The sequence below is a fragment of the Homalodisca vitripennis genome, chromosome 1, assembly GCF_021130785.1.
Source record: "Homalodisca vitripennis isolate AUS2020 chromosome 1, UT_GWSS_2.1, whole genome shotgun sequence".
NCBI classification, from domain to species: domain Eukaryota; kingdom Metazoa; phylum Arthropoda; class Insecta; order Hemiptera; family Cicadellidae; genus Homalodisca; species Homalodisca vitripennis.
The window spans coordinates 64,136,845-64,193,968 of NC_060207.1; the positions used below are offsets into that span (position 1 = coordinate 64,136,845).

General features: G+C 32.7%; 1 protein-coding gene across 3 annotated transcripts; it reads right to left on the reverse strand.

Annotated features, from left to right (window-relative positions):
- Positions 1 to 9,387: 9,387 nt before the first annotated feature.
- On the reverse strand, positions 9,388 to 56,116 carry LOC124363256 (WW domain-containing adapter protein with coiled-coil homolog). 3 transcript variants are annotated; one of them, XR_006922535.1, is made up of 11 exons: positions 55,910 to 56,116; positions 55,755 to 55,788; positions 44,856 to 44,885; positions 38,840 to 39,047; positions 30,556 to 30,641; positions 25,569 to 25,767; positions 17,128 to 17,232; positions 14,869 to 15,114; positions 13,832 to 13,983; positions 13,258 to 13,386; positions 9,388 to 9,634 (listed from the first exon to the last, which is right to left on the reverse strand). XR_006922535.1 is itself a non-coding variant. In XM_046818470.1 (10 exons), the coding sequence occupies exons 1-10, from the start codon at positions 55,948 to 55,950 to the stop codon at positions 13,254 to 13,256; spliced, it is 1,236 nt and encodes a 411-aa protein (XP_046674426.1). In that variant the 5' UTR covers positions 55,951 to 56,116. The 3 variants fall into 3 exon arrangements, 1 of the variants encoding a protein (XP_046674426.1); XR_006922538.1 differs by lacking the exon at positions 55,910 to 56,116 and having other exon boundaries at positions 55,703 to 55,765; XM_046818470.1 differs by lacking the exon at positions 9,388 to 9,634 and having other exon boundaries at positions 13,254 to 13,386; positions 13,830 to 13,983.
- Positions 56,117 to 57,124: the final 1,008 nt, after the last annotated feature.

Here is a 57,124-nt window from a genome sequence, read left to right on the forward strand (position 1 = left end):
TTATGTTAACATTCTGTTAGCTAGATTAATTCTGAATTAAATTTCTAGATAATCATTGTTCAATTCATTCATCATCATTATAGATTTCACTTCATTAATTTGTACACTAAAAAGTATAATAAACAATTACAAATAACTGCAAGTAAGGCCCTATAACAATTATTTTATAATTTGTTCAGTATTTTACTAAAATTTAAATAATGTAATATAAATGAATATATAACCAATCTGAACTGTATGCACTGAGGATACATAAAGCAGTGCATGATATTAGGATTGAGTATTACAGACATTCTTGCGGAGACAAGTGTTGTGCTACATGCAAAATTCTAAATCCTTCTAAAACTTTTACAAGTAGCACAACTAATAAAACATCCAATTTCAAATAACATTTACAGTAAATCAAAGAAGTAATTTATCAGTTGCCATACAAATTTTGTCCCAAGGACTATATTGGATTAATGACAAATCCCGTACTTATTAGGATGAATAACCATCGGTCTTCATCCAGCAGAAATTTTTCTGTACTTTAATTGCTTTAATTGTACTTCAGTTATTTTATCAGCTTTTTTGATATGAGACATTAAATTGTTAAAACTTTTTCACTCCAGCATCAAAATCTTTTCCAGCTTTACAATATTTCTTTCGAATTCACCTTTTAAATCTTCTATTTTTACCTCAATTACATCTGATTGTAACAGATTTTTAATCTTATCTTCAAATTTGTTTTTTAAACCTTTTATTTTTAGCACTGTTTCACTTCCCATAATCGAGTCTAAATTCACAATTCCAAATTCAAATTTCTTAACTTTTTCAGGTAAAGTATCTCTCATGAAAATTTCTCTAAAATGTTTAATGCTTTTACAAATTTCTTCCAATTTTCCGAAGTTAATGGTTTGATTTCAATTTTTTTAATGTTTGATTTCACATAATTCAGAGTTTTTTATCATCTAGTTCAGGTCCTGTAACATCTTCTAACTCTTTATCTAACCAATTTAAAATATTTCTAACAATAGGAATTATGTCTTTTTTAGCAATGGGAGCTGCTTTTCTAACATATGGAACAATATTTTTAACAACTGGAATATCTTTTCCACAATCTAAAATCTTTCAACAATCCACCATCAACTGATTATAAGAAAATTCTATTCTGATCTTTTTATTGTTTTTCTTATGTTTTTCAAATTTATTGTATTGTCTGTTTGTTAACATTATCTCATCATTTCCATTTTTTTATTGATCTATTTTAATTGAATTCTATCAGGTATTTTCTTCTTAAAAGTGAATTTTATTTTTTCTTTCTGGTTTTTACTGAAATTAACTTTATCCCCATTTATATAGCTAAAGTTTAAAGTTCTCTTTGATGCTCATTCCTAATTTTTTCTGTAAAAACATTTCTCCAGCTGTTGGACGTGCAACAAGTTTTTTTATCTAAACTAGCATCTTTTGATAAAAATCTATCCATTGCTTTATCTTGTAAACTTTGGTTTGCAATATATCTAGAATTTGTATCTCTATGTTTAGCATAAAATTTATTGTTTCATTGCAGCAATATCTAATTAAAGATACTGGTATCCAGGTATGTGTAATTCAAAAGGTAAATTGTTGATATCATTCATAAGTCCACTTCAATCAAAATTGGAGAACGTATTTGGGGCAAAATTCGTTTTAAATCTTTAATTTATTGTTTTCTTTTCATTAAAAAAATTGTTATTTCCAGCCTTTTCTTTATCATAAATTTAATTAATAATTCCATCAAGTTTTGTCTAATTATCAATATATCTGTATTCAATCTTATTATCACTGCATTTTCTTATACCAGATCCTTCAATTCGATCTTTATTTTCCCAAATTGGTTTAATTAAATTCATATATTTTTACCTCCGCTTGATTTAAGTTATTTAGTTGGTGGATCATTATTTTTATACTTATAAATTGAATCAGATTTCAGTATACTTTTTAAAATCTTCTTCTAAATATAAATAATCTCTTGGAACATCATTATCTGTTAATAATCTCCACAATCCTTGAGTGCCTTTATATACTTTTTAATTAATAGTTATATCATTATGTTTAAAATTCAGGGTAAATTTCCAAACAGAAAGCTTTTCTTTTTTTCTATCCCAATACAAACCAAATTAATCATCCTTTGCTCTAGAAAGAATTTTTTTACCAATTTCACCAATTATTATATCCATTGTTCTTGGATGTATTATTGGTTTAACTGTTGTAGATTCTTCAATAGTTCTAGGTCTAAACAGTGTAAAAGAAGGTAATTTTGGTAATTCCTCTAGTTCATATTCTGGAATAGAAATATCTGCAAATTGTCGTACAACTGGAACTAAATCCAGCTTTGACAAAATTCAAAAATTGGGTTACAAAATAGGTTTTACCCTGTATTAGAAAATATGGTGAGTATCGACTCAAAAATAAAAGTAAGCAATTATAAAACAAGTCCAGCATTATGTTAGGAATGCAGTATTAGACACAAACAGCTAATGATGTATAACAAGTCCCGAACACTTATGATGAATGTAATCTTCGTCACTACCACTGAGGCTGTTATTTATGTTGTCTTGTTTAAAACGTCAGTAAAACACTAGGTAATATAAAGTAGTGCATTTTGTTAAAGCAATTTTACAGACAATCAGCAACTGTGTATAACATATCCAGAACACTAATCTTGAATATAATATTAGTTACTACCACTGAGGCTGTTGTTATTTGAGGCGCTAAGCGGACAAGTGGCCTATTCCCAAAACAGCTGTATTGAGTTTATTAGCGTTTAAAGATTTGTCACTTTTTTAACATTTTTTAAACACATTAAAAACTCAAGCTTTCTAGTTGTAATTGTTACTGTTATATAAGAACATAACCCTTGTATGCATGGTAACCTTTTTATTTAATTATTTTCATTAATTTAAAAATAAAAGTGGGTTGGGCCACTTGAAAATTGGCATATTTTATACATTAAGTAAATTTATGTGGGTTGGGCCAATATATTAATATAAGTACTGTACAACTTTACTGTCAATTAACATTTTATTACATCACTTAATGATACCATTAAGCTTGTACTTGATATGAAACAAATTGTACACTACTTTAAAACAGAATATAGTAAAAAATTAAACATTAATACAAAGATACAAAAATTCAAACAAGTTCATCTTCTTCCTCATCGACTGGAACGGTTGACGGAATATCTCCAGAACTTAAAATTGATGTGTAAAATGAGTGTTTGATTGGTGGTATGTATTCTAAAAGAGACATCAAGTCCTTCTTTTTCGGCTCGTATATTTTTCTTCCATTGGGGTAGAGAACATCTAACTGCATTACTTCCGTTGTTGTCCTTTTTTGATGTTGACAATGGAAAAAGGGGACCTCTTCGTTGTTAGAGTATTTGTAATGTAAGAGCAGAGGCTCTGACTGCTTAAAATTAATCCACTGTATTTTAAGCCACTCAACCTTTTGATCATTTCCCCACATCCCCAGTTTTGACAACTTTGCGGTTTGTAATATTGTTCATAAGCTTTTCAAATGAAAAGTCATCTTTTTCAATTTTTTTTACTTTAAATGGTGGCTTTTTTGCTGACAAGATCACCTTGATCCAATCATCTGGTACATAAACTTCAGAGTGATACTTTTTTTTCTTTTTCAATAAGACCAAAATCTTGGTCACAGGCCAAATATGTATGTCCTGAGACTAAAAATTTGTGGTCAATCTCAGTACAAAAATATTTAGGAGACGTAGCAATGTAATCACATAGTGCAGCTACTTTTATATTGCGGTTTTGACCGCCACATTGGTCACTGTACATGATCAGTTTTGAAGTTTTAACATGGTTTTCCACAAAATGTAAAATACATGATCCCACTTCCTCAGGGCCACGGGAGGCTACAGCCTCATTCCACACATACATGTAGCTGTCTTTAGTGGACAAATTGTGTATTCCTAAACAATACGTCCACAACTGCCGTTTGTAATAAAACTGGCCCTGTGGATAGCACAGGTGTTGGCAATGTTTTCATTAAATCAAACGCAATCACGCTAACGTCATTTGAAGGATCCTTCCCTTTTTCAGCATCTACCCTGTAACCCGTTCGTGCTGATTCAGCTAAGCGCCAGTGTAATTATTGTTCAATTTTTACAGGCCTTTGTTCAGTTTCTGGTAATGATTTAAGTTTGATGTTATATGCATCACACTTACGGCAGCTGTCTGTGACTGGAGCATGAAAGTGATAATTAAAATCATTATTAAAAACCTTTCTAAAGACAAAGGGTGAAACATGATCAACCTGATGATTTTCTTCAACATACATTTTGTACATGATTGAGATATTTAAGTTGGGCGAGAGATACTTTCGATTTGGATTTTTTACCCTAGAGTAGTGGGAATCATAAGCTGGAACTTACTAATGAAGTCCTTTACCTTTTGCAGCCTATGATCAGGGGTTTTATTTTTAGGGGCTTTTCCTTGTCCTCTCTTGTCTTTTGGTGGGGTTATGGCGTTGTCTTTATTTTTTAATGGCCCCGTGAAATTCTGCCATCACTTACTCCTAAAAACTTTTTTAAAAATACTCCTTACATACCCTGACTTCTTCTCCACTTTCCTTTTTCAAGTTATAAATCCTTGTAAACATTCGTTTCTCTGAATTAGATTTTGTATAAACTCTTTGTTTTTTGACAACTGTTACTAAGTTATTTATAAAGGAGGTTTGTAGATTATGGTCCGCTAGGTCATAATAGGAATAAAATATTTTTTTTACAGTGTTCAGTCGGCAATTTAAGGTTACACTTAAGAGGTGACACTTAAGTAAACAAACAAATGGCTCAAGCCACAACAATGGAACAGAATGTGGGTTAGGCCACACGGCTGTGGCTTGGGCCACTATTCAGTTTGCAGCTGACTCAAAGACCAATAATAAACAAACAAACTAGTGCTGCTATCTATCAGAAAAATGGAAAAGGTGGCTTGGGTCGATATGCAGTATTTAGAATAGAGTGTTAGAGATATTCTAAGGCTCATATCTCAATATTGCTATTTTGTGGGTTAGGCCACTTGTCCGCTTTAGCGCCTCATTTATGTTGTCTTGTTTAAAACATCAGTAAAACACTAGGTAATATAAAGTAGTGCATTTTGTTAAAGCAATTTTACAGACAATCAGCAACTGTGTATAACATATCCAGAACACTAATCTTGAATATAATATTAGTTACTACCACTGAGGCTGTTGTTATTTATGTTGTCTTGTTTAAAACATCAGTTAAAACACTAGGTAATATAAAGTAGTGCATTTTGTTAAAGCAATTTTACAGACAATCAGCAACTGTGTATAACATATCCAGAACACTAATCTTGAATATAATATTAGTTACTACCACTGAGGCTGTTATTTATGTTGGCTTTTATATAAGATCAGTGAAACACTGCAATATAATAATTTACACACACGTATACACTAATGTGTATGACGTTTGGACGACAATATTACATTCAAACAGCTAATGATGTATAACAAGTCCCGAACACTTATTATGAATGTAATCTTCGTCACTACCACTGAGACTGTTAAATATGTTGTCTTGTTTATAAGATTACTGAAAACTGGGTAATATAAAGTAATGAATGATGTTAGGAAGACAGCATTACACACAAACACCTAATGATGTATAAAATGTTCAGAACACTAATGATGCAGTTGCCCGCGGCTTCGCACGCAATTTCCTGTTGAAAAACAATACACTATATTCACTATTCTTTTTCTATCACATTCTACACATTCCTGAGATAATTGATAGTCATTCATTCGTGAGCCTCTTGGGCACATTATGAAGGTATGTACCATATTTCTTTTTCTAGGTGTTGATAAGTTATTTAGTAAAATTAATTTATATGGATGAATCTCAATAAACTAATTAGGTTATAAAGAATCAAATTCGTTCTGTTAAAATTAATTTTCTATCTAAGATATTTCCAGTATTATTGAGGAGTTTGCTTTGTGCTCCGATCAAGAAAATGTATCAACGAAGACTAATTTTCGATCATAAAGCGTCTTCTTATGGCTCTTTTCATTTACCTTCGATCTAACCCAATTCAATTACCTTATGTGCAAAAATTCACGGCTTTGTACTATGAGGTGGTTTTTATAACAGCGTTTAATAGTATTTTCATTGCATTAGATAGTTTATTGGTTATTGGTGCAATCTAAATTTGATATTAGGCAATAACTTCTTCTATGCAATCTGCATTACACTACTGAAAACAACTGTTTTTTGCCTCTTTGATGAACTTCAGTTGAAAGTTTTAACAGCTGTTAAACAAAAGTTCACTTTGTATTACGTGTCGTAGTGCAGTCTGCCGGATCCAATGTAAAACACTCCAAAATCAACAACTACTTAACCCTTTGAGTGCCACAGCATATTTTCCAAGTCATGCGCTTAAATTGCCGGAGCATTTCCTTCTGTTTTGCAAGCGTGTGGGGAAAAAACTATATTAAAAAAAACTATTCAACCGATTTGAATAATGTTTTTTTTAGTTTGTGTGTTATAAAACGACGTATTTTTTCCATATAATATTATAATTTTATTTTTATTTACACATAAAGAATATAGGTTATAACAAAAAAAACTAAAAAATGAAAAAAAAAAATAAATTTTAAGTTTGAACTAAAATTTTAAATATACAATATTTTTTTTATTTTTTTTTTAGCTATACCATTAGAAAGAACATTAAAAACTGAACAAAAATCATGCATAATATAGTTTTTTACAGTAATATTTAACCAGATACTGCAATATATACAAAATACAACAGAAAGCAATTTTTGTTCAAGTTTGTCAAAAGTTTAGAAACAATATTATAACTATCCTATTTCACTCAATGAAGTAAGACGACTGTAAAATACTAATTATATAAAAAGTATATAAAAATATACACAGGCCTACAATATAACCTTACTTCACCTAAAATCAATAGTTTGATTGGAACTTGCGTTTTACTTCATCACCAATCCAACAATAAAATACACATCACTAAACAAATAAACACGAAAAAAGAAGTTTATAAATGCATTGTAAGTTTTACTGAACACAATTGCAGAATAGTAATAACAACAGTTTTCAGCATAAACACACGAAACTAGCACAATGTAAACACCCAACGAACCAAACTGTGTAGTTAATGGCAACAAGTAACAGCTGACCAACTATTGCGTCATCTCTTTTTTTTATGGCAAATAACTACAAGGAGGCGGTAAACAATAAAAATCAATCACAATTGATTGTTCAAAACTTGTAGATTGCAACGAAATAAGTTATTTGTCAAAACAAAAATGAATTATATGTGATATTAATTAAATACAAATCGTCTACTGGGTAGATGCCGGCAATTTATGCACATTTCACAGCATCTACTATGTAGACGCTGCGGCACTCAAAGGGTTAAAAATAAAAAATTAATTAAAAAAACATTTTCCAGTCGACCAAAATAGTGAATCTAAACCATTGTCGAATTCATCCATTGAAAACACACAAAAATTTCATCAAAATCGGTCCAGTCGTTTATGAGTTCAGTCACATACACACGAACACAAGAAATATATATAATTAATATATATATAAAGATATAACTATAATCTTGTTTATAAGAATACTGATACACTGGGTAATATAAATTAATGCACGATGTTAGGGATTCAGCATTACACACAAACAGCTAATGATGTATAAACTTGTTCAGATCCCCCCACCCCCCCCCCCCCCCACCCCCCCCCCCCCCCACCCCCCCCCCCCCCCACCCCCCCCCCCCCCCACCCCCCCCCCCCCCCACCCCCCCCCCCCCATTTTTTACAATATGCATAGTGTGCCAAAAAAGGTTTTCTACGAATAAGAATGAAAAACTCCTACTTTTACAAAAACTAATTTAATGTCATAGAAAATAGTACAATTTTTCAGTAGAGCACAAGTGGCAAATCGAAATTTGTATTCGCAACTTTATATATTTACAGTGTGATTGAAGTTGATTAAGAATGGGACTTCAAGAAAGGCTAGCTGTTGTTTGCCAGTACTAGTCTTTAATGCAATTACCTTTTTAATGAAATATTTGCTATTGGGTATTAAACTCAAATAGGTCATTATGTATTAGATTATTCAGGATGTGTCACCATTTGATTTGATAACATATAGTTTAACGAACTTTAACACATTATGCACACGATGAAAATATGTAAAGTTGCAATACTAACTTTGATTTGCCTCTTCTGTTCGCCTGCAAAAATTTACTATTGTGTAGAAAAAAACTAAATTAGTTTTTTGTAATAAAGGGATCTATTTATTTAGTTTCATAGATAACCTATTTGGCACATTTTGTACACCTTAAAAGAAGCTTTCCTTTGAAAATTTAATTTTGGACTTAATTTATTTATTTTTATCTTGAAAAACACCTTAAAATTGTTTTAAACAACTATAATCATATAAATTTTAATTTGTATTTTAATATGAATGTCAGCTGTAATGTTCAGATCAAGAGAATAAATAACTTGCAACCAAACGATTTTATCCAAATTTCTTACAAGATACAACTGTACATTATGGTTGCAAGTGATTGTTACTCAGTCAAATAACATATAAAGATTATAAATGTGTAGTCATGTTAATATGTTGTTTATATAACCTCAAAGTAAATTACAAGAAAATCTATTTGGATATCATTAACAATTTTGCAATAAAATGTATGGGTTAACGCTAAACCTGTCACTTTTTATTGTACTGTAATACAAAAGTGGTGAGCACTAATAAACAATTATATAAAGGGGAACTATTGCTGAATAAAAAATGTTGTACAAAGATAGTACTAGCCAACAAAGAAACTAAAGTGTAATGTTTTGAGAGGTTACAACATTGTAAATATGTGAAACTAAGCATCAAGAAATAGGTATGAAATAGGTGCATCACTTTAACACATAGAAGCAATGTGTCGATAAAGACTCAAGTATTATCTATTCTTATTATTATTTCTCTTATTTAACATTAAGACTGTTAAGAGTAAGTAATTAGAAATAATCTTTATTAGTCACCATAAACGCACTATTAAGCATGAAAATAAATAAAGAAATAGAAGTGAACTAAGTCCATTGAGTAACGAGTTTTAGGTGAAAATAATCAGTAACATTGCAATTTGCATGTTGAAAGATTGTTTTAGTGTTTTCACATTGTTTGTGCTTGTTAGGCTACTGTTACATATCACAAATTTATCCACAAGAATACGTCACAACACTGTTTTAGGCTATGTAATTTGTCACGCTATTATTTGAACACAAAACAAAATTACACAATTTACTTTGTAAAACATCATTAATCCCTTAGAAATGAAATAAACATACAAATTCTGTTTAAAATGTAATGTAATTTACTATATTTTTACATGACATAAAATGTTAATATAGATAGATAATTGAATAAGTTTCACATTAATAAGAAATAATGCCAGTTTACACTGTACATGTATATTTGAGTTAAATTCCCATTTATTTACAAAACTTAAAGGTAAACCTACACTAAAACTGGCTATCTCCGATCACATCAAGTTGCCAACTTCCTACCACTTGTTGGAGACGGTGCAAAGAACTTTCCCTGTTGAAAAATATTGTATGTTGTAATATAAAACAAGTAATTGTTGACAGTAAATGTAATTAAAAACGGTAATAATATGTTGAAATGCGTACTTTAAAACATTTCTCCAATTAACAGTGGCCATTAAATAGTAAAAACAAAACAGATAATGAATTCTTATTATACTGAAGGATCACATATTCATTTTAATAATCCCACAGTAACACACAACCTTTTATAACTCTACATGAATTGGATGTAAGCCATTTAAGGTTAAACATTCCGAATCAAGGACATTAACTTATGCAACATATCTGCTTTAATTAGGAGGAATAAGAATTAAATGCCATGAGAAGTTGTTTAGTTATTTAACTTTAGGATGTATCCTCAAGTACATACACCCACACGCACCACAAAGACTGATAATATCAACTGATGAATGAAGAAACGTTTATGACTGATGCTCTTGCAGAAACATATTAATCAAATTATCACTATTCGTTAGGGATAAGGAAGGAGTACGCCACACCATATGTCGTGTAACAGGCTTTGCTTAGGTTCAATGCAGAATTTCAAAGTTTATAGTTCATTTTGTTGTTGACAGATAGAACCACAGACAATCATTTGGAAAACATTTGTACATCCCCTTGCAAACAAGAGAACTTGTGTCAGACTACTGAATAGTAGGCTTCAATAATGCTCAGCCAAATTTTATGGTTGGACATGCAACATCAGAGAACTCATTTAAACATTTTTATTGTTTTGAAAAGAAAAATTGTTTTTTATAAGACCTTAAGTTTTTAGCATTATTTCTGAACATTTTCTCACTTTTGAAATCATTTTTGAGATCTACACAATCATTTTACATAGGAATAGAGGAAAACCAATTGTTTTTAATTAGATTTATTATAGAACAATGATGGTGAAGTAACAATTTAAGTTTTGTGAAAATAACACAAGATATACAGAGTGTCCCATAAGTAACCCGACAAACTTCTCAGGTGTTTCTTATAATCAAAATTATGAAAAGTTACCTTGAAGTTAAAAAACACGAATAAAGTACAAAATAATACAATAATACACATACACTGTATAAACCAAAGCTGATAGACGAGTTACTGCAACAGCTAAATTGTTAGACAGCTGTATAATAATAACTTGTATTCAGGTATTGTTGTAGCAGTGTTGTCTACTCTCGATTTTCAATAAACTAAAAGGATTTCATTCTATTGACACTGTATTTTTAAAATATTGTTTCTCAACCTACAATGTTTTATACTGTAAATGTTTTGTAGCTATTTACTTGACTGAAAAAAAATCATTAAATATTTTGTTTTTACGAAGAATGCTCATTTAATCATCAGATTTTTCATTTTCTGTCTTATTTTTCATATGTATTGATGTATTAAAGCATTACATTTTCTAAACTTTGTGTTTGTTTATTATTAGCCTATTTTACATTAATTCTCTTCAGAATTAAATTCTCTAAACATTGTGGTTAAAAAGTGTATGTGTTTATTACCCATTTAATGAAGTTAACGTACTTCAATTCTAAACTAAGCATGTTTTTCGAGACCAAATTTTGCATATTTTGTCTGATATCTCAGAAATGGGTGGTCTTACAGGTCTGGAACATATTTTATTCAATTTTTCGGTTCATTTGACATAAAATCCAATAAATTTAACAACTATTTTTACACCATAAAAACATCAGATTCGCTTCCTTTCCTAGAAAAGCGGACAAAGTATTTTGCTAGTCGTAGCTCACTGACAAATTGATCCCAGACATATTTTTATATGAACTTTTTCATAATTTTGATGAGAAGAAACCACCTAAGAAGTTTGTTGGGTTACTCACGGGGCACACTGTATTGGTCGATGATTTCCATGATGCAGAGACAAGGGTGTGCTTATACACTGATCAGCAGCACACACAATGTCACTAAGTAAGCAAATACATGCAGGTTATACAGTGTTCTGAACTACTTTTCAACAATAAAATTTTAATACTTTATACTACTATTGTTAATTGAATTCAAATTGTTTTGAAGTAGTTAGTTTTATATAATGAAGTTTATTAAACACTGAACTTGCAATAATAGACTGACAAAACAGAATTTTCTGCTGTGCAATGTAAATATCTACTTTATTTTTACATAGATAAATAGTTCTTTATTTTAGATTTTTCCTTAATTATATAATAATTTGTTCCCAGATTATTGTTATCTAATAAACGAATGTTAGGGAAACGTTTAAATAGTATTAGTAGTAAGCAACTAATTTATTTTTTATAACCCACCAAAATGTTTATTTTACATTAATATTACTAATCCCAATAAAATATAATTTGTAATCTGCGTTTTAAAAATAATTTTGCACTTAATAATTATTTGTACGAACCTAGTTATTAAAGACTCTTGCAGCAATTGGACATTTTTTTTTAATATTGCTAAATGTTAATAAAAACAATACTCTTCCAAAGTGGAGTTGCCTGATGATGAAACCTGGTTTCGAAAGGCCTCGTCTAAAAAATAAACAGTTTGGAAAAGTATTTACCAACTGTATTACTAAATGTTTTTATTAGCATTTAGTAATATCTAGTTATTAAAAATTGTAAATTAAAGGGGGAAAATGCTTTGTGTTGTTCTGATAAATACAGAGCTGTTAAATGAACAGTCATGTTAACAAATGTTTTACATATTAAAATACTTCTAAAAATAAGTTAGTATTGCAATAAAATAGCATACAGAAATTATTTGCTACAATAGAATATTACTGTTTTAGATATTTAAACAATGAACTTTAATCCAAACTACAGGAAAAACTATAGTAAAACAAATACAAAATAATCTTAGCCATACACATATGTACACAAACTAAGTTTTAAGATTGTGCACCTCTTTAGAAAACTTCTTCTGGCCTTCTGTTTTTAGTAAGATTATATTTGTACTGCAGTACTTGTAATGCTATAAAAACATTGAAATTTACTTCACCATAAACGTTTACTAATCTTTAACTGTTTTTACACCTTAACATACAAAAACTATCAAATTATAAAAAAGTATAAATTTGAAATGTACTAGTTTATCTGTAATTTATATTATATCTATATTTATAAGTATATCCAGATTTGGTGTTGTGCTGCAATACTGATGTTGTTAATACTTGTAAAAAAACTTTTTAACATGATGTTGTTATTGATGTTTGTTTGACTGTTTGAATATTAAACCCGTGAATATGTTTCTTTATTTTATACAGAAGTCAAAAGCACACTAAGCTTACTTAACAGCTAGCTGTATGGAAACTTCTTTTTTTTCTAAAACAACTTTTTTTAGCAAAAATCTGTAAACAGTATGTTGATGTTTTATTTATGTAATAAAAATTAGTTTGCACAAAAACAGAACCACAATTAATAAATTATTATACCAAATAAAAACTACTCATGCAATTTAGTACAATACTGCAAAACGCATTAAAGGGAATTTGTACCTTTTGGCAGGAACTGCAACAATGATGAGGCACTAAAATGGTTAATAATTATAGTAGTAGTGACAGGTCAAAATGCATAAACTTGATTCTAACTGCAGTGCAATCCCACACGTTTCAACACAAAATAATACTGAATGAGATGCACCACAACTCACCTTTGTTCTTGTAACGTCGCCTGGATTTCAGTGAGCCTGACGATAGATCGTGCAGACTTGAGATCAGCAGACACTCTAGTACACTGCAAACTGCCTAGATTGTGGACTTCTTCACTTAGTTTTTTGCGCCTGGAAACAAATACAGTGGTTGAATATCAATGTGACAAAAATTAAAAAGCAAAAGAACAGTTATATGTTTAATTATATTTGTTATTACTATATTGTTTAAATAAATCACATTATATTCTTATATCTTACCCTAGGACAGCTGATAAGCTCATGATTGGTTAATTATTTTCAGAGAATAGGTTTTTTTGCTCAATTAAACGTTCCTAATGAAGTGAAAATCGATAACCACAAATGTTGGTGTATTAATAAAATCGAAATTAGAACAATTATACTGATACATATAAAATAGAAAATATACATAATTACAGCATACACATAAAGCTCCCAAAATAATTGTTATCAGTTGGTACAACTAAATAATTTGTTCTTTGTTGTGGTCAAAATCACTTTATCTGAGGACATCCTGTTGGAAGTTTAATTAAAATTTTTTAGATGTCTGGCACACCTGTTTCTCACAGACGTCTGCCGGCCAGCCCCTGACATGGTTAACGAGATCGTCCCGGTAATGGTTGGCTAGCGATGGCGTAAGCGCCGCCAGAGATGACGAACTTACTGCCAGGCTCTGTAGACAGCTCAGGCTGCTGGGGGGACTGCCCACTAAACAGAAACAATAACTAATCAACAGATTCGAAAACAATAAACCAGGATACATATAAAATTTTAATCTACTGAGTCCCGGGTTGTTGCAGTACAGGTACTCTTGCTAACCCGGGTTTTTCCTGGCATTTGATTATTATTGTGCATTACGGTTATTATTTGCTCCTGATATATCATATACTTATAAGATTTATTTTGTATTGTTATAGATGTTTCTGTATTTATATATAGAAAATTTTATTATACATATATATATATATATATAAAATTTAAACCATCTAACTTATTACAAATACTATTTCAACTTGGTTATAAAACTCACCTTAATGGTGTTGTGAATACATAAAGAACCCAAAACTGGTTCGCTCCATTGTAATTGTGTATGATATTTTTAGTGTACTTTAAGGGAAAATAACGGATGGACACGAACATGCTTCAACGACATGCCATTTATTCCCAGACTATGGTTCAAAAATTAACAAAAGGGTCGGCATAGCATCCCATGTACATTGCCTAGGACAGTCGTTCCAAAATGTAAGCCCATGGGCAGTCCCTCTTTCGCTTATTTATAAAATCACTTAATCTATCAATATTGTATTTATTGATATCAATTAAAAATTAAAATCTGTGTTAGCATTGTTGATAAAGCAGCATGCAAGAGCCTGCCAAATTATGAAAGAACTGAATGATGGTAGAAACCTTCCATGAGACCTACTTTTTAACACAAATTAGATTGGATTCTCTGTACCATAAAAATAAGCCATCTCTTATTCTGCAGGTGCAATGGAAAATAAAATACAATCACAACAAGAATACAATCACACAAAAAAAACAGAAGATACAAACATAATTACCACATTGTCTACTTGTGGTAGATGTACTCACATTTCCTGGCATCAACACAGTCTTGACTTTCTGAATGTGTGGGTGTGGGCGGGCCCGGGTCCACAGCTGACGTTGAGTTGACATCAACCTTCAGTGGGACTATCTCGGCAGGAGGTCCGGGTGCATTGGCAGTGGGAGGGTCCACAGGTAACGGAGTTGCTACTGTATGTGCATATGATGCTTCTGATGTTGGCGTGCTGTCACCTGAACATATTTCCATGTCCTGTGTTGTCTGGTTTTCCAAACCTGACCAACATAAACGATATATTTTTCAATCCAACAGGTTCAAAAAATATAAGTTATAATATACTATTTTACATAACAAATAAACAATGCTAAATTTAATACATAAAATAAAAAGAACATCATTATTGAATTAGCATTTCAATCTAATAATTTTTTACAACATGTTTAGAATATTATTTGCTCTATTAGGTGAACACATAATACTCATAAGCACGTGGTTATTCAAAATATGTGGAGAAATATCTTAGGATATGATTCAATACATGAATATAAGCAAAAAAGGATTTTCTGACACCATTTCATTTAACATCTGTATGTCATGGACGCTAAGCCCAAGTTGGCCAGGGGATCATCTCTTTCGTTCTCTTTGATCCCATCATGACCAGGAACCCAGCAAACATTCACATTGTTGATTCTGCCAAGGGAAGCATTCTGCCACAACTTTATAGCAATCCCAGACAAAATTGGAGTTGAACACACATGAGTCCAATGACCTTAATGCTTTCTGGCTTTCTATGGAAATACTAATCGACTTAATCCTATACCACAGACGAAGATTCTCAAGAGCACTTTCCATATGGCTGTGATTTCTGACTGAAAACCTGAGGAAAATCTTTGAGGCATCTGATCAGCGTTCATGTGCAGAGCGTTCCCCTGAATCAGGATGCTAAATTTGCAGTGCCTTCTGCTGCAGCCTGAGGTCTACCCAAACGCTCGCTTCCATGAGAGTGGTAGTAACCACCCTATCCGTGAGTAGAGACCTATTCAGTCACATATTTGACCATCAGTACCACGTCTCGAGACCAAATTGACAATTATTTAAGTACCTATATTGTCAAAAGCTCCTTCAATATCCAGAAAGACAGCTACAGCTACTTCTTTCACAGCTCATAGCAGGGCTGAGTCCAGCATTGTGGGTCAGAGGTTTGTGGTGGACTGATGTTTGGTACGTGAATGATTTAGCCAGTACACAAGGTCGGTCCAACTGATACTTCATCAAATACTTTCATCTGAACTCTATTTAATTAATTTATCCTTTGAAGGGGTAGGGGGAAGCAAGCCTGTGAATACGATGCTACTTTAAAGTAATTTGCAGAGATTCAGGGAAATTAATATATTTAAAATTGGGCTTCTATTAGTTTTATATTTTATACATGACGTGGGTCGATGCTTGTGTAAGCTTTATGGCAAAAATATATTCTTATTCTTATTATATTTCTAACGGAAGTTCTGACATTTTTGGAGGCTCTTTGCAATGCCATGTGTTAAGGACACTAAGTTCAGTAGTTTTTCTTGTTCTTTCTAAGTAGTACGTCTCCTGTGCATCATTCACTTGCAAGAGATTCCCCACAACTGGCATATTCCTGAGAGTCTAGTAGATAATTATCCTGTTCTTTTTCTTCTGAACTTGATTTTTATATTACAACAAAATCGGAGTCTGCATCTGTCATCTATTGTGATCTGCATATCCTGTCATCTTCTGAATGGACACCATGAAATTGTCCACTAAAATGATTACTAAAATTTGGATCACGCGAATCCAAGGTTTTCAGTCATTGATTTAAACAATCCATCACAATGTATCCTTACTCCTAATAAAATGATCATATATGTAATGATGTATACAAGTACTTACAGGCATTTACATTTATATACAGGTACATATAGGGAATGATTCAATGTCAAACAGTAAATGATACAACCAAAAAACACAAACTGAAACTCTCGGTATGTCAGACCGTGTAACGACACATGGAAGCCGAAACCATCAGTCACTGAGACCAACACACTTTTCAATATTGAAGTAAAGAGGAAGATAACAAAAATCAGCATGCATGCTGAGAAGGAGGGGAAAGGAAGGTACTACAAAGGCAAACTATCTAACTTAGACAGTGTTGCCAGTGTTATCTGTGAGACCGGGTTTCGATAATGGTATAAAATTAGAAAATGCCACTACAGAAACAAAACATACACCTAATAATCACTAGTACAGATATTGAGTCCAAGACTTACAATCCACAGCTTCATTCGGCCAATAGCTGGAATCTCTACAAGGTTTGTCCAGCCCCCTAGCACTGCTGCTTTTTAGGTTACTGCGGGAGTTGGAATGTTTATCTTCTGAAAAAGCACAAAATTCACCCACATTTAAACATTATTACTTTCAAATATGATTTAAGATACTAAAATTAAAATACGTATAGATTAATATTAAAAACAGTATACCTTAAACCTAGTATAGACAATGCCATAGCCTCATTTGACACATTATATACCCTCTCACAAACTAACAGTCATAATATACAACCACAAAGGAGATTGTTACAAAGGGACTAACATTGCATTGCAAGCACCTGTATGTTTCACCCAGTCTTCTGGGCCCAATTCTTGAACAACCATCATCTGATGTAAGTGAAGGTGACAGTGTAAAATTCGCCTTACCGATCTGGTTGATAAAGAGCAGCTGCATGTTTCCACACAGAGCATGATGGGGATTGTATATTTAATAAACCCTCTCACTGCCACAATATTTTCTGATATCCTCACACTGTTTGGTCGCCCATCTGGTTTTATAGGAACTGTAGATCCTGTTGCCCGTACATTTGTAATCCATTTCCTTATGGTTTATGCTTCAGGAATACTGTCATGACGAGTCAAACCAAACAGCCTATGAAATGCCCTCTGCGTTACTACACGATTTATAAAAAAGTTTCTACAACACAATGCTCAAATGCTCGCTACTCCACTGCATGGTGACAACTAAAACGGCATCTCCCCCCTCACCAAACGCCACTACTCTCACTCCACTAACCGACCTGCGCGCTCTTCAGTGACTGATTGAAACTAGGGAGTCCCATTCTGCCCTGTAAAATTGATTAGATGAAACAATTTTACTTGTATTTTCATTTTATAACATACATTTAATTTTTGATATTATTTCCTATGATAAAAATCCAACCCAAACAGAAATCATGTAAGATACATGTTTATTAGAGAAATCAGGAATCTTTTGACTTATAGTTTATTAATTTAACCCTTTTGAGTGCCGCATCACTAATTTTGATCCTTATATCGATAATATTTTATATAGTACAAGGTTATTTTGGCCAAATACCAGATAGTTGTATTTAATAGGTTCCAAACTATCGATAAATAGACTTTTGTGTTGTTTCCTTACTCTTTGATCTGCAAAACGTGTTGTTTGGGTACTTTGGTATTATCAAGAGGTCACAATTTTTAGAAGGGTTTTCCTTATCGGGGACAAAAATAAATTACAGTATTGAAAAGAACAGACTTTAATTTGAAATTTACAAGTCATTATGCCAATCCTTATAAACAAAAACTAAAAGAATAACAATTTATTATTCTAAAGTATTCACAGGTGATGGCGATTTGTGCTCCTAGGCCTATTTGCAAGCGATTTGGTAATAGGAAGTATGACTCAACGAGTATTTTTATATTCATTATGGAAGAAGGAAAGTATTAGGAACAAATAATTAACTTTATTTTGGTTCCCAATAAGGAAAACTCGTCCAAAAACAGTAGGCTGCGATAATACCTAAGTACCTATGCAACGATTTTGTCTTCCAGTCACAACATAGCGGAGGAGTATCGTGTTGCATAATGGCCATTCTCATTGTTTATGTGCCATAACCAAGCATTTGGGTAAATACAAACTAAAATAAACTTATACAGTGTTTTACCATATTTCTTTATTAAAGTAATGTAATGATTTGAGTTGTGTCCAAGCAAAAAAGAACGTGAGTTTTCAATGTAAATATAATAGGGTTATTTTGGTTTTTACAAAGTTGCTGACAACCACACAAAAGAAATGTAAGCAAGTTATTTGTCTCTACAATATTACTCATCATATTTATTTGTGTTATTTTAATGTTTTATTTTATGTATTGTGGAAAAGTACACCATTACTATATAATTTCTAAACTTTGATAAAGGAAGAATAATTTATAAAATTTTGGTATTGGGAAGCATTTTGTTTTTACGTATAATGGTATGTTTGTTTTAATTGTAGAAACATGGATTTTATTTAGAATTTTATGGCCTTTATCATGGCCATAAGAACAATGTTAAACTTCATGCACTTTTATGCCCTTGTTTTGATTTATATGGGAGATGTTTCATTTTAAAGAGATAATTATTACGTATCCAAAAGCTTTTTAGTATTTATTGTAAAGTGTACATTTTAAATATGAAACTATGATGTACAATAATATTTGAGATTTTTTCTGAATAACCTATAATATTTAAAAACAAAAAAATGTATTTAAGTGCATGAAGTTAACATTGTTCTTATGGGCCCAACAATCCAGGTGTGGTCACCAGTACAGACTCTAAAGTTACGTTGTTAGTTTAAAGTTAGCATCAGTAGGTTCACCCGAAGAACCATTCCACAGCCCTTACTCTACAGTGGGGGTGTCAACATGTGCTAAAATAAACAATTCATGTCTATAAATTCATAACGATGTTCACATACTATATGCAAACTGTGTTGTGTTTGTATTTAGCCCTGTCAAAGCCAATTAAGACTTAATAAAAATTATTCTCATGAAAAATTTGTATGATTGAAGAAGAAAATGCTTCTTTGAGTCTAAGTACAAAATAAATGTTATTCAGCATTATTTTATTGTAAGAAAACATTTAAATTTAACAATTTCCTTATATGACATTTCAATAAGATAATAAATTTGATTTATGATACAAACAAGACAAAAGTACAATTCCAATGTGGCCTAACTTGAAGTTGAAACAATGATTTTCATGATCTAACAAAATGAAAGTAGTAGTGACGATAAGATTCAAGATATTTTATTGTCATTAAGCAATTTACATGCAATAGACAAAGTCATAGCAGCAATATTTAACTGTTTACCCTAAAACAATAGTATATTTAAAAGCATAAATAAATAATTAATTAAAATTCATAACTAAAACTTAATAAATAAACATGACACATACAAACTAAGTATAAATAGTAAATAAAAATTATAAAATAATTAAAAAATCAGGGTATTAATATCACATGTTAAATATTCGTCAACAGAGTAGAAAGCATTCATTTTTAACCATTTACTTAACACTAACTTAAATCTATTCATTTCTACACTAAAAGCTCTCTGAGGTAGTTTATTAAATAATTTAATCTTCATGAAGATGTGGCTACTTTTTTATTTTTCCAACCTTACTGAAACTTGATTAAGTAAGTAGTTATTCCTTGTATTGAGGGTATGAATATCTTGCCTAAACTTAAAATGGTACAAATTTTCTATAACACTAACTAAACAAGAATAAATATACATACTAGGAAATGTCATTATTTGAAGTTCTTTAAAAATGGGCAAACATGACTCTCTTTCTGGTATAGATTTAATTGTCCTTAGAGCTTTCTTTTGCCAAATAAAAATTCTATCTGCATGACTGCTATTACCCCAAAGTGTAATTCCATACAGAAGATGAGAATTAAAAAAGGCATAGTAGGCTGTAATCAACATGGACAAGTTAACAAAATGTTTTAGTTTTCTTAAAAGGTAGATAACCCTAGATAACTTTTTACAGATACTATTAATATGTGAGCTCCAACTTAACCTGCTGTCCAGATGAATGCCAAGTAATTTAACAGGCTTACTACTTTGAACTACTTCCCAATTCAGAGAGAAAATTATTTATTCAGTTTTACTATTATTTACCATCAATCCATTTGATTGAAACCATTCCAGAGCCATACCCATAGGATTATTTTGTTTAGTTATCAAATTATCTAAAGTTTTGTCACAGTTTAAAAGTGTTGTATCATCCGCATACAATACAGTTGGACTTGGCATGTTAAATGATAAATCGTTCACAGCAACTATAAAAAGGAAAGGTCCTAATACTGATCCTTGTGCATGGACTGATCCTTGTGATTAAGTGTCAAGTGCTGGAGTTTAAATATATAACAATTTATATAAACAAATATTTTTGCTTATTTTATAACAAACATTAACTTTAATATGTACAGTAATCCATTGAAAATACTACATGTTTATTATTACAGTCACTACAAAAATTATATAGATGTTACTTTCTCCTATAATGTACAAAAAATGTTCAGGCTGTCACCACGGTAGGGATCTGTGGCTCCAACCAAGAGGTCACGAGTTCACTTACTTGGAGTCATAAAAAATGTACAAATGGGTTTGGACAGTTTTCCTTTAACATTAGGATGTAAATTAACCCTTTGAGTGCCAAGTATTTATTGAGTGGGTATACTGAAAAGTGCCAGGTATTTTTCTAGTGCGTGTACCTAAAAGTGCCAGGTATTTTTCTAGTGCGTGTACCTAAAAGTGGCAGCCCTTTTGAAGGCATTTTGCAAGGTTTTAGTAAAAAATTCACAGTTTGATTATTTAATAAGCTATCAACATGATTCTTCTTTATTTTTCTCTGAAAACTCTGTTTAATTAACATAAAATAACAAAGTTACCATAACACTAAATTTAGGAATACCAAAAATGGACTTACCTAAAAAAAATTCAAACATTTTTTAAATTTCATTTTTCAACCAAATTATTATGACCAAAAAAATTCATATCCTTTTCTTAGTCCATATCACTAGAAAATGTATGCAATTGTCTGTAAGTCTTGAAAAATTTATATTATTATCTTCAATAATGAGTGAGTTATACAACTTTTAAGAAACTATTGTCACATTGTTTCCGGTAGCTATGGCTACCAAAAATGTTTATATGTGAGTTTCATAATTCAAAGTTTGTAAAATAAACACAAAAACTATACAAACACACTTAAGTTTAATGAAAATTCCTTTGAAAGTACATATATACACACAAAAATCCACAAGAAATATTTAAAACTCGACCTAACCAGTGTTTTTAGCAATGGTGTTTAGGGAGGCATTTTGAATGTAAGCCTTTCTTACACTTTACACACATGAATGATGATTTTTTTCGCTTGCCACCTGCCTGTGTGCTTTCTCTGCTGCAGATGCAGCAATTTTTTTCTCTGTTATCAGGAATTTTTCAATGAGACCATAAATAATACCTGTATCTCCACCAGCACCAACCCTGCTAATGCGCATTGGAGTAATGTTCGCCAAATCTAAAACATTGGGCCGGTTTTCATGCAATGCAAGCCAATCCTTTGCTAAGTCCTCTACAACTGATATGGTATAATGTAATCTGTTTAAAGGATTGTCTGCCAACTTTTGTCGTCCGGTAAAATTGGACGTTAGCACTCAAAGGGTTAAAACATTCCTGGTGTAGACCTCCTTCAAAAAAAAAAAAACAAACTATTAATCCTATTTGAAATATATGATTCATACATCATCTGTTATATGTTCTTCGCCATTGCAAGTGGGGTAAAATACCTTAGCACTTCACACCCAGTGGCTGGACTTATTTGCAGTGGCAGATGTGCAAACTGCAGTGTGTACAGTTTACTCATGGCAATTTTTTATTGTTTTAATTGCTATTCTAAAATGTATTTATATATATATATATATATATATATATACATAGTTTTTATATATTTTTATATAGCTTACACACTTCTTAGATAAATAAATCTTAATTAATAAATAAGAAACCATAATATTTTACTCACATTTATTTGAAGTTCTGAAGTAAACAAAACACATGACCGACCACCATTTGCAAACTAAAACTAATGTATCAGAGCTCATTCTACTGGATTTTATTTTATTACTCTGAAAACAACAAAATACCAAACCTGGCTGAGAGCATTCCAACTGATTCTAGCGAAAATGCCATGAAATACAATAGTTATTGCTTAAAGTTGACCAGCAGGACACACACACACACACACACACACACACACTCTCTGTGGCTTTCACCCACAATGGATTAACTAGTTGAAATATGCATGTGTTTGTAAAAGGTAAATAAATATTTATGGAATGTTGAGAGACCAGATTAATTAACATAATGTACTACGGTAAGAAGGGTTGAATCAATGTAAATGTTAAGTTTAGCTCCAGTTTAAGACGCTGCACTAAGAGGAAGGTGAACTGGAGTTTAACACATTCACTGCGGGTGACGAGCATGCTCGTCAAGCGAAAGTGGCACGCCGGGCGGTGGACGGGCGAGCTCGGCATACGGCAACTGCTTTCATATTGCCTCAGTGTGAGCTGAGCAGTTGCCTGGGAAGGCTGTAACACTCATAGCGAGGTGTGCCTGTTTCGGTGAGTCAGTTGGTGCAATTCGTCGCCGGTTCGCCATTTTCGTTTCTTGTATATGCTTTGCGATATTGTGTGAGTGGATTATAGTGTCTGTTGACTGTGTAAGTGTTTATACTCATAATGGAGGAAGACGATAATGTTATTGACGATAATTTTTCATCTGATGAAGACAATGAGTCGAGTTCAAACAGTTCTAGGGACGGTGAAGGTGGCGTCCCCCACCCCCAGTGGGCCGGCATGGCCAGCAACATGGCTGGTTTATGTGACCTGCCGTTCACTGGTCAACCTGGCTTGCTCGTTCCCATTCCAGTTGTCAATAAACCAATTGACTGGTTCAATCTCCTTCTTGACACCATGTTTTTAGAGAATATCATTAGACAAACCAACCTGTATGCCCTGGAACTATTTTGTGGCCCCCCACCACTACTCCCACATCTCACATAACCAAATGGAAGGACTTAGTGATGGCCAAACTAAAACATTCTCAGGCCTTCTACTGTTGACTGGTAACGTCAGACTGAATCGATTGAACGACTATTGGAAAACTCTTCAGTTGTTGAACTTTCTTATGTTCAAGGAGTACATATCTCGAGATCGATTTCTTGGCATTTTGAGATGTCTGAATTATTCAAGAGTTGATACCCCTGATCACCCAGAACCTGCTAACGACCAGTCTTTTAAAATTCGAAATATTTTTATTTCAACAATAAGATGCGACAGATCTATTATCCTGACAATCGACGAAGAGATGGTACTGTGGCATGGTAGACTGGTCTTCCGCCAGTATGTAAAGGGCAAGCGCCCCAAATATGGAATCAAAATTTATTCCCTGAATGAACCCGGGGGACTCATGCTGCCCTTCCATGTTTACACAGGGAGCCACGACTCTTGTAGTGGCAAAGGTCATACCGTCAAAGTCGTCATGAAGCTGATGAGTGACTTCCTGGGGAAAGGCCATTCCCTGTTCATGGATAATTTTTATAATAGTTTTGTCTTATCATCCAAACTTCTATGTCACTCAACCTACACTACCGGCACCCTACGCATCGACAGACTCCATACACCTCCAGCAGTGAAAGCAAAGGCATTGGGCAAAGGTGAAACGATAGCAAACTATGGCCACGGACGGTGACCTACATCTCCACACAATATGACAAAGAGATGGTCCAAACCACCATCAGGAGAAACGAAAAACGAACGCTGCCAAAACCAATAATGTACTACAACTCTCACATGAAGGGGACTGACCGCTTGGACTAAATGGTATCTTATTACCCCTGTGAGCGCAAGACCCTGCGATGGCACAAGAAAATTTTTTTGCACTTTCTCCAGGTTGTTGTAATAAATTCTGTTTACCCGTACAACATGTACAACTCAGATAGACTGTCCCTGTATGACTTCTGAGTTCGTGTTCTTGAAGACCTGCTCCCTCCAAAGGAAGCCTCACTGCTCATCACACCAACGCGCAACAGCATGCATCGTCTCTCCAAACTAACGAAGCGCAAAGGAAATGGCAAGTCAGTTACACGGAGGTGCCGCGTTTGCTACCAATAAGGCAAGCGTAAGGAAACAGTCTACTATTGTGCAGTGTGCCCTGATGAACCAGGTCTGTGTGAACTCAGTTGCTTTGATAAGTATCACGAGGACAAATAAGTAGTTTTTAAGTCTTGGCGGTGGGTGGGGATGTATATAGTTTTTTTTTTTTTTTTTTTACTCGAGGAGGGGGACTGTTAACTGTTTTTGATGTTGTATATTTTTCAAACTAATATGTAATATATCCGTGTAATTGATGTACTATCCACGTGTCATTCATGTACTATATACGTGTAATTCGCGAGTGTTTGTGTCGAAACCTAGTGCGCTGTGAGCACATACAACACGGGGACCGGCACCCAGTGTGGGTGACGAGCAGACTCGGCACGGACATGACGTCACCCGTTCTGGCCAATGAAGCTTCCAGGATACCTTGGACAACCCTTTTGGCCATCCTGACTCCGTTTTGGGTAAGTAAAAAACAAACGAAAATTCCCGCATTTTCTATCGCCAGTAATTTTGTCATCCATAGAGAATGTGTTTAACTAAACATTGACATTAATTAACAGTTACCGTAGTTTTACAACTCATGTAATATAATAATACAAAGTAAACAGTGACAAAATTCCAAAGTACCCAATTGTCTGTTGCTACTGGATCCCAATCCATTAACTAAATGAAAACCAGAAAAAAAGGTATTACGGTATTACAGTACCTGTCCTACTGGAGCCACTGTTGTATGTAGGAGTCAGGGGGTGAGCCGGGACCGGCCGGCTGCGTTCCACCCATTCTCTGGGCTTCTCCCATTGTGACACCTCCGTCTTGCAGTTATAATAGTACTTCTTGCCTGACGAACTGAGGTGCTCTGACCAGTCTCCTACCCGTAACACCCTATCCCGCTCCTCCCTCTTATCCTAGGAAATTCAATTTCAACACACTTAATCAACTAAAATCTTCTAAAAAAAAAAAAAAAAACATTTAAATATTAATACTATAAAAGGCCTTTAAAATCAAAGATTTCTTATTAATAATTCCAACATACCTCATTCAACCTGGAACTAAAGACCTTGATTTTGAAAAATTTCACATTACACATCCTGCTGCTCCTGAATGATAATAACTTTATCCAACTCATATTGATTTTTAATTATTGATCTTAAAATATAATTTATTTTGATTATTTTATAGCTTAAAGAGGTTGTCATCAATACAGAAAGATCATCCACTAAAACATTTAACATTAAAATGTTATTGTTCTTTTCATTTTTTTGGTATTTACTTGTTTCTAAAATTTCTAAATTTAATTTATTACAATTAGTTTTATTTCTTCTAAAATCCGTTCCAATTATCGGCACCATAATGGCTAGGGTCTACGCACAGGCTTACTTGTCCATGTAGACCATAATTTCCCTAAAGAAACTATACGAGGGGGTACCCTAAAAGTTCCTGGAATAGCTCTGCCGTAGGCGGAGCTTGCATAGTACAAATTCTCGCCGCTTGGTGCTGCTCTTGTAGTGCTGCTCTTTGCTAGCTGAGTGCTGCCTGTTGCATTGACCTGATGTGTTCTGTCCCCGTGCAGTAAATGTTTTGTGATTGTGCTGTTTTTTACGATGGCAAGTTTGAGTGAACAGCGTGCAGCTGTGAAATGTTTTTTCTGCTTGGCAAAAATGCCACTGAAACAGTTGAAATTTTGAAGACAGCCTACAAAGACGATGCTATGGGGTAAACCCAAGTGTACGAATGATTTTCTCGGTTTAAAAATGGTGACATGTCAATTCAGGACAAACCTCGTTCTGGACAACCATCGACTTCCTGAACAGACGAAAATCTTGTGAAAGTGAAAGAAGTTTTGCTTGTGGACTGACGACAAACTATCGAGCTAATATCAGAGGCTACTGGGCTGTCATGGAGCTCAGTTCAACGGATTTTAACTGAAGACTTGAACATGAAAAGGGTTGCTGCCAAGTTTGTGCCTCGTGCTCTCACTGACTTTCAAAAGGAAAGTAGAATTGGAGCCTGCCGTGATTTGAAGCAGCAACTTGAAGCCGATCCAGATTTCTTGTCAAAAATAATTACAGGTGACGGATCTTGGTGCTATGGGTACGACCCAGAAACCAAACAACAATCCAGCCAATGGAAGACGGCATCACCACCCAGACCAAAAAAATGCTGTCAAGTCAGATCGAGTGTCAAAACAATGCTCATTTGTTTTTTGATGTAAAGGGGATTGTCCATTCAGAATTCGTTCCACCAGGCCAGACAGTAAATCAAGTGTTTGTTTTATTTTGAAGTCTTAAGAAGAGTACGGAAGAGCATTCGTCACAAAAGACCTGATTTGTGGCAAACAAGGGACTGGTTTTTTCACCATGACAACGTGCCTGTGCACACAGCAATATCTGTCACCCAGTTTTTGGCCAAAAATGACATGGTTTCACCAGATCTGGCTCCGTGCGACTTCATTTTATTCCCACGAATGAAAAGGGGCATGAAAGGACTCCGATTTGACAGCGTGGATGACGTCAAGAAAAAAACAACGGAGGAACTGGCAGCCATCACTGACGAGGAGTACAAAACATGTTTCGAACAGTGGAAACAACGATGGGATAAGAGTATAAAGTGCAATGGAGAATACTTTGAAGGTGATAAGTTTGTTTTGTAAAAAAAAACATATATATATATATATATTTAAAACAAAATTCCGGTTTTTTTGGGTACCCCCTCGTATATATTACATATACTATTTTCTGTTTTTCAGATATAATTAATACCTTCTTTATGTATACATCTAGAGTCCTAGAGTCCTGATTTAAATTTTATATTGCAAAAATAAAATAAATCGTAAAAAACAGGATATATTTATTTCAAATTAGTTTAGTGTTGATTTTGAACTATTTTGGCCTAATTTATTAAAAATTTTAAATCCATCAATCACATAATGCTAAACAAAATAAAATAATGCACTAATTACACAGTAATATATAGTCTTGACACAGATGTTTGGTTGCCATTTTGAAATAAATGAAGATAGTACAGTTTTATATTCACCAATAAGCTTTAACCCTCACAATATTAAAACTTGTGTATAATGGCAAAAAGTAACTTTTTATACTTTTCAAAAAATGTGTTATGGAATTTATTTAATTGCTGCAGTATACTTCATTTCATTCTACATAAGAAAATGTGCAGTATAACTTATATTCATGTAAAATTATATTAGCAAGCAATATAAACCCTATTTTCATAATTTATGCATATAACTGCTTTTTGTATATACCTGTCTTATGGTTTCATACATAAGTTTATGTTTTTCTGAAACTAGTCAGAAATTTGGCACAGAATAGCTATCTCACATTTACATTTTTCTCACAATAATTTGATTTCATAAGCATGCCCCCAAGTTTTAGAAATGTTTTTGCAGAGTTTGAATCTCATTAAAAAAATGTAAACATTTCTTATGACCTACTTTAAATAACAAACATTATTCCTTAATTCTGAACAAAAATATACATTTATATATGAGGTGTGTCCAAAAAGTATCCGACCTTGACGTCTGACCCACTTCCAGAAACACTCCTTAAATTCATTTTGCGAAATGACTAACAGGTCCTTCGTCGCATTTTGTTTTATTTGTTCACATCGCCAAATCTTTTTCCTTTCAAAGAAATTTTTAATTTCAGAAATAGCCAGAAGTCATAAGGAGCTATGTCAGGACTGTAGGGAGGCTGTCATAGTTGGCTGATGTCGTGTTTGACCAAAAAACGCTGAATAAGATTTGAGGAATGAGCTGGCACGTTGTCGTGGTGCAGGATCCAGTCACGGCTTGTCCACAGTTCAGGTAATTTGCTTCGCACTGCATCTCGTAGCCGCCTTAGAACCTCAAGATAATACTCCTTATTCACTGTATGGCCTCTTGGAGCATATTCGTGATGAACAACGCCGTCCTGGTAAAAAAAAACCGTCAGCATTGTCTTGACATTGCTTTGTCTTGCTTTTTTCGGCCGTTGCTCTTCACGAGGTTTCCACTGTGAAGATTGAGTCTTTGTTTCAGGTTCGTAGCCATAAACCCATGACTCATCACCAGTAATAACTTTTTTAAATAGCCCTGGGTCATTTTTTATAAAATCCAGATTGTCCTGTGCGATTTCAAGTCGACAGTTCTTTTAGTCTTCTGTCAGCAGCCAAGGAACAAATTTTCCCGAAACACGGTTCATTTTTAAATCTTCATGTAAAATGTTACAAACTGACGATTTTGGTATTCCTAAATCTTCTTCCAGCTCTCGGACAGTCAATCGACGGTTTTCATTAATTGCTGCACGAACACGTTCAACATTTTCAGTGTTTCTGGCCGTTGAAGGCCTGCCAGATCGGTCATCACTCTCTACTGATATGCGGCCATTTTTAAACTGCCTAAACTACTCTTTTAATTGTGTATCGCCCATAGACACGTCACCATAAACTTTCTGTATCATAGTAATCGTCTCTGATGCTGAATGGCCAAGTTTTTGGCAAAATTTAATGCAAATGCGCTGCTCAACACGTTCAGTCATATTGAAATGCGACGCACATACACGGCAGTACTGGACGGAACAGAGCACTGTGACTCACTGAGTGGCGGATCGTATTCAATGCCTAATATGGGAAGGAGTAAGCTCGCCCCTCCCCTCCAATAACCGGTTCGAGTCGGTCGGTTACGCCGCGGCCGCCTACTGGTCAGCAGTCGGATACTTTTTGGACAGACCTCGTATATGTTGCTCCTAACTTACATTTTTAATAAACTTGTTTAAACCCTGTATGAAGCTCTAAAACAAAACAACACTATAGGATGAAATAACAGCCAGATTTAGAGTTAAAATGTACCACATTACACTTTTATATATTTGAGAACTGAATATCCAATCTCAGTCCTACAGATTGTTACCACACTCTGAATTTAAATATTTATGAAAATATTTTTAAACTGTTCTCAGGATTTGATTTTGTGGGATAGCCGTTTAGTTCACTATTCTACGATAATTCATTCTCTCAAAATCTATTTAAGAAAACCGTGTTAGATCAAATAACGGGTAAAAACCAATGGTTGATTAAACTTGTGAGTTAATTTTATTCAATATCAGCACTTGTTTACTAAAATTTAATCTCGAACAAAATTTGTCTCTGCCTTCTATGAAAATTTAAAATACTGTAAATGTATATACATGCTAAATATGTAATCGCATATTCAATAAATATTGAATCGCAAAAAGTACTTGCTCCCGTAGTGAGAGATCTGGGTTCGAGTCCCGGTGGAGCAAGCACTTTTTGCGATTCAATATTTATTGAAATTAAATTAGGCTATTGCCACTTATACAAATTTAATGAATGTAAACAGAAGTCATTTGACAGGTATTTGGTCTTCCGATCATATGTTAGTTTGATTATTTAAACACATATGTGAAAGAAACGGTCAATTACAAAATAATTGAATAGTAAAAAGGGAGGGCTATGTGGTGTAATGGTAGCACATTCACCCGGCAAGTGAGAGATCCGGGTTCGGATGTATAATATATATACATTAAATTTGTATAAGTGGCAATAGCCTAATTTAATTTAAATGAATATTGAATCGCAAAAAGTACTTGCTCCGCCGGGACTCGAACCCGGATCTCTATATATATATATATATATATATACACAACGATAAATTTATTATTGTAATGAGTTACCTCTGAACTATTCCTGTCATGATTAGTTCTGTGCTCGGAATCTCTGCTTTCTCTCGCACGTTTGTCCTTTGGAGACCTAACACAATCTGAAAGAAGAAACTAATTTCAACCTGAGGATTAAAAAAAGACTGTCAGCAGAAGATCAATGTGTTAACAGAATTGTGGCTGGCAGTTCGAGTGTAACTCTGAAACTATGAGATACCACCAGACAGTGCATACTGCAATAGTTTATCATTCTTACCTGATTGCCCTTGAATCTCTCAGTACCTGTCAGCAACTTAGTTTGATCCTTGGAATTTTAAGGCAGCTGTAATTCGCTTCAAGATGACAAATGTTTAGGACCTTGCATTTCTCTGTTACTCAAAAAAAACCATTGATTGGGTGCATGCTACGATCCAAGAGGATCGCCACTGCACTTATTTATTGGTTCAAGCTTCCCAAGAGATTAATTCCCCAGCAGTGCAAATAATATTACATGACTTGAAATCAGAAAAACCTGTTCTCAATGGGTTTGATATGAGCATAAAGCTGAGCATGTGAGAATCTGCCAACAGATTCTCCAACTGCTTAACCCATTGCGGATCGTATTGTTTTGGCGTGCGGGCACGAATTAATTTACGGTCAGCGGCCGAACGAACAGCAATAGTGCACCACATCGTATTGCTCGTTATTGTATACTCACTTTATATCTACGTTGAACTGGATTCAGGTTTATAAAAATATCTTCATCTATATTCTTGAAAACAAAATAATTAAATACAATATATATTTATATATATTCACATAACTCATATGAATGATGTTTCAACTTCGACATAAAACTGCGATCTGTAGGATATTTATAAAACTTTTGAAAACTCTGAACGTATACTTTTGTTAAACACTCATAGTTGACAAGTAAAGACGTTCACCCAATCTATCATACATTAATAGAACTATTTGGAGAGAAACTTAAAAGCAGACCGCTTTTGCGATCTGAGCTCGTCATCGTGTCGTTAGGCCCGGCCGCTGCATGACGAGCACAGCTCGTCAGTGATCCGCAATGGGTTAATGATAGTGGTCATCAGATTATTTTCAAAATTGTCACTGGTGATGAGACGTACATACCATTTTATGATGGTCCAACTGAAAATTCGCTTCTTCAGAAGCCGAAATTGATAATGAGATTCATAAATATTTTGAGTCAATTCCAAACATTGAATGGCTGGGTGCTTTCAACTAGTGAAAAATCCAACTTCAAAAATACATTGAGACTGGAGAAGATTAATAATTTGTTCATGCCTAACATTTGGTAAGTATAGCCAAAAAACTCTTCATATATCTCAAAACTTTCAGATAAATAATAATAAATCTCATATGAGCCCTCCCCCTTCTGTGTATCTGAAATTAAGTCACAGTTGCTTTCTAAGCTATAAAGTAAAAGGTTTGATTAATATGTTTTCTAAAGCTAGTTTCTCTAGACATACCAACAAAGTACTTTTGACGATTTAGTAAGATTATATTTATATTAAGTTTAAATAGGATAACAGGAATTGTTATCATAATTAAAATATTTAACTGGTTTTTGAACGAATAACCTTAAACTAATATTAAAAGAAAAGAAAATGCCTAATGAACAGTTTACTAGTTTGTTAACCCTTTATCTCTGCATATATTGGTTTCTGTATGCCTATTATTTATAAAATAGCCACCAAATGTCACTGTTATGATATTTTAAGTTGATAAGATAAGAGACAGTCGGGGAATGGGAGAAAAGCGTTCACGATGCTTAGTATTTACAATATGAAGACTACAACGAACAGTTCGTTCATAACATAACTATCAAACCGTCTATAGTAAACCTTGCCGAAGACTCAGATGACAATTTCTCAGAGAGGGAAGAGGAAGAATGGAAGTTTGAAAAACAGGCTACTGTGATCAATTATTGTTTAATGTATTCAAGCAAAGTAGGTTAAAAATACAATATACTTTATACTATACAAAAACATTTTTACCCTTTCATATTTACTGTTACTTTAAGTTAAGCATAAATCACAAGTTTGAATAAAGTTTGTGTATTTACAAATCAACAGGGCAGCATAGTACGAGGGCTGTTTTTTTTTCAAGTTCCGATAGGCCATAAATAATAAACACATTGAGATAAAAAGATGATTTTATTACCAAAAGATTCGTAATTTCTTACTTATTTTTCTACGTAGTCACCAAAAATGTTGAGGCACTTGTCGTAGCGAGAGACAAGCTTTCCTATACCCTCCTCGAAGAAGTCTGCCGCCAGTGAGCTCAGGTAGACCCTTACAGTTGCTTGAAGCTCTTCGTTGTCAGCGAAGCGTCGTCCACCTAACCACGCCTTCATTTCTCGAAAGAGGTGATAGTCACTGGGCGCCAAGTCAGGACTATACGGCGGATGGTCGAAAACTTCCCATTTGAACTTTTGCAGAAGTTGTTTTGTGACATTGGCACTATGCGGTCGTGCATTATCGTGGATCAGGACCACGCCGGATGACAGCATTCCTCTCCGTTTGTTTTGTATTGCTCTCCGGAGGCGATGTAGAGTCTCACAGTATGATTCCTTTGTTATCGTTGTTCCCTGTTGCATGAACTCAACCAGAAGCACACCTTTTTGGTCCCAAAACACTGTAGCCATTGTTTTCCTTTTGGTCAAAGTCTGCTTGAATTTTTTGGGCTTGCTAGGGGAGTGAGTGTGCATCCATTGCTTTGATTGTTCCTTGGTTTCTGGATTTTCATACAGGACCCAAGTTTCATCCCCAGTAACAATAGACTTTAAAAAACTGTCTTTCTCGTTGTCATATCGCGTCAGAAAAGTTAGGGCTGACGCCATTCGCTTCGTTTTGTGATCCTCACTCAACATTTTGGGTACCCAACGGGCACACAATTTTCGGTACCCTAGCTCGGTGGTCACAATCTTGTACAAGGAAGACCTTGAAATGGCTGGAAATTCGGTAGAAAGTTCATCAATTGTAAACCTCCGTTTCTCCCGGATCGCTTGGTCAACTCGTTCAACCAAACTTGCAGTAGCGACCGACTTGCGTCCTTGACCGCCTTCGTCATGGACGTCTGTTCGACCTTCAGCAAATAGCCTACACCATTTTCTTATCGCGCTATCACTCATACAGTGTTCACCATACACAACACTCATTCTGCGATGGATTTCAGCAGCACTACATCCTTCAGCTTGAAGGAAACGAATCACACTTCGCAACTCACAACTGGCGGGAGAATTGATCGTAGCGGCCATCTTTACTCGCCCGTAGCTCGGCTACGACTGATGGATTGGAGCCGGCAACGGCGTTGGTTGTAGTGGGGGAGCGGCGCAATTGCACAACACGCAGCCCCGCCTCCCGCCACTACGCTGGTTATTTGGAGAAACAAACGGAACTTGAAAAAAAAACAGCCCTCGTACCAATCACAAACATTGCTGAGTCAGCAGTGATACCATATTGATCCCAGAGCTTGTCTGTTAATCGTCATGTGATAGATCTCCTCTTTATAACGCTGATCTTTAGCCTAAAATTATGGCCAAACTATAAAATATAGGTTAAATATAAAATTGGTGAAAACCCAACTGCTTATTACTCTCAAATTCTCTCACTTTAATCAGTTTCGGACAAAAAAAAACTCATACTTTTATATTATATGAAAAAGTCAATTTTAAACAAGTCTATTGATAATGTAAAAATATCTCTACTATTTGCTTCTGCAAGATACTATTTGCGCTTTATCGCACAATACTATTCTTCTATACTCATGTGAGGTTTAAAAAATATATCTGGTAAGTACATTAAACAACAGTTTATGTGCAGAGTACATGCAAAAGCTTTCTAGTCTCAAAAGCGGACATTCTTCCGCTATCCTAAGTGATTGAAACAATCAAAGCCAAACAAGTGATTCGAACAATTTTGAAAAAAATCAAATTATCACTTGATTGTTGAATTAAATCAATTACCCCATTCTTCTGTTACAAATGGCAACACCGTACCACAAACCAGATGCATTGATATGTTTCGGACTATAATTTATTTGATTTATTAGATATAAAGCCAAATTGTGTGGGATTTAAGTTCTTGTTAAAAATATTTAAATGTAGTTGTAAAATACAATTCCTTTTTTTAAGAAAGTAGATAGATATTGGATAATAGCTATCCCTTAGTGTTTACTTAGTGATATTCTTATACACCAGAATGGCAAGAAAATTGTATGACTGCCTATTTAAAGAGAGCAGTTAACAATGTCTACAATTTCTACAGCACACTTCTTAACCACCAACATAGGGATTCCATCATGGCCAGCAAATTTCTTGGTTTTAACCAAATTACTAATTATACTTAATACCTCCCTAGTTGTAACAAAATTAAAATTTGTTTTTACAACTTCTTCACAACAATTTGATATAATGTTCTTAAATGTATAGGCTAATAATGTTGTACTAGAGGTACTATTATTATTACTGCTAATAATTAATATAACATTTATAAATTTGTCACTTTGAACTGTTTTTTGGGTCACCAGCTACTTGACAGTTCTGACTTTAACCTGTTGACGAGTGCAGCAAAACATACCCAAATGAGTGTGCACGGCATTTGCCGTTTGGTCCTGTATGAGGAGGCACGGCATTTTCCGTTGCAGACTAATGACTGTCAATTCGTTCTCACTGACTTACTGTGATGTCTAGCGGAGATTTTTGGAACTTTTCAGTTGTTCCTAATAGTGTCTCTGTACAGTGTTGCTAGTCCTGTATTGTGGTGGGACCTGGTGATAACTTTAAAAACTATTTTACGGAGGCGGGACACAAGACCCGCTACGCCTCCAAGGTCGCCATTATATAAGGCCCCTCCCCCAGAATAACACAAAGAAGTGAAAACTACTCAGGCAGTGCTATGTGTGCATGCAAACACACCACTCGAACTGGACAAGAAGAAAAGAAACCAGCTATGAATGTTCAACATGTGAGGTCGCCCTTTGTATATATCCTTGTTTTGAGCAGTATCACACATTAGCAAAGTTTTAAAACGAGGATATTGCTTTTAACAATCTACAATGCATTTTTATATACATTTAAACTATAATAAACAAGTTTATTAACATTTAAAAGTTTTTTTGTTTTACTCCCTAACAGTCTGTCACTGGTCAATGAGTCACTCAGTATGGACCATCATAGGGGCACGGCAAATGCCGTGCGCACTCGTCAACAGGTTAAATCTTTATAATCTGTGACAATTTTTATGGTACTGTTTATTGAATCCCAAATTACCTTTGAGTTATTGCCAAATGAAAACATTGTATTGTTAAAATATTTGTCTTAAACACCTTCAATATACCTTTCATAGTATTTATTTTTCCATTTGTAAATATTCAATATGTTTTCGGTTGTGTTTTGAAAAAGTTGGTAAAACTGAAACAATTTATCTTTTATAAGATGTAGTTCATAGGTGTACCATACATTGTTTTCAATGTGTTTATTTTTCATAGTAGGATAAGCAATTTCAAATTTGTGTGAAGTGTTAAAATAAATATCTTCAAATTTATATCCAACTCCTTTAACTTTATTAACAGATTCCCAATGATTTTGATTATTGAACACTAATTTTAACCCTTCGTACGTGTTAAGGGGTATATATCGCTGATCGTAATTTCCCCGTAGCGCGCTAAGCGGTATAATTCGCTGTATCTCTTAACAACATATTATAAACATTTCAGTTCTACAAAATGCCGTCAGAATGTGCATGAGTGCTTCTTTTGTCTTCCATTGTGATATTGGTGGAGCGTGACACATCAAAACAGCTGTCGTCAGTCACAACATCTAGTTTTTGTTGGCCGTAACCGCCTGCGCGTGCACTCGGCCTGACATCTCTACGCTCGGAGCGGGTAAACTCGCTCGTAACAACAACAGCTGAACGTGCATTGTTTGTTTAGTAACCTAACAGTGGAAAGAATCACTTTATGAAAAAAGGGGAAAAAGGAACAGCTAGGTGCGTCGTGTGTTTGAAGAGAGGACTGAGAAAAGAAACCATTTATCTTTGCAAGACATGCAATGCCAAGCCTGCTGTCCATCGGGATGACTGTTTTGAAGTCTACCACAGTCAAGCTCAATTCTAACTGTGCAATTTTCTAACTGTTTTGTGCTTTCTAATTTAATTTTTAACAGCGTACCAATTCCAAATTATTTTGTTTTAAACTAATATGTATCAAGTCTTAAAAAATTAAATTAAAAAAAAAAATTGAAATTACTTGAAAACTTTTATTATGTATTTATGTAAATAATAAAAATAAGTTTTTAACATAACATGTATTTTTATATATTATTTAACCAATATGTTCAATAAAAAAAATAAACTTTAGAAAAAATTTAATTAACCCTTCAACGCACTATTTGATTTGAACTGAACAAATCCCCTAAGTGGTCCACTTAATTTCTTGTTTTTCACAGTTTTGTGACAACATTACCTATACATACATTAAATGATTTTCTGTTAAGCCTATACTTGTAAAAGTGATTGTATTGCTAAAATATAAGTATACCCATACAAACATGTACAAAATACCATTACAAAATTTTTTAAGACATGTTTATTGGAAGTTATTTGCTGTAATTACATTAGAAATTTGCAACTGTGTGATATGTCTTGAAGCAGTCCTCTAGGTAGATTGTGTCCCTTCTTCTGCCACGTTTGTAGCAAACCACACATCTCCTTTGAGGCTTTGCTTTTTTCCTAGTTGGTGGAATCTTTTCAATAAAATGTCTTTCAGTTAGGCGCATTGGTGGAGTCTCAGTGGATGGTCTGTCTTGAACTGTTCTTGGTACCTCTTGTTGAAATCTTTCCAAAATTTCTTTTACTAGACCTAATCTAAATGTTAAGTGATCAATATTGTTGTCTTTTGACTTCCAAATGATGTATGAGTTCAGAATTGTAATGTTTAGCATACGCTTGAAGACTTTCATGTACCATTTAGTACCTCTTTTCCTTTCCAGTAGATAGTTCTCTAGCATTTGATCTCTAAGGTCCACACCCTCCATATTCTTATTATATTCTACTACAATACCAAACATAACCAAACAAATAAACAGCTAAACACAAACAAACAATAACATTGTCATGCCAGCAGACAAAGTCGTTTCACAGTCAATTGCGTAGTTAGAAACAGCTGACAGCAAGCGCCACCTTGATTGATGTTTTTCGTCTACTATAAACTACATGTTGAACGGCTTTCGATACATAGGTATCGACACACCGATAGTTCATTTCATTTTCTTTCCAACGATGTATAACTCGAATGTATTACACCAAAAATAACCGAAATATATTCGTTATAAGATCGGACTGCACGATGCGTACAACGTACGTCACGGGCCGAGTTCAGCGGTAAATACTAGACGTACGGCATACGTCGCAGTCCGTCGAAGGGTTAAGTGTAACAGTAGCTTCTTCTACTGATTATTTAGCGTACCAAGGGTTAACATTGTAATGACTTTTTGTTAATTATAAGTTAGGAAGTTGTATTACTAATATCATCAGAAAATGCAGTAATTTTCAATTGTACGCGAATACCAACATGGTCAAACAACAATTACCACTGAAAGTTCTGAAATGTTGTAAATACATTGTCAATATAACTTTCATTTTTATGTGTCACTCTTACTTGAGTTTTTATCTGAAATTAGATTAAGTAAATATATATATATATATATATATATATATATATATATATATATATATATATATATATACACAAATTCCCAACAATAATAATGTGGGTTCAAGTGTCATTATCTTTGTTAAAAATTTCAATAAATTTGGAAAAAATGCATTACATCAGTGTTTGGTGGGTGGTAAACCACTATTAAAATCATTGTCCTGTTACATAGCTTAAACTTAATTCCTACAAATTTACATACTCCTTCACCACCCGAATTATTGAGACCCAATTCAACTTAACATATATTTCTAGAGGTCTAAGACAAATTTTCAAAATTTAGTATGTACACACCACAGATCCACATTTTCCTTGAAGGTGGTTTAGGGATCACCAAGACCATCAAAAACTATTTGGTATCTCTTACAGTGAACAGATGATAATATACCCTATTGCAATTGATATACAAAAAAGACTTTGGAGTTAATGAACCAGTAGGCGTTTTGCCATATAAGAATAAAGTAAATAAATTGTATTTCTTAGTCCTGGATCTAATAAGAACATATACATTAATCCAGTAGACTACATTTATATATTTCAACTATTAGTGAAATAAATTCTGAAAATTTATTACCAGAATATTTGTCTCTCGATTTGTAGTCTCTATTTTCTCTCTCCTTTTCCCGAACTTTCTGGATGAAAGAGCCTTTGCTCTGATACGTTCTGTCTCTTGGACTCTCTGAATCTGGACTTTCCGAACGATAGGAATTTCCGTTAGGAGAGTCCCGCATTCTTTCGTCTTTGCAGCGATCAGCATAGTTTCCTTTTGTATACTTTGAATTCTGAAAAATATAAATTAATTATTGGAAGAATATACATTGATTTAACACACATATATAATTTGAATTGTCTTTTTCACTCTAATGTTATAATAACATTTGTGCTTAGTCATGTTTTTTTCTAAGCATCTTAACCCGGCGTCGGGCGCTTCAAATTCAAGACGTGAACGGGCGCTCACGGAGTTTTTCTCCAGGTGTCAAAATAATGCAGCTAAATGATCTATTACGTCTTTTATTTCAATTTTGAGATGCACTTATAAATATTTACTTTTATATGCATATTTTAGGCTTTAAAATGTATGAAATAAAACTTACAACTATTTTATTTAACTATTGACGTTATTATTTATTCATCAATTATTCATAATCGTCTTAAATACACAAGTAAATTCAAAGTAGACAATAGGTAAAATGAAACTAAGTATTGAAACAAGTACATGTTTGAAAACTTCAAAATAAATCCTAGTCTCAAAGAACGTGACGTATATATATTTATTTATTTAATCATATATGTTCCAAGATATAACTACTACAAATTCTCTATGAAAAATATGAAAGCAACATGTTATATTATAATTTATTGGAGTGTACAATTTGTAAGTTACAATAGTTTTATAAATAAAAATTATACAATTTATAGAAGAAATAAATATACCTAAATGTTACAATATTTAAATCATTTTAATAAGAAAAACTTTGTAAACATCACTTTCTTATAACTAAATATAAATTAAATAAGTGTAGAAAATTACAGTGTAAATGGAAACTTACATGGTCTTTCCAGTGTCAAATATTGGTTACGAAAACATAAACATCAATGAATGTCATCGTCAGTGCTCACTTGCATTTCTTCAGAACATCTTCAGATGCTAGGCATTGGACACATGAGGCAGGTGCAGAGTGTTCACGACACATGAAGAGGTGACATTTGTTGCATCTGGTCTTTGATGGACGATTCTTCCGCCATCCACAAATAACGCACCTTCCTGAAGTAATTCCATCTTCTAGTGGAGGTCGATGACGCTGTTCCGGTTGGATGTTCATTATTTGACAGATTCTCTGTTTTGTATTCAAAGGAAGACTTGGGACTGAGAGCCTTGATTGAGCATATTCCATGCATAAACTTTTTGACAGATCTTTGATAAAATTTCTCCTTTTCATGGTTGGATTGTCAAGGTTCTTTTTTAAGATGATGAATGCATTGAGTGCTCCAATGTCAAGCATTGAAAAAAACTGTCTCATTGGCCAACGTCTGGTTATTCTTGCAGTAATGTGGCTTTCTTTGTAGTTATCCACTGTATCCACCCCTCCTTTACTTGAATTATAGAACAAAATAATTTCAGGTTTTGCAAAGGTTGAAGTCAACCATCATCGGGGCGAATCATGGTTCAAGTCAACCACATCGTCCTTGTGCATAGATGACAAGAGGATAACATCTTTGTTTCTCTTTGCCTTATAAGAGACAATTGTGCATTCCTTTCTAAATGCAAAGCTTGAGGATCCTACTGGTCGACGTTTTACATCAAGAAACACACTAGGAACTTCTTGTTTATTTTTTCTTAAAGTTCCAACTAGTGTCAACCGATGATCATTCAGCAGTTCATAACATAGGGGAATAGACGTGAAGAAATTGTCTGTTGTGATATTACGTCCTGTGCCATATAGTGGTTCTGCAAGACGAATTACAACTTCTTTTCCTGAGTTGTCAACTTGATAAGGACCTTCTGGTTGTTTTGCAGCATAAACTTCAAGATTGTATGTATAAAACGTTTTCGCACAAGCTAAAGCGTAGATTTTTATCCCATATTTCGCAGGCTTGTTCTTCATATAAATGCGAAATTGACATCGCCCCCGAAATGATTCTAACATTTCATCAATTGTAATGAATTCGCTTACTACAAAACTTTCTTGGCAGTTCACTATGAACTGGTCAAACAAATCTCTAATAGCAGCCAGGTTGTCTAGTTGTTCTCGGTCTTGTCGTGTCATAACATCATCAAAACGCATCGCCCTAAGCAAAAACTTAAATCTTTTGATGGACATCATACATTGAAAAAATTCAATTCCAGTTCCATCTTGAGCCCAGAGGTCTTCTAGAATTTGATGAGAATTTCTCATTACGCCAGCCATAAACACAATACCGATGGTAGCTTTTATTTCTTGAACAATTGTTAGCTTTACATATCTTTCTCTAATAAATTTATCTTTGTTCTTCTCAATCCAAATATTCGTGTTTTCTACTATTGAGTTTATAATTTCATCCGTAAATATTTTTTGCCACACTTGAATTGGGGTTTGGATATTTTTTGCAGATCTACTTACACAACCCATCCGCATTCTCAAAATATTTCTGTTGGGTGTACGCACTTGTCTCTCAGGTTCTACATTCCATAACATATCACGTCCTTTACTGATGTAAGCAAGTTTTCCATTGATTCTAGGTAATATGTTATCATTCATACGTTTTGCCAAGGGCAATGCTTGTAGGTCATTGAAATCGTCATCATTTATTACGAAATTTTCAGTTGATGGAATTGTTTCTTCATCATATTGGAGTTCAATTTGTTCATCAATATCGGCATCACTGAGTTCTTCATCAGTTATACGCACATCCTCTTCACCACTGTTTGAAAATAATTCCCTATCAAATGCACCAGTTGGCCTGACACGGTCATGTTCTTCCTCTCTTTCCACACTATCTAACAATCGTGATATCCTAAAACGTTCAGTTGAGTCCATTTTCACAATTTATGTTTAATTTTTTAAATGTTTTAAATAGTTAATCACACTTCAAATAGAACACAATAAAAAAATAAATCATAAACAAAAACTAAAACATAAGATAAAACTCACAATTCTAAATATTTGAACAGGCGCTCACGGATATTTACTCCGGTAACTCATAACGTGAACGGGCGCACACGGAGAAAAACTCCAGTCCTTCACTAATTCTGGAACAATACTGGTGCTAGTGACGCGATGTGGATGGGGGTTGTGCCAATCTCTTCCAGGAAGGAGGCTCGTAAAGTAACACAAATAACAAGGTCGCAACCCGCAGTATACTAGTTACTGACAACTAAATATATCAACCCGGAGGAAAACTCTGTGATGCGCCTGACACCGGGTTAAGGAAAACAGTGACAAAGTAGTAACTACTGTACAAAGACTAATTTTTCCAACATACTTCTAAACTTTTATCTTTTCAACTAAAATTATTCTTGAACACAAAACAGTAACATAATAAAACAGGGTAACTATGCAGAATACCTGGTATTACGCTGATCAAGAAAATGTCTACTACTAATACAGAACGAAAACAACATAAAACTAAACAGAACAGAATCCAGTTGACTTAAACAGAAACAGCTGTAAAGATGTCATAGAACATCAGACATCTGTAGCATTTAGCGGCCAGTAAAATATTAAGGAAGGTTTTATGTATAAAAGTTGAGTGCATTAAAAGAAAATGCGGAATCTGCCAATTATAATAACATAGCTTTTTATACGATTTGAATAAAGATTTGTTGAAAGATGTTGTAATTAGCCAATGATGTTTAATATGTTGCAAATTACAACTCTGCCAGTTCACGACAAAAAAATTTGTCATAAATTACGACTTTGCCAGTTTCAAGGTTAACACACGGGAGAGATCGCACGTACAACAGTTTGCTGCACCTTTTGAACTTGGTAATATTTATGTTATTAACCTTGTAACAGCTTGAGAGCTCGTCTTATCTCTCCTCACATATTTTTGCTAAACCTTGAAACATGTTAGTCTTTAACACATTTTATTTTTTTTTTATAATAAAAATGTTGCCCTATGCATTCACTTGGGAAACATTTCCTTAATCACTTACTTATAATAAGTCCATTTCGCATGTTACTTTTAGGCAGATTTTATTTTGAAATACATACAAATTTTATATTTCTAAGTGTAAAACGGTACGCTATGCCTTGTTTAATATTTATTTTACTATATGCTGAGGCAGACAGTATTGTACTTTTAATATATTTTTTTTACAGAGTTTTACATGCAGATAATTTAAAGTAATATATTCTGAGAGACAGTCAAACAAATCACGGGACTTTTTTGAGAATATTTTTGCTATTAGAGGAAAATTACAAATAATAAAATAGTAAGCATTATCATATTGCCTTAGCATAACCCTTTAAATCCTAGAATAGGTTGCGACCTTTGTGTGTTAAAAAGATTGCAACAGAAAAATGCAGGGATTTTAGTTACAGTCCCTCGGAAATTTTACACATCACAATGCTGATCCTATGTGAAAATGTATCAGAAAGCTATGTGCTATGGAAGACACTGAAGTGCAATAATTCGTGATCTGTAGGTGCCAGTACGGAGCAGTTACTTTCACAGTTACCTCTAGCATGTGATTATAATTAAGATAATCAATTATTGGCTCTTATTAGCTGAGCGTTAGCAAAGCTTGTCACTCGAGGGACTGAAAAAATTTTATTCTGCCTGTCTGCACAATATCTCAAAAATGAACTGACCTGACTTTAAATTTTAAGAAGATTAATTTCCATACTTGTAACACTAAGTTTGATGACGGTGTATGTCATCCGATGGGATTTGACTTGAATGTTAATGAATATTTTAACATTGATCTAACGGGTAACCATGATGGGAACAAGAAAATAGCAAAATAAATAAAGTTGCAAACAAACCGTGTACAATCATGCGTTTTAAAAGGTGCAAGTTTTATTCCTAGAGTAAGAAGAAAATATTATTGACTGGAATAAATTTTAAAAGTTGGTGCTAACATCTGAATTCAGCGTACTCTTGCATTGTAGTACCCTCGCTAGCATACCAGAATTTTTATCATTTGAACACTGCTATAAAACTGAACTTACTGAACAAAACTGTCAATGTATGTAGAAAGATATCTTCAGAAAGATTTAACCTGTACATGTTTAATTTTTAAAGAAACTTCTATATAAGCAAGAATGAGTTTCTATGACAGTGTAAGTCTAACCGTGGAATTTGGCTCAGCATCATTGAAGTCTATCACTCAGTAGGCTGACAAAATTTCTCTTTTGTGTGTGTGGAATGTAAACATTGTGTGCGTGGAATGTAAACATTGTGTGCGTGGATTGTAAACATTGTGTGCATGGAATGTAAACATTTCTATATTTTTTGTTGTGAATTAAGGGTAAATATTAAATTAATAGCTGTATTTTATAACCTATTACAAAATACGAGTTTCATTTTATTAACCTATTACTATCACCCTCCCGAACAAAACAATATACGGTTTAAAGGAGTGAAAATTACAAAATGAAAAAGCTGTGAAATATTAAACATAGCTAGTGTGTAGCAATATTTTCTTGTTCTACATCTGTGCTGTGTGTCACTTGGTATTTTTGTATCGTATATTAATATCATATTGGTCATTACTAACTGTTTGCCATCTTGGTTTATGCAATAAATTACCTTCCGTGCTGCCCGCACTGATGGCAAATGATATTTTTACTATGTTAAACCGAGTAACTGTGCCTTTTCCTAAATTTGTTTACAAACTTTTTTATACATTCATAGCTCCTAAGCTCTATAACACATTACCTTTCACTGTGTCCTCCTTGAAAACATTGGGTACGTTCTAACACAAGCTGAAATACTGGCTTTTTATGATTATCGATGTAGAGTAGATCATAAATTATTGTATGTGTATGTGTAAATGTATATGTTTTCAAGAAACTTACATTAGCCTTCTCAAATTAAAACTCATAATAAATAGTGTAAATTAAGACTAAGTAGTTTTGATACTTTAGTTAGGATAAATTACTTACTTTGAGATGAGTTGAATCTGCATTCACAACCTGTAACAAAAGTGAGGATTGCATTTTTGTAATAGGAATAAAAACCTTGAATGTGAATAAAATTGTTGATCAGAACATATTATGTTATATGATCATTAAGTATAAGGTATTGCACACAATACACTGGAAAATATAATTGTAAGCCAGTAGTAAATACAGACTAGTAGTTAATCATTTATGGTGTTATAATAGTTTGAAATAAATAAGTTTCTATACCACCCAACATCAGAGAAATTAGCATGAGAAGTCCTAGGTCTTGTATTCTTCATAGAATGCTTAATTTGAATGTTATTAGAAATAACCTTTGATTATAAAATGCTCGGTATAATGAATTTTAATTTTAATTTTACTATTATTTCTATTTTCCTCATTTCATATTAAATGTTAATGTAAATTTAAATAAATATTTTTACGGATAAAAGTTTATTAGCAGGCCTGTCTTGTACAAGGATCCTATCAAACAGAATAAGTGGGATAGTTGATACAGGGTGTATTAATTTGTGGATGACCATGTCATTAAATATAAAACTATCAGGCAAGCAGTAAAATGTATTGGTTGCTGGAAAAATCATGATAATGTAATTGAACATGCAAAAGTGAGAAGTTTGACAAAACATTCTCAAAACCATATAATAATTTTGATTTACTTATTACAATCAAACTGCAAATTGGCTCAGGTTAGTGAGAGACGTTTTCAGATAATAATGGATTGTTTGGTTTGAGTGGTGTAATCAAGAGTACAAATGTTACTCAATAAACGGAAATTATGAAAACCTAAAACGGTTATTCAATATGTATTTGTTATTTAATTTTAAATTAGTAACATCTTCATAGCATTATGCATAACCAGCAGTGTATTAACCTTTGCCAGACATTTGTAAAAATAAAGTGCACAGAAGTAAGAGGAGGTGTCTGAGCAGTGCCCACTTGTGTAAGGCCTACTACAATTTGTTTTACACAATATGATGAAGTAAAGTAAATGTATGCACTAAATGTTTAAGGAACTAGCTTTAACATTATACTCAAAAATACATTTTTGTGGAAGTTTTTAATTTTGTTTTTAGACTAATATTTTTTAACTTGTAATTTTTAAACAATATAACTAATAAATTATTTAATTTTCCTTTTTAATAAATTTTGTAAATTTCATTGTAATATATTGAAATCTTATTTAGATACAACAGTCATTCCATGTCAAATCTAACTAAAAAACCGTTGACCATTTCGGATTTGGCTGAAACTTGGTTTGTTTACATACTCTGAGATCCTGAACTGAAATATATATATATATATATATATATATATATATATGTGTTTTTAATCTATTCCTCGTAATTTTTTAGTTACAAATTTTCAAATACCACAAAAGATAGTATTTTTTAGCTTATGGTTAAATCTTAAATCTGTTATAATTATAGTTCTGTAAATGCCAGAGAGGTGACAGATAACTCATTTCAAAGAGGGTTTTATGAGTTTTAATTTGATACGCAAATTGAACACTTTGGGGGAAAAATGTGTTAGTGGAACTCAAAAAAGTTGATTTGAAAAATTGTTGTTTTTTTAATTTAAAAAATTATATATGTTTGAATAAATTATTTTTAGAGTACACCACACAAATTTCAGAGTGGGACAATGATGGGATAAGGAGATATGTTAAAGATACAACTATAAAATTTCATTTTTACTATACAGAATAATGAGAATAAAATTTAAAATAGATAATTTAAAAGCAATAAATTACACTTCTTACTCGACAAAATTAAGAAATAGGTACATGTACACAACAAATATTGATATATAAATATATATATATATATCAATATGTATTTATTATTATTAGTTTTATATATATATAAAATATATCCAAAGAAATTAAATACATGCAATGATGAAACACATGTTAAGAAAAATATTATACAAAATCACTGTTTTTAATACTGAAGATGAAGCATTCCGATCATCTACAATATAGCAAGCAAAATTTAATAGCCTTAAACGCTCTCACACATAGGACTATAAGGAGGTAGGTAATTCGACTACTCACAAATTTGCAAGCTTCATTGTCGAGAGGTTGAAAATGTGAATCTTAAATATTTATTAATGTAATCAAATTATCCATAAAGCTTTTGAACCATTGCATAGCTTTTCAACAGAAAATGATACAATTATATCTGCTGAGGTTAAACGTCCAATAGTATATCACTTAACAAGCCTTAAGGACTCTTTCAGGAAATATTTTCCTAAAGAGGGGACGTATAAAACTGGATTGCATATATATTGCATTTATTAAAACTGAATGTATATTTAAAGCAGATAAAATAATTTTTAAATATTATCTACACACACAAGTTTTACTGACAGAAAGCTTGTAGTAAGTGTAGTCATTATACTAATCCTATATGAGGGAGGGGCTTTGGTATTATCTGGAGGTCATTATTTATTTATGTGAAGGATTCCAGCCTAAAGTAACCCTGAAGGGGAAAAAATAAATATTAAAAAAAAATTAATTAATATACTAGAAGTTGAGTTGAAAGGAAGAAGTACATGTAAAATTGTATCAAACTTTCATGTTATTATAATATAATAGATCTCTTAATTTTGAGTAACCACAGCAACTCTCTGGGAACAAATTTCCTGGTAATTTAGTAGCCGTACAATAAATAGCAAACCGCTGATTTAGTTATTGGAGTTTGCTACAACAGCAGTTTGAAACCTGCACTGTCCACAACTACTACAATTGAAGGTAAATATATCAATATTTTGATAACGTTTCCTTTAAACATTATGTGCCTACATTTTGTAACACCCGTGTAGTACAAAAGTTAATACTACAAAAGTAAATTAAATTTATATAAACTTTTATGTCTGTAAAAGTGAAGTTGTGTGCATGCACTTTATGTACATTTGGCATTTTTTATTTAAATTTGTACATTTAAGTTACAAATTGTGTAACGGGTATTACAAGTCAATATAAGTCATCTGCGGAGAGAACAGTGATCCTCAAAATGTGGATTATGGTGTGATTCGAGGTAGTACATTGGGACCTATTTTGTTTTTGATATATATAAACAATATTTCTAAACTAAATCTGTATGGAAAACTCTTTTTATTCCTGGTAACAATTGGATGGAAGTACAGGAAAAGGCTGCAAACGACTTAATGATTTTGAAAAAATGGTTAGATCAAAATTTTCTCCCACTAAATATATCTAAGACAAAATTTCTACCTATTTCTTTGAACAATAATTCAGATTACAATTTAAATAGTTTGAGAATTCATCAATGTGGCAATTCTGCAAATTTAACATGTGGATGTAAAAGTATTGAATGTGTTACAAGTTACAAATATCTAGGTGTAATTTTTTATCATCGCCTTAAGGGGAGTCGGATGGGCCTATCCCCACAATGTTAATTTGATGAATTTTAGGTACCATTATCTTAAAAACTATAAATGGTAGTCAGTTAATTCTTTTTTTATTCTGCTCCTTGTACTTTTCTTAACATTTTGAATACAGGGTTATAAAAAATCTTTTCATATAAACGTGTGAAATTTTTTTTCTTTTTATGCAAAAAATATCATAAAAAATTACAATTTACTCTGATGTATAAAATTAAGTACTGAACATAAGGCAATAATATGTATTCAAAATGTAGATTATTACTTAGGGAACAAATTAAAAAAAGAATCAGCAGGCTACCTATAATAGTTCTTGAGAAAAGTGTACCTATCGAACAAAAAACATAGTTTTACAGAAAACGCATTTGAAGTTCATTGTAACCAACTCTATAAAAATACAAAAATAAACGACAGTTAATAGTGTCCAGGGGCATATGCTGGGTTATCTGGATCCTCTTCTTCCTCAAGCAACTCTTCCAGTCTTAATTTGGTTAATTTTGCCCTCTGCCGGCACTTCTTTTCTAATTCCTCGATGGCATTTTCTGCTTGTCGGATTCGGATCTCATCTTTCTGTTTAATTTGTCTGACCAAATTGTTGCCAGGCTTGTAGCCTAATTGTTAAAGCTAAACATCTCACAATATTACCTTGATTGAAGCAAGCAACAGCCTCATATACACCTAGTTCAAGGGTTGACCTTAGCATAAATGTATTTTTAGGAAGTCGAGTCCAAATTATGTTGTTGACGGATTCATTGGGGTTTTGTGTACCTCCGTGTAAACATTTCCTTAGAAGGTCTGGTGAAGCCAAGTCCCTAAATATTGGTTTTATTTTGTCCATTACCACTTTAGGCAGGTGGAAATGATCTTTATGATCATAGGCCTCCTTATTGGCCATCGCTCTCTGGTACTTGCACGTCAAAATCTCTTTGCAATTCTTTAGAAAAGCGGCTATAAAAAAAGAACTAACCATCAGAAAATCTTAAGTGAAGTATTTTCTGAAAAAGAATGAAACAGGAAATACAAAATCACAAAAAAACAATTTTCGGTAAAAAAAATTTTTTTGCCCATCCGAGTCCCCTTAAATGGTCTGATAATATAGCCTATATTCATGCAAAAGTAAGAAAATATATTTTCGCTTTCAGAAGATTAAGCGATGTTTTAAATAAAAAGAAAATTAAAATAACGTATTGCGCTTATGTCCAATCTCTTCTTACATTTGGTAACATTGCTTGGGGTGGCGCATTAAAATCAGTTTTGGAGCCCCTATACATAACACAAAAATGTATCTTAAAAGCAGGATTAAGGAAAAATAAGCGTTATCCTGCTGACACTCTTTTTCACGAATCTTCACTCCTTTCCTTGCGACAGTTGTACATAAAGCATCTTTTAGTTCATATTTATAAATATTACAACATAATTTTTCCAGAAACATCACATTCTTATAATACCAGGCATGCAGTTAATGTCGGTATAACTGTTACAAGGTTAGTTAAATCATTTTCAATAACAAATTCTTTTTATATTTCCCATGTATTGTTCAGAAACATTTACAAAAACTTCAGTCACTTCAAATTATTCGAATCAACTTCAATTTCAATTTTTAAGAAAAACATTAATTTCTTCCTTCTACAGATTGGCCTTGAGGGAGCCGAGGCCCTAATCTTATCTGAATATGGGCGGGCTTGACCTTGGTCCTTTCTCTCACCCCTTCCCCCCTCCGATACCACCTGTCATTCATCTACATTTCAAGTGATAACTACTTCAAGTAAATTAAATATAAAAATTTTGTTGTCGGATTGTTTAATTTAAATTATTATTATTGTTGCTCTTTCGTTTGCCTCTGAATCATACCCGGCAAAACAAACTAACATTAATTTCTATAAAGGATAGCGTCTCTAGCCTACGCACAGGCTGCTTACCCATGTAGGCTAATTTTCAACAAATATATATTTAGAAATTACAATGTTTAAAATTTCATTGTTAACTAATATTTATTTGCAAACCCATTGTAATCTCTGTACCTATATGAAGATTGTGGAAATAAACTTATATTTCATTTCATAAACCACAACTAATAAAGTTTATTTTGTTTATATCCATTTTGGAGTGAATTGAATAATGTAAGCCTATTTTTGGGTCCATACATTTAATATTTAAGCCTACACCTGTTTTTCACTAATGCGTATTATTAAAGAATGTTTTTTACCAACAAAAAGTTATTTCCCTCAAAACTCTCTTTCATCTCAGATTATATGAGCTTACTAGAGCTGTAAGGTCTATAATATAGACTATTATTATTTTTAATTGTTTTTTTACAAAGGTCTATTAAATCATTGTTTTAATTTGATGTTAATTCAGTCTTCAGAAAAGGCTCCAGTGTAAAAGAATGCACGGACAGGTGGCTGTAGCAAGTAAATGAAATTAGATCCTGAGATGTGGAAGCTTCACCTTCAAAAACAAAGAGAAAGATAAAAAAATAAGTCTGGCAGTCCAAAGTTAAGAGAAAAATCATGAGAAAAGGTGAAAAGTCGAGTGAAGAAATTTCAAGAAAAGAAGAAGCAAGCTCTACAAGCAAGTACTTCTCAAACTTCCCCAATTGGAAGCAACAAATGCAAGCAGTTCTTTGGTAAAGCAGTAAATAGATTAAAAAAGATTCGTCCTCAGGGCTCTTATGTAGAAGGAATTTTCACGATCCTTTATGTATTTCCCCACAGGGATGATGTTTTGGAGAAATAAGTCTAAGCTGTCATTTCTATGCCTATACTGGGCATAGTCCAATAGTCCTTAATTCAATTTTACATTTTCAAATTATCTAAGCCGTTGCTTACAATATCCAATACTTGCATTTTAAATAACTTAGTACAATATACTTAGAAGTATTAAAATTTTGTTTCCTATACTAAAAGTCAAGTTATTGTAACAAAACACAATTTTTACTACTTTTGTATAAGAAAACTTAAAACACTCTGTGTTGTTATTTCCTTGAGGTTAAATAGTATTTAGTGAAACTCTTAATTATATCAACTACATAGCACCCGTTACAGATGGTTAATAGAAAATTATAAAAATCACTTGGCTAGCAATATTTTTAAGTACACATCTAATATACATATAAACTGGGGAATAGACCATGTTTTTTATTTAATTTTAAAGTTTAAAATTTTACAAAATTTGGAGAGAAGATCATATGAGATTTGTTTCTTTGTCCAATTTCAGTAACAACCATTACACCCCATTTTTGTGTATTAAAGATTAATTACCAGTATTTGAGCCCGACCTACACTCGGGCTCCAGTATTTAATTTAATATGTTTAGGTATTCGGTAAAATATCAGGTTTAGTTGTTTCAGACCATTTCCTATCTTATATTGTTTCTATTTATACGTTTTTGTATGACAACTAAAAAGCTGTAAAAATTGTATTTGAAACTATTGCACAGCTGCTTAGTCACGTAACTGACTGACACGGTGACGCCTCCTTGTTAATGTTTGTAAACAAAGTTACACTATTATTCAATAAAGTGATGTGGTAAATTTTGGTTTAGTTTATTTCTGATAGTTTTCGTAGTGTTACGAGTGTTTATTGTACATTTTTCTTGTTCATTGTGTAAAATGAGTGACCATTTAGACAAAGAAACGGTGAAAATGATACATGATATCTTGTCAGATTCTGAGGATGATGATCCTATTTGTAACGAAAATAAAATATCATCTGTGATTCAGTTTGAAAGAATCTAGGACCAAATTTATGATTCTGGATCGGAGGGTGAGTTTCTCAACGATAATGATCCTGACCCAGATCAGATGCTGAGTATGATTATGATAAGCCTTTTATTAGTAATAAATGATTACTTTCTTTCTTTTATGTTAATTTTATATCAAAAACACATTTATAGAATATTAGATGGTTGAAAAATAAAACGTTTATACAATGTTACAATTATTAAAAATTTTATTTTTTCCATAATTTTGTTTACTTCATAATGTTTTTCAGATAATTATTTTACTATAAACAGGTATATTTTCTAAAAGTGGGTTTTTCCTATTTAATTTGATATATAATATGTTAGGTTTAGACAATGTCTTTATAACTTTCAACATTTATAAAAATCACCAAAAACGGCCAATACACTGAGTAAATCCATTGTTAAAGGCCAAAGTAGGCCACAATGTATAGGAAATATCCATAGCCATCAGTGTAAGCTTCTGAGGTGCTTTTCTCCATACTTCTAATGAAAAACATCCCTCGAGATGGTACCCAAATCCAATCTCAGATCATGCGAGTGTTAATAAATGTTATCTTTACCTTTGAAACTACTAGTAACATATTTATGAAACTAATCTAAACCTACTTATAGTGTGTAATAACAAGTAGTGAATAAGGACAGAGTAGCTACCTTCTCGCCGACATCATTTCCTTTTGGGAGACAGAAAACAAGAACCAATCGTCATGACATGTAATTTTCACAGTGTCAAATATAGTCTGTTCCACCAAATAATGTAGTTTTTTTACGTCTCCAGTGAGAAAAACCCTCCAAAAAAATGATTGTCTCCGGATAATACCAAAGTACCTAATGATTTTCAATTCCTACATATAATAAACTGATTGGTAAAAATAAAAATAACATTTTTGGGGGTACAATATTTGAAAAATTGTACAAAGGGGTATGGGAGGGAAAAATGTACGAAACTGCTACCTAATAGGTATTAACAGTTTATTGATCTTGAGCTTTTTAACCCTCCGCAAGCCACTAATACATCAATTAACTTTCCTTTAACGCCAAGACAAGTAAAAGGTCACAAAGAAAATATTGATCTTCCAATTTTGTAAGCAATTTCAGTTATTTACATTAAATTAGGTTAGACATCTGTTATAATTTTGATGATATACTGTTTCCTTTTCTTAACACCTAATACAGTATGAATATTTTTCTCTTTCATTCCACTAGCCAGTACACTGTTATTGTTATTCTATTGTATCAAACCCATTTTTATTTCATGATTCTTTATATTAACTAGAATTGATATAACAGTCTACAATTGCTCTATCAAAATTAATTCTATCCACACACTAATATGTTGTACTATTGTACAGTATGTATTAGGTGACCACTTAGAAATCATGTCAGAAATGTAGCAAGTTTGGTTACCTTATAAAACTGTTATGTAAGAAGTTGATTATTAATCCAACATTTTAGAATCCTTACTTACAAAATTATAATAACATAAGTTTAATATTCCATCAGGCATTCATAATGACCCTCTAGAATTCTGAACTAATACTGCTAGGTAGGTATACATTAGTCATGGACGGAGGCATTACTGTCAGCCCATTACATAACTGGTTCCTTTTTTAAAGATTTTCTTTTAAACCTTTCTACACTTTGTTTTTTATTGCTTCCCTTTTTGTAAGTATTGACATATGAAAAATCAAAAACTAATGTGAAGTCAGATGTGAAGGAAAAAACCAATCACATTTGATTATTTTACATTTATAACAATTTATTGCAAATTTTCCTGGGTAGAGTACGATAAGCGGATCCGGTATTTTATATTGAAATTATCAAACGATATTTAGTTATTATATACATCAATATAATCAACTAACAGTAGTTAATCTGAACAGTAAATAAATCATCTGTACAAATTGTATACAAATTTTCATATTCTAAAGACAATTTTTATCTATAAGTAACTTCTTTTAGATAAAGAAAGATAGTTAACTTTACAAAACTAAACAAAATAACATTTAAATATGATTTACTTTGTCTTTCTCAGTTTCAAGATGTTTCTTTTGTTGTTACAATTTCTTTATTATTATTTAAATGACATTTTTCCTTTTACCTGTCTCAATTTTATCGTTTGATTAATGGTTGTGATTTCTTTAGTACTTATGACATTACATTTAAAACTGTTTAAACTTGTTCTATAAATTTGAAACATGTTCCTTTATTTTAGTATTTTAGATACATTGATATCGATTGATAGTTCTATTATTCGATATAGGCTATTAAGTATCAATGACTGTAATGTGACATAAAAAAACCGGGCCTGCTTATCGTACTCTGCCCATTTTCCTTTTTTTCTAAACCTTAACTTAGCCACAAACTGAGGTATGAAGGGGGCTGCAGTGTAATAAACGGCCACAGTTACAATCAAATCAGCAAACTGAATTATTGATTAATGATAGCCCATCAAGTACAAAATCATTCTAAATATAGTTATGTATAATCAATATTGCCAACTGTTTTTAAAGGCATTAAATAATATTGATTAAAATTACAGAAATTCAAACAAAGTAAAATTGTTTGGTATTTGAGTAGCTTGCTGCCACAAGAACAATGGTGATGAACATGCACTATTTGTGTGACAGACACGTTTATCCTTCATAATAGTAAGAAGTAAGTTTTACACTGCTTTGTTTATTGAATTTAAAACATTTAATGTTTAATTCATTTTAAATAAGGCCTATCATAATTTTTAATATAAAAACACAACTGAACCATACTATAGTTTAAAAAATACCAGTAGGCTAACATAATTCAGTTTGACATTTTGGTTTTATTATTGTTCAATAGTTAATCAGAAATACTAATGATGTGATTGTCATGGTGGTCCCTTAAAATATTGCACCCTAAAAATTGATTTCAAGTTGACAGTAATTTTGAGAATAGTTTTAATTGAATCTTAAGAAAATACAGTTGACTGTTTTAAAAACACTAGGCCAACATGTTTGTACAATTAATTCCTATTTAACATGAAGAATGTTAACACTTGTGACTCCTTGTTTTCCAAACTTTCATTATCAAGGGATCAAGACCAATATAACTGTTGACATTAAAATATAATACCACAATTCTTACTGATTCTTCTGTAGATCTATCAATCTAGGCCTATGTTATTCAGAATTTGAAAATTTGAATATCTATTGAATATTGAAATTTTGAATATCTACTAATAGTAGGCCACTCCATGTTTATGGCCAAACATACTAATGACATGAATATACCCACATTGATAATTTGAAACCCAAAAAAGAACTTTATTATGAAAAGGGGCCTACTTGGTAGATTAACTTGCTCTAGACACAGCAATAGCCCTATATAATATAAACTTCAATAAAGCTATTTTTTAATGGGGTCTTCTAATAATATAATTTTCTAATCAATATTATAAAATGATAATATTTTGATAGGGGCCTAGCTATTTAAAAAACCATTCAGTCAATCTTGAAAATGGCACCCAGACCTAGGATAATGATTATTAACAAACCCCATTGGATTTCAACTTTAAGTAAAACTTCTTTGATTAAACTTTAAATATAAAGTAACACAAGTGTAACAGAAATAAGCTACATGAACTACAGATAATTAATAAACACGAGCTTCATTTGTCTACAATAAACCTATTTTAGGCATACAACCATTGAATAAGAAGTTGAAGGAACAAAGGTCTCCGGTGTTGACTTCATTTACCTGATAGGGATGGGCCTGATGTTTCTCGAAATACCTGAAATATAACAAAAGAATATAAAAAATAAAGAAATTGCAATTCTTTATTACAGTACATAATGGCGATAAGAGGTTGTGTCACTTAGACTCAACCATTGAAGTAAAAAAAAGAAGCGTACCCATCGCTGATCCTTTGAGGTTTCCTAGCATGCATTACCATCAATGCAAGTCAATGAAATATATATTCGGCTTCAATTACAGCCCTCCTACTGCCCAAACGTCATAAAAACAACATTAACTTTAATTTGTTAACAAACTTCCTTTTCAGACGCCATGTCACAGTTGAGACGTGAGCTGCTGCCTGCTGCAGATCAGACGAATGCTCATCGTCTGATTGGCCGAGAGTTCAGAATTACTACCTCTACACAAACTGCAAGGAGTAAAAATTTGAAGACGTAAATTAGGAGAAAGGATATATGAACGTTAAACTTTATTTTGATAAGAATAGTGATTTTTTTAATCTATCACATTAGGTATAATAGTTTCTTTAAAAATTTATCTGTTACAATATTCAAATTATTCTTTTAATTTAAATAAACATTCCCAAGATATGAAAACGTATTAATAAAAAACTGTAAGAGACGGTAAGAGTTAGATGGCATTACGTTTAGAAAATTAGACAATAATACAATACATACAATAATAAAAGCATTATTACAACAAGTTTTGAATAAACGTTTTATACACTACCATCATCAACGATTTATTAATTTGGTATATGTATTTTTAAGATAATGTCAATATTTTAGTTTATAATTACCAATGTACAATAAGAAACGGCAATATTATGATGAAAATGTTCATTTCTTTACTTTATGAAAGATTGTTCTTAGAGGGTCCTAGGGCAATAACGCCTATACATTCTAGTAATTTAATGGAATAAATTATAATTCTCAAAAATTGTATTGATTGAACTAATAGTCACGAGGTACCGTACCTTCAATTATCATTTCAAATTTGTGTGCATATTATTGCCAATTATTATGACATACCTGCATAATTTATTTTGTTGTCTGCTTTGTACGCAATTAAAATTTGATAGCACTGTTCAAGCTGTTTATTACATATCTAAATTTTTAATTCCCGAACGAAATAGTTTAAATTCTCTTCATAAATATTAACTAAATATGGAAAGTTCTATAAATCTATTCACATTCACAATTTGTACATCCATGTAGAAAACACATTAACGATGGCATCTTCAAAATTGTATACTGATAAAGTTATACAGTTTATAGTTTATACATACAGTTTATAAAGTGTAACTTTATTTGTTATATATTATCCACGGTCGCTTCCTTCATCTTTATTTTCAAGTTCATTCATTTTGTCGC

Bases quoted from the DNA above. Each gene is read 5' to 3' on its own strand.
- LOC124363256 (XM_046818470.1), bottom strand. From the start codon at position 55,950: ATGGTAATGCATGCTAGGAAACCTCAAAGGATCAGCGATGG. The intron at 25,768-30,555 runs GTAACTCATTAC...TGAATTTCCTAG, and splicing joins ATGACAGGAATAGTTCAGAG to GATAAGAGGGAGGAGCGGGA. The intron at 17,233-25,568 runs GTACTGTAATAC...GTGCTTTTTCAG, and splicing joins CAGTGGCTCCAGTAGGACAG to AAGATAAACATTCCAACTCC.